The following is a 72,089-nucleotide window of genomic DNA, read 5'->3' as shown; positions in this document are numbered from 1 at the left end:
ATCAATTGAAGAAAGCTGGAATTGGCACAAGAAACTCTCTCATTTAAATTTCAACAATATAAATGAACTGGTCAAGAAAAATCTTGTGAGAGGACTGCCAAAGTCAATATTTGCTCCTGATGGCCTTTGTGATTCCTGTCAGAAAGCCAAATAAAGAAAATCTTCTTTTAAGAGCAAGACTGAATCATCAATTCTTGATCCTTATCATCTACTACATGTTGATCTATTTGGTCTAGTGAATGTCATGTCTATTGCAAAGAAGAAATATGCGTTGGTCATAGTGGATGAGTTCACCAGATACACATGGGTGTATTTCTTGCACACAAAAAGTGAAACTGCATCTATCTTGATTGAACATGTCAAACATCTGGATAAATTGGTCAAAGATTCTGTGAAAATCTTAAGGAGTGATAATGGCACTGAGTTCAAGAATTTGATGATGGAAGAGTTCTGCAAAAACCATGGAATGAAGCAGGAATTTTCTGCTCCTGGAACTCCACAGCAAAATGGAGTTTTGAAAGGAAGAATAGAACTCTCATTGAAGCTGCACGTACAATGCTTGAAGAAGCAAAGTTTCCAACCTATTTCTGGGCTGAAGCTGTGCAGACTGCTTGTTTTACTCAAAATGCAACACTCATTAACAAGCATGGAAAAACACCATATGAGATGGTGAAGAAAAAGAAGCCAAATCTGAAATACTTTCATGTATTTGGATGCAAGTATTTTGTTCTCAAGACTCATCCTGAACAGCTATCCAAGTTTGATCTAAAAGCTGATGAAGGAATCTTTGTTGGATATCCACTTTCCACAAAAGCCTTCAGAGTCTATAATTTGAGAACAAAAGTGGTCATGGAATCTATCAATGTCTCTTTTGATGACAAGAAGATTACTGGTCTTGAAGATTTCATTGACCATGATCAGCTGAGATTTGAAAATAAAGACTCAAATTCTGATACTGAAAATCCTGACAGTTTAAGTCCTGATACTATAAACTCTGATGGATTAGACTCTGATGTTATTAAAACTGTGGTGACTACGTCAAAGTAAGATGCACCTATGCAGGGGGAGCATACTCAAGATCCTACCACATCTCAAGAAACATCAGAACATACATCTGGCTCTTCAAGTTCTGATTCGTCAAGTTCTGATAAGCCAAATTCTGATAGTTCTGAAAATCTAAATTCTAAAGAATCCAACTCAGAGAGCATAGTTTCAGGGGGAGCATCAGAAAATGAAAATGAAGACAACATGGATCATGGGGGAGCATCCAGTTCTAGAGAAAACCTTCTATCTGCAAGGAAGTGGACAAATTCACATACACCTGATTTGATAATTGGAAATCCTGATGCAGGTGTCAGAACTAGAACAGGTACTTCAAATGAATGTCTTTACAATTCTTTTCTTTCTCAGACTGAGCCAAAGAAAGTGGAAGAAGCTCTTCAAAATGCTGATTGGGTGCAAGCAATGCAGGAAGAGTTAAATGAATTTGAAAGAAACAAAGTCTGGACCCTAGTGCCAAGACCAAAGAATAGATCTGTTGTTGGTACAAAGTGGGTGTTCAGAAACAAAACTGACAGTGATGGCATAATTACAAGGAATAAGGCAAGGCTGGTTGCAAAAGGATATTCTCAACAGGAGGGAATTGATTATGATGAAACATTTGCACCAGTTGCTAGGTTAGAAGCCATAAGGATATTTTTGGCTAATGCTGCTCACAAAAAGTTTACTGTCTTTCAAATGGATGTGAAAAGTGCTTTTCTCAATGGAGAATTGGAGGAGGAAGTATATGTTGAACAACCTCCAGGCTTTGTAGATTCCAAACATCCAGATTATGTCTACAGGCTTGATAAAGCACTTTATGGACTTAAGCAAGCTCCTAGAGCATGGTATGAGACTTTAGCTCAGTTTCTTCTGGAAAGTGGATTCAACAGATTTATGTTCTACCTCAACCATGGAAAGGACTTACTTCTCGTCCAGATTTATGTTGATGATATCATTTTTGGGTCTACAAATGACAGACTTTGCAAGAAGTTTGCCAAACTGATGCAGTCAAGATATCAGATGAGTATGATGGGGGAACTTAGCTATTTTCTGGGCCTTCAAGTCAAGCAGAATGAAGAAGGCACTTTTATTTGTCAAACTAAGTACACCAGAAACTTGCTGAAGAAATTTGGAATGCAAGATTGTTCAAGTGCATCCACTCCCATGGCCACTACAACAAAACTGGATAAGGATACTGGTAAATCAGTGGATATTATTGATTACAGAGGTATGATTGGCTCTCTACTCTATCTAACTGCTAGTAGACCTGATATCATGTATGCTACCTGTCTTTGTGCAAGATTTCAAGCAGATCCAAGAGAACCTCACTTAACAGCTGTGAAAAGAATCTTTAAGTATCTTAAAGGAATAGTTGATCTGGGATTGTGGTATCCCAGAGAATCAGATTTTAAACTAATAGGTTACTCAGATGCAAATTTTGCAGGTTGCAAAATTGAAAGGAAAAGCACAAGTGGAAGCTGCCAATTTCTTGGAGGCAGATTGGTTTCTTGGTTCAGCAAGAAACAAAAGTCAATTTCCACATCAACTGCAGAAGCAGAGTATATTGCTGCAGGAAGCTGTTGTGCACAGATTCTTTGGATGAAGAATCAGTTACTGGATTATGGGTTAACATGTTTCAAAATCCCTATTTACTGTGATAATCAAAGTGATATTGCTATGACAGGTAATCCAGTTCAACACTCTATGACAAAGCACATCAGCATCAGGTACCACTTCATAAGGGAACATCTGGATGAAGTGTAATAACCCCAATTTTTGGAAATTTTTGAAACCCTTATGAATAGTGTTTTGCTGAATGAGAAAACTTTTCATGCCACACTATGTACTGGTTCTGTTATGGATATTCTGAGATTTTATTAGTACTTTATATGGTATATAAGTGTATGTAAAGATCGTCAGAATCCAATTCCGAACACTTTGATTTTTCCCGGAAATCCACCAGATACAGAAAGAAGTGAGTATAAGGTAACAGGATAAATAGGATTTAAATTCAAGGATTTTAATAAAGGATCATAAAAGGAATATAATGTATTGAGAAAGGTTAAGGGAACCCAAGTAATAAGATCCCGGGTATGATCCCTCAAACGATAAACGAGAACGAAAGTTAAGCGAACCGTATAACAGATCAGCGGTCATTAGGCAAGCAATTAGAAGCTAATCAAAGAGATTAGTGGGGATGATGTCATCAAACCAATGAGAAGAGGACAAAGGAGAGTGGATGACATAGGCATGGTGACATAAGCATGACATAAGGGAAGGAATTGTTGGATGATTGTGAGCTACACAATATTTACCAAGGTAAAAACCTAATTAACAAGCAAATCATCACACAAATACATAAGCAACCAAAACAAAAACATTTCCTTCTTCCCCCATCTCTTTGCCTCGGCTTTTTGAAGAAAAACAAGGAAGAAAATTTCAAAACCCAAGCTCCACTTAATCATAATTCAAGAGGTTTGTTTCTTTAGCTTCCATAATTCATAACTTAGATGAGCCATAAGTTTAAACTCAAGATTCCATGTTTAACATAGCTAATCAATTCATCAAAGTTCTTGGTGAATAGTGTTTTCAAGAAACTAACTTTGTGTTTTCTTATGTTTCTTCAAGATCCAAGCTTAGTAGAGATAGTTAGTGGTTATTTAAGGCTTCCTAAGTGATTCTCCACTCTCCAAGGAAGGTATAACTTCTCAAACCCTTAGTCTTAAGTTTTGTTGGTTTGGATTTCATAATGTTTAGATGATGGGTTAGTGTAATGGGTGTGTACTCATGTTAGAGCTTTGTTTAGTAAGTGGTTTTGTTGACTTTGGAGTTAGGAGTGATGCTTGTTAGATTTGAAGTTCTTGGTCACATTTTTGACTTGGTTTAGATGAATAAATTGGTAATATTGAGTTATTGGGGCTGTTGTAGTATGGTATGGATGGAGTTTGGCTATATGGTTGATTTATGGTTGATTGGTGGTTGAATTGGAATGGTATAAATTTGGGAAATCGTGTAAACATAGCCGTCGTAATGTCCGATTTACTTTAGACTGCTTTTGTTCAAAACATTAGGACCCGAGAACCCCCTGCTAGATTATGACCATTGCCATGTTTAGATAGTTCATGTTACGAGCTTTGTTTTGATATGTGGTTCGTTTGATTCCGATGAACGGTTTAGGAGAAACGGCCGTTTTAAGTAACGACATTTCGCGAACGAACCCTTACCCCTCGCCTTACTTTGAAACATAGGTTAAAGACCTTAAAGGACTAACTGAAGTATGAAACATTTATGTAAGGTGTAATAGGTAGTTGGTAAGACACTCGCGAAGGAATCGCCTTAAAACTCGTAATGGTTAAATTATTAAAAATGGTGGAACCGAGGGTACTCGAGTGACTGAAGAGAATCAGTAAGCGCAAAACGAGCGTTAGAGTCTGAGTTGGTTAGAGTATAGATTTACAAGTGACTTTGGTTTAATTCCAACTTACTTGTTGCTTATAGGTTACCAGACTCGTCCCGAGCCATTCGTAACCCCCAGTCGCTCAGGCAAGTTTTCTACCCGTTATACTGTTGTTGTGATGTATACACTTGTATATGCATTATCTTGTAATAGATGCATGATGGTTATATTAGCAAATTCTTGCGATATATTGTAGCATGTGATATGGTACATATGCATGCCTGTTTCGTATTCTTGCCATATATATCTGTTGGTTCAGTTGATAATACCTATGCTAGAGAATAGCGGTAATTTGCATATACCCTTAGTATAGGGATCCAAAGGTGAAAACATTCTCTAAAACCGGGAGTCGAGGATCCCGAGTAGATTTGGTGTATATATATATATATTTTATATATATATATGGTAATAGTTTTCAAAACTATTAATCGAATAAGGTTTATTCGATAACTTTATTTTATTAATGAATATTATCTTGAATATTCATTCGAGGACTTATGACTCCTTTATATTATTTATTGAATATTACTTGGATATTCATTTGAGGATGTATGACTCCTTTATTTTATTTAATGAATATTATTTATAATATCCATTCGAGGTATTATGACTCCACTTATTATTTATTAATATTCTTTATTTTATTAAAGAATAATGTTCGATAATCAAACTTACTTTTGATATTCAAATAAAGAGATTACTTTCGTATAAGTATATCTTGATTATTTACTATTCATTTCAAGTATAAGTTTTAAAACTTCTACTTCAATATTTTTATAAAGATTATTCTTTATGGGAATATTATTTAAATAATAATATTCAGATATTTTCTAATATATTGGGACTGATTTATTTTGTTAAATCAGCATCACTCCAAACATTCTTAAAAATGTTTTGCGAGTCTTCAAAATGATTTTTAAAAGTTAGAGCGGATCCCAAAACTCATTTTTATATTTAAGATCCTCCTTTCGAAGGGGATTTAAATACTCGCTCAAAACCTGAGGGATCCGGCTCTGTGGTGTGTTTTATATTCGCAACAAGGTTGTTGTCTTGATAAAAGAGTTTTTGATTACTTACCCAATACTCGGGAAGTAAATTTCTTGGAACAAGTTAATCCATTAACAGGCATCGCCTGGGAAATATCGGTGAGTTTTCCTTTCCAACTAGATACGACTTCTTGGTGGAGCCGTATCAACAAGTTTCTACTTGGGGAAAGTGGGGACGAGCTTTACGTTTCAGAGTCATGGATTTCATCTGAACTAGGAGTGGCGGAAGTGGTCGAGTGTCGCCGGCCCAGCCTAATTATATTGGCCCAAATGGCCTGGAAGTTCCGCTAAGACGGTCCATTCCTTAGGAGTTCAGTGTTCGGTTGACAAGTAAATCCGACAGGTTCTCCTCTACATGTAGAAAATGGTGGGGTTGTACTACTACGACTGATCATCGTAAGTGGTCTTCCTGGCGCGGCAAACTCCCGTAATGAGTTCATCATCCAATTGGATATTTCTGCAACACTACCCAGAGCACTTCGATAGAAAGGCTACGGTTGGGCGATGGTTGAGTGTTGGCAGGGTCAAGTTTTCAAAATGATGTTTGCATCAAATGAAGTATCTCATAACTTCGTTTTATTTTGATGATATTTTAAAGGTTGAATCTATTCAAGTATTATCTTGTAGTCTCATCTATGTGATGAACTTTTGAAACTAATTATAACTTGAACGGTGGTAGTTCAAGTAGTATTTGGAAAAGATATAAGTATATTGGAGTATCTTGTAACTTCATCTTTTAAACTTATATCTAGTAAATGATTATCTTATGCATGACAAAGATTTTCAGAAAAACGTTGAGACAAGGTTAGATATATGAGATCACCTTGCAATGATATTTTTATACAGTTATACACTGGAACTCTGTGTGTATTATGCATGGAAGAGGACTTCCAATATTTTGAAAAGTATATATGTATATATATATACTGAATATTTTGCGACTTCATCGCATTAAGATATCAACTTGGTTCATTTCTTTTGACCAAGACTTTCATGAGTACTATGAGAAGGCTCATATATTGTTAATCATTATGCATATTATTTTGGTGGGCTTGCTGCTCACCCTTGCTTTCTTCTTTCATCACACAACATCAGATAGACAAGATGAACAGGACCAAGCTCCCAATTCGCGAGCAGATAGGAAATGTTCCGTAGTTTCCTATAGGCGTTGATGTCGCTGTAGCTGAGGTAGGAGCTACCAATAGGCTAGGCTTTCAACTTTTGATGTACCAGATTTATATATATTTATGAATTGTATTAATGGCAAAGAAATGTAAATCTATTCAGAAAACCCTTTTAAGGTGAATTGACAGATAATTGTGGAATAAAGTGACTTGTGATTATTTTTGGATATTCATCTCTGAGACTATAACTTGTGGTGTGTGTGTTTATTGTGGGGTCACAGTACAGAGTAGTTGATTGTTTATTAAGATTGGGTGTTATTAAGGGAAATGGAACTCGTGACAACCCGGATCCCCGACCCCGGATTTGGGGGTGTTACAGAAATGATATCAGAGCTAAGCGTTATAAACCTCAGAGATTATGTGACGTTAAGATAATAAGTTCACTAAGATAATAAGAACTCTTTCCAAGTTCATAGTCGGACTACCTAACGTAGTACTGACAGTTAAAACCCTTATGGGAACCCTTATAAATGTAGCGATAGAAGCGTAGTTCGTTATCGTATATGGTAGCGGGACTCCGAACCCTGAGGTTGAGGAACATCAACGCGATGATATTTTATTACTAATTGGAGATGGGATTGTGGATCCGATAGAGTGTCCTAACGCAGGACCGGATGATGTTGATATTGAGGATGTAGCGGTTGAGGATGTTGTCCTAGAAGGGATTGTTGCTGAGGAGGATCCCGTGAAGGATTTTGACAAGAATGAATAAAGGACCACTGAGGAATTGATGACCATGGTTAGGTCGACTACCAGAGGTAGGATTGGTCGGTCACTACCGGAGGTTCGTTCAAGTTTGTAAAGATAGTAGCCCCTTAAACGCGGCTTACTCGTAAGACTGAGAAGTTCGAATGGACAGAGAAATGCGAGAACAACTTTTAAGAACCGAAGCAAAGGTTGGTGACGTTCCCTATGTTGGCGTTGCCGGATGGAAAATGAGATTTTGTGAAATGTAGTGACGCTTCGCATAAGAAATTATGGTGCTTTTTATATAGCACAGCAAGGTAATCGCGTACGCGTCAAGACAATTAAGGAAGTATAAAATTCGGTGTCCCCATCAATGAGCTTAGGCTCGTGGCAATAGTTTTGCCCTAAAGATTGGAGGCACTACTTGTATTGAGAGAAGTGCGAGATTTACACAAGCCATAAGTGCTCTAGTGCATTTTCGCGTAGAAAGAGCTCAACATGCGCCAGAGAAGGTGGTTAGAGCTAATCAAGGATTACGATTATAAGATTCTTTATCATTCGGGGGAAAGCCAATGTGGTGGCTGATGCCCTTAGTAAAAAGGAGAGAATCAAGATGATAATGACTTTTGAGGAGTTTATAAGAGATTTTGAGAAAATGGAAATAGAAGTGAAGGTAACCGGAGCCGGTGCCGAAAAGCTGTTTGAGATTGCAATACAGCCCGAATTATTGGAAAAGAACATATTGTGCCAGTAAAAGTGATGAATGAAGGCAGAGAGCCAACAAATAGATATGAGATTAATACCGAGAGAGATGATAAGGGAATAATGAGGTATTCCTATAGAATTTGGGTTCCAAATGTTTAAGAGCTTAAAGATGAGATCTTAGATGAAAGTCATAGTTCAAGGAATAAGATTTAGGGCAAACCCTGAATGTGATAGTCAGGGAGGACGCCATCAAGATAGAAGGAACCCATAACATAATGAAGTAGAAAACCAGGTTTTTAATGTATAAGATAACCCCGATTATGGGAGAAGGTTGAAACATTTCATACTAAGGAAACAGAAAGTCGAGTAAGGAAAGGACACCCGAGACGGTACTCCTATACGGCAATTCATGGACCTGTCTAAAAAGGACTTAGACTATTATCCCCAACCACCACCCTGAGGAAACAATGCGGTGAGAAATTCTTTCAGGACCTTTAAGTCTCTAAGCTCTCAGAGTTCCAAGGAACAGGTTGACCTAGTCGAGGCAAGAGCCTGGCTAAAGGAAATATAGGAATCATTTGAGATTCTAAATGATGGACGAATCACAAAAGACTGTTTTTGTCACTTACCCTTCTAAGAGAGAGGCCACCCACTGGTGAAAGACCAAGAAAGGCATGGAGCCAGAGATTATAATAAACTGATTAAAGTTCAGTCAATTGTTTTCGGGAAAGTAATTCCCAAGGTTATGGAGATAGTGTAAAAGCTTTAGAGCCAGAACAAAGGCAGAAGAGTATGATGAATTATGAATCTAAGTTGTAAAAGTTGTCAAGATTCGTTCTGAGGACACGAATCCAGAATGACGGGATGTTTGAAATCAATGCTTATGTTGTGTTGGTTCATGAAATAATGATAAGAGAAAGGAAAATAAAAAGAAATTGAAGTAGAAAGGAATATAACGGCAATAGAGTTTGAGGAATGATAAGGGAGTTGGGTATGAGGAAACCCTAAAGACTCGTAGCAATAGAAATAGAAAAGTATGTAATCGTCAGGATGAGGGTGATTCACCATGAGTTAAAATTGATGGTTGAGGGCATAAGAGATACATATATTTTATCCCCTGTAAGTTGGGAGGATTCGAGGAAACCTTGAGATAGTTCGAAGGATAAATATTGAGACGCGGATAGACTAAGGAGACAAGAAAATAAGAAATTAGGAAAAATTGGATGAAGGAAGTGACCTTCAAGAATGTGAAGTGTAAGACCGGTGGCATGATACCCAGAAAGGGAGACGCCAGGTATGAGAGATATCCCAACATTGAGATGACTGTTGAGATAAACAATAAAAGTAAATAAGGAATTATTAAGAAGAAGTTCACGTTGAACACGACCAATATCTTCCAAAACATCCTTGTTATCGTTACCAAATTAGGCAAGACAAGCGGATAACCGTTGTTATCTTTTGGAGGCCATATTGATTGACCCCATTTTGAATACAGATGTTATTGTGAAATTAGACATGTACTATCGAGGTGGGAATGATTGAATAAGACACCCTTATCAGGGATATATGACTTAATTTATCCATGGAAGGATGCAGGTACCTTGTAAAGGTGGAATTAAGGATAGAACATCGGTAACTTAAAATGAATCCTAGGGGAATGCATAAAGGTTGGCATTTCACCCTTATTAGGGATAGTATGAGTTTTGACAGTATGAATTGGAAAGGATTGAGGTAATAACAACCTTTAAGGATCAGTGGAGAAATTTTTAGAAGTATATAGACAATGGTTCTAGTATTAGTAAATGGTATTTTGATATGCCCTGTATCTAGGGAATACAGGAGGAACGATTGAAGGATAACCTTAGAGGTTTTACAAGGAGAAAGGTAATATTCAAAATTCTCAAGAATAGAAATGTGGATAAAGGAAATATGGCGTAATTATAATAATGCCAGGTGGGCACGTGTTAAACCACGAGAAAGTATGGATCGAACCAGTAATGGTCGAAATTGTTCAGGGCAATTAGGACTTAAGATAAAAGATGTTCTAAGTATGATTGAGAGTCAGTCATGACAGTGATTAACCTCTAAACACCGAGGCAATAACTTATGGAAAAATGGTGATATTTTTTTTTACTCACCAGATTTTAAGGAAAACATCTTCACATAAGCAGTGATTGAAATGAAGTAGAAAATTTATTTGGAGGTGGTTAAAATGACATTGACTGTAAGGAAATTTTACTATCAGGAAAGGCCAAAGAGGTGGCCGACACTTTAAAGGTAAGAGGATAATTATAGGCGCTTGTGCCAAAGGAATACAGTGATGATGGTTAAAGCAATGAAGGTTGTATTATGGTTTGGAAGATTGACATTCCTTCTGATGACTGTTCAATACCCAACCGTAATAGTAGTTGGTAAAGGTTTAATTCGTGTAATCGCCATGAGCGGGCTATCTATCTCAGAAGATACTATCTTGAGATAAGCCAGGACCATGTTTCAAAAAGGACTAGACGAACCCTTGAGTTAAGTCTTCTATTTAAGGCATACGTGTAAGAATGATATTAACCTGCTATCGTTGCTTTGATTGAAACTCTTCTGCAATTTTATCTGCTTCATGTCATGAAAGTACATCAGGATCTGAAGTGTTCTTCATGAATTATGATTGGTGGTTATGTTAACTCTTTAGAAGTATTCCCTCTTATGAAAAGAGAGTCGCATTACTATATGAGGAAGGTTGCGGTGCAAGCATAGGATTCTAGTAACGATGATGTCTAGAATGAGATGCCAGATTTGATTTTCGATATCGAGGGAGTTTCAAAGGTCATTGTGTATAAGCTCGAGGAAGAGCATGGGTCCATAGAATGATGGACGGAATAACAAAAATATTTAAGCATGCAAAATGCGATGCAATAATACTTGATGTTGATATATATACACATATGTTTTGTTCTCCTATGACAAACCTCTATAATTCAGAGGTAGATTCCAAGCCAGATATTTTATGGCAATAAAATTTTTTTTACGTATATACAATTCTCTTCAGTTCGTTCTTTTCTCTTCTCTTCATTTCATATAAACTGAGAAGAACAACCCTTCCAGAAGGGGAGGTATTGCCGAATGACTATCTATCTGTATGATAGAAGCCGAGTAGGATACCAGCTATTGTTTAATTGCTTGTCAAGTACTAAAGGTTGGCCACCTTCTGTACTAACTATGCAATGTAACAAGTGTTCATGATTATAGTGATCTCTCAATAAATTATTTTACTTCTATATGAAGGACCAAGCTTTCGAAGATGGAGGCAGCTAGAGAGGAAGTGGTACCAAGTATGGTGGTATTCCGATTCTAACACATTCGTGATACTAAGGTTGATGTGGTTATTAAAAGGTTATAGAACGCTAACAAGCAAAAGTATAACCATTATAATAGTAGGAACGGAAGGTAGTAGCGATTATGAACTGGAAAAGAATGGGTATTAAGAAGCAAAAGCTCTAATGCTAAAAGCTATAATGAGAGTCTGTGCAATAGACTTGAAAGAATTTGGAATGATCACTTAACACGGATTGAGTTTTCTTACGACAATAGATCATATGTCAGTATTGAGATATCGCCTTATGAGATCCTTGAGGGAAGACAATGTCGATCTCCCTTATGTTAGGATGAAGTTGTAGAGCGCAAGATGCTCGGACCCGCAGTAGTCCAAAGGACCAGGGATATAATAGATCTAATCAGAGGACGGCTGGTAGTAGCCCAAGATGGACATAAGAAGTATGTTGAATTGACAACGAAAGGACAAAGAATAGGAAATAGGGGACCTAGTAATGTTAAAGGTATCCCTTGGAAGGGATTGATGAGGTTCAAAAAGAAAGGAAAGCTAAGTCCACGAATTGTTGGACCCTTGGATATATTAACACATATTGGGAAGTTAGCCTATGAGCTAGCCCTACCCCCGGACCTGTAGCAAGTTCATAACGTGTTCCACGTATCAATGTTAAGAAAGTGTAATTCGGATGCCAGATAAATAGGGGCATATGAGCGCATAGACATGCAACCCGACGTAACCTATATGGAGCAACCAGGAAGGGTTATAGATTGAAAAAGGAACAATTGCTTAGGAAAAGGGTTATCAAACTAGTCAGAGTTTGATGGTAGAACCACAATGTGGGAAAATTTACTCGAGAGTTAGAAAGTGCAATGCTAAGAGAGTATCCCTATTCATTTTCTATTTGATTCCGGGACGGAATCCTTTTAAGGAGGGGAGACTATAATAACCCCAATTTTTGGAAATTTTTGAAACCCTTATGAATAGTGTTTTGCTGAATGAGAAAACTTTTCATGCCACACTATGTAGGGGTTCTGTTATGGATATTCTGAGATTTTATTAGTACTTTATATGGTATATAAGTGTATGTAAAGATCGTCAGAATCCAATTCCGAACACTTTAATTTTTCCCGGAAATCCACCAGATACAGAATGAAGTGAGTATAAGGTAACAGGATAAATAGGATTTAAATTCAAGGATTTTAATAGAGGATCATAAAAGGAATATAATGTATTGAGAAAGGTTAAGGGAACCCAAGTAATAAGATCCCGGGTATGATCCCTCAAACGATAAACGAGAACAAAAGTTAAGCGAACCGTATGACAGATCAGCGGTCATTAGGCAAGCAATTAGAAGCTAATCAAAGAGATTAGTGGGGATGATGTCATCAAACCAATGAGAAGATGACAAAGGAGAGTGGATGACATAGGCATGGTGACATAAGCATGACATAAGGGAAGGAATTGTTGGATGATTGTGAGCCACACAATATTTACCAAGGTAAAAACCTAATTAACAAGCAAATCATCACACAAATACATAAGCAACCAAAACAAAAACATTTCCTTCTTCCCCCATCTCTTTGCCTCGGATTTTTGAAGAAAAATAAGGAAGAAAATTTCAAAACCCAAGCTCCACTTAATCATAATTCAAGAGGTTTGTTTCTTTAGCTTCCATAATTCATAACTTAGATGAGCCATAAGTTTAAACTCAAGATTCCATGTTTAACATAGCTAATCAATTCATCAAAGTTCTTGGTGAATAGTGTTTTCGAGAAACTAACTTTGTGTTTTCTTATGTTTCTTCAAGATCCAAGCTTAGTAGAGATAGTTAGTGGTTATTTAAGGCTTCCTAAGTGATTCTCCACTCTCCAAGGAAGGTATAACTTCTCAAACCCTTAGTCTTAAGTTTTGTTGGTTTGGATTTCATAATTTTTAGATGATAGGTTAGTGTAATGGGTGTGTACTCATGTTAGAGCTTCGTTTAGTAAGTGGTTTTGTTGATTTTGGAGTTAGGAGTGATACTTGTTATATTTGAAGTTCTTGGTCACATTTTTGACTTGGTTTAGATGAATAAATTGGTAATATTGAGTTATTGGGGCTGTTGTAGTATGGTATGGATGGAGTTTGGGTATATGGTTGATTTGTGGTTGATTGGTGGTTGAATTGGAATGGTATAAATTTGGGAAATCGTGTAAACATAGCCGTCGTAATGTCCGATTTACTTTAGACTGCTTTTGTTCATAACATTAGGACCCGAGAACCCCCTGCTAGATTATGATCATTTCCATGTTTATATAGTTCATGTTACGAGCTTCGTTTTGATATGTGGTTCGTTTGATTCCGATGAACGGTTTAGGAGAAACGGCCGTTTTAAGTAACGACGTTTCACAAACGAACCCTTACCCCTTGCCTTACTTTGAAACATAGGTTAAAGACCTTAAAGGACTAATTGAAGTATGAAACATTTATGTAAGGTGTAATAGGTAGTTGGTAAGACACTCGCGAAGGAATCGCCTTAAAACTCGTAATGGTTAAATTATTAAAAATGGTGGAGCCGAGGGTACTCGAGTGACTTAAGAGAATCAGTAAGCGCAAAACGAGCGTTAGAGTCTGAGTTGGTTAGAGTATAGATTTACAAGTGACTTTGGTTTAATTCCAACATACTTGTTGCTTATAGGTTACCAGACTCGTCCCGAGCCATTCGTAACCCTCAGTCGCTCAGGCAAGTTTTCTACCCGTTATACTGTTGTTGTGATGTATACACTTGTATATGCATTATCTTGTAATAGATGCATGATGGTTATATTAGCAAATTCTTGCGATATATTGTAGCATGTAATATGGTACATATGCATGCCTATTTCGTATTCTTGCCATATATATCTGTTGGTTCAGTTATAATACTTATGCTAGAGAATAGCGGTAATTTGCATATACCCTTAGTATAGGGATCCAAAGGTGAAAACATTCTCTAAAACCGGGAGTCGAGGATCCCGAGTAGATTTGGTGTATATATATATATTTTATATATATATATATGGTAATAGTTTTCAAAACTATTAATCGAATAAGGTTTATTCGATAACTTTATTTTATATTATCTTGAATATTCATTCGAGGACTTATGACTCCTTTATATTATTTATTGAATATTACTTGGATATTCATTTGAGGATGTATGACTCCTTTATTTTATTTAATGAATATTATTTATAATATTCATTCGAGGTATTATGACTCCGCTTATTATTTATTAATATTCTTTATTTTATTAAAGAATAATGTTCGATAATCAAACTTACTTTTAATATTCAAATAAAGATATTACTTTCGTATAAGTATATCTTGATTATTTACTATTCATTTCAAGTATAAGTTTTAAAACTTCTACTTCAATTATTTTTATAAAGATTATTCTTTATGGGAATATTATTTAAATAATAATATTCAGATATTTTCTAATATATTGGGACTGATTTATTTTGTTAAATCAGCATCACTCCAAACATTCTTAAAAATGTTTTGCGAGTCTTCAAAATGATTTTTAAAAGTTAGAGCGGATCCCAAAACTCATTTTTATATTTAAGATCCTCCTTTCGAAGGGGATTTAAATACTCGCTCAAAACCTGAGGGATCCGGCTCTGTGGTGTGTTTTATATTCGCAACAAGGTTGCTGTCTTGATAAAAGAGTTTTTGATTACTTACCCAATACTCGGGAAGTAAAATTCTTAGAACAAGTTAATCCATTAATAGGCATCGCCTGGGAAATATCGGTGAGTTTTCCTTTCCAACTAGATACGACTTCTTGGTGGAGCCGTATCAACAAGTTTCTACTTGGGGAAAGTGGGGACGAGCTTTACGTTTCAGAGTCATGGATTTCATCTGAACTAGGAGTGGTGTAAGTGGTCGAGTGGCGCCGGCCCAGCCTAATTATATTGGCCCAAATGGCCTGGAAGTTCCGCTAAGACGGTCAATTCCTTAGGAGTTCAGTGTTCGGTTGACAAGTAAATCCGACAGGTTCTCCTCTACATGTAGAAAATGGTGGGGTTGTACTACTACGACTGATCATCGTAAGTGGTCTTCCTGGCGCGGCAAACTCCCGTAATGAGTTCATCATCCAATTGGATATTTCTGCAACACTACCCAGAGCACTTCGATAGAAAGGCTACGGTTGGGCGATGGTTGAGTGTTGGCAGGGTCAAGTTTTTAAAATGATGTTTGCATCAAATGAAGTATCTCTTAACTTCGTTTTATTTTGATGATATTTTAAAGGTTGAATCTATTCAAGTATTATCTTGTAGTCTCATCTATGTGATGAACTTTTGAAACTAATTATAACTTGAACGGTGGTAGTTCAAGTAGTATTTGGAAAAGATATAAGTATATTGGAGTATCTTGTAACTTCATCTTTTAAACTTATATCTAGTAAATGATTATCTTATGCATGACAAAGATTTTCAGAAAAACGTTGAGACAAGGTTAGATATATGAGATCACCTTGCAACGATATTTTTATACAGTTATACACTGGAACTCTGTGTGTATTATGCATGGGAGAGGACTTCCAATATTTTGAAAAGTATATATGTATATATATATACTGAATATTTTGCGACTTCATCGCATTAAGATATCAACTTGGTTCATTTCTTTTGACCAAGACTTTCATGAGTACTATGAGAAGGCTCAGATATTGTTAATCATTATGCATATTATTTTGGTGGGCTTGCTGCTCACCCTTGCTTTCTTCTTTCATCACATAACATCAGATAGACAAGATGAACAAGACCAAGCTCCCAATTCGCGAGCGGATAGGAAACGTTCCGCAGTTTCTTATAGGCATTGATGTCGCTGTAGCTGAGGTAGGAGCTACCAATAGGCTAGGCTTTCAACTTTTGATGTACCAGATTTATGTATATTTATGAATTGTATTAATGGCAAAGAAATGTAAATTTATTCAGAAAACCCTTTTAAGGTGAATTGACAGATAATTGTGGAATAAAGTGACTTGTAATTATTTTTGGATATTCATCTCTGAGACTATAACTTGTGGTGTGTGTGTTTATTGTGGGGTCACAGTACAGAGTTGTTGATTGTTTATTAAGATTGGGTGTTATTAAGGGAAATGGAACTCGTGACAACCCGGATCCCCGACCCCGGATTTGGGGGTGTTACATGAAGGTACAGTGGAATTGCACTTTGTTCCAATAGATCAACAACTAGCAGATATCTTCACAAAACCACTGTGTGAAGCCACTTTTACAAGATTGGTAAATGAACTTGGAATGATTTCAGGTTCTTTCTCTAAATCTGCTTAGTCTTGTTCTGTATTATCATACTTTATGATCATTATTTACTGAATTTAATCTCTTTGTGTATTCTGTGATTAATTGATAAATGTTTTTAAGTACTGACTGTTGTCTGATATATGTTTCTAAACTCTGATAAGTGATATGTCTGTCTAAGTAACCATTCAATCCTATGAGGATAATTGTGTTAGATACTGACCTAGTAGTCTTCAATAAACAAATGATCCCATGTAAGAAGTAATTATTTCTGTGGAAATTTTATGACACAAGCAAATTCTGATAATTGAGCTTAGTTGAGTTTACTTTGTTTATCTTATTACTAAGTCACAAATTAAAATAATGCTACTCATCTGTTAAGTTCTGATACTAGTAAATCTGCTGAATGTACTAAGTGCTGATAAACCTCAATTATCAAAAGAAAAAGCAAAAAGATCAAAAAATAAAATCAGGTACTCCTTTGAGATCTAGAGTAAAAATGTGGAAGGGATGACCCAAGTGCATTGCTGGTATTAAGTAAATATGCATTAGAAAAGCAAAATATTTTCTTGGTGACTTTTCACACTCTATAATTACTGGAGAAATACTCTGATAATAGCATAAATTCTGATAAGCAGTCGTGACTCACTTACACTGAGAAGCCACTGTAAAATAGAATTTAAAAAGATGCATAAAATTAGCACAAAATAGTTGAGGTGGACTCAAGCAAGAACTCATTCATCAGTAGGTTTCAGGATAATGACAGCTCTTTAGAAAAATTTTAGTTATGCCTTATTTCTAAGATGTACTAAAGTGAATCAAACTTTACTCCTTGTCTGAAATTTAGCTTAATGCACACACTAATCACTCCATCTGAATGATGAAAATTACTGTGGTGGTCTATGTTGTTTTAGATAAACAGTCATTGTGTCATTTTGCACTAACTCTGAGGACAAGTTCTGGTTGCATATTCTAACGATTAAGTTTTGAAGAGTATAACTCAGAACTTGTATGAGGATTTACTCAGATAGGCATTCCTTTTTCGAGTTAAGAAATTATGTTCTGATGACTGTTAAGTTCTGATACAAGTCTAAGTTCTGATATTCCAGTCTAATTCTTTACTTGACTTATCTGTGGATAAAATTTGATAACAGTCTCGGTTCAAACTAGAATATGTTGAAGTGGAAGATTAATAGTCACTATGGTTAGGGTTAATGATATTCGTACTTGAACAATCCACTTTTACTTGTTTTTTGTGCGCATTCAACCATGTTTTCTCCTTCCAATGAATGTTATTCTTTTTCCAAGTCTGGGGAGATGAGGTAGAATTAATTCTACCTGTCAGCATTAAATACTTTTCTGTCTCCTGGCATTCTCTTGCCTATATAAGCAGCCACTTCACATCAGCCTTCCCATCAAATTCTTTCTCACACACTTACCTTCATACTTTTTCTTTCAAAAACACAATGGTCAGATACAACATGTTTTTGAACTACCAAAACTTCAATATGGAGCTAAGCTGTGCCGACTGGCAGCAGGAATGGCAGGTCACGGCCATTCCTGAGGAGATATGGGACTCTGTCCCACAGGAGGTACTGACCCACCTCCTGTTCTTCTATATGGACTACCATCGCCATCTGGAGCGATTGGAGGAGGAAAGGATGGAAGCTCTCCGCCAGCAAGAGCGTATCATTCGACTCGCCATTTTGTTCTTCGAGAGTAGGAAGAAGAAATGATTTAATCTCGTCTTCTTCCTGTTTTTCTTCATCATCAGCCTTGCCCTGGTTCTTGAGCTAGGACTAAGGCTGTTGATGTTAGGTTTAGTAGCTTAGGGAAATCTTGTATAAGTACTGATGTAATTTCCATTTCATGAATGTATTCTCTTGATATATTAATGAAATTTGTTTTTGTTTCAAGATTTTGTCTCTAAGTTATTTTGTAATGCATTGATAAATCCTGATAATTATTCATATTCTGATGACCATATAAATTCTGTTTTAATTTAAGTTCTGATCTTCCTTTATCAATACTTACTCATATAATTTATCTTGGTCACTTTCACTTGATTTCTTTTCAGAATATTAATGTTGCAGTGAAAATTAATTAAATCAGTGGGAACAGTTTCAATTTTGAATTAAAACTGTTTCACCTTGATTAATGGAATATCTGGGTAAGTGGAACGGTTTTTCCTTGAAAATAGGCAAGTGGGCAAGTAATGATTACTGTTTTCTCGCGCCCAGTAACTATCCGTTATTACTGCATGTCTGACAGGTGTCCAACAGTAACATTTTTTTTCAGAGTATAAGTACAACAGAGAAAGGATTTCTTTAATCTTTTATTTCCTTCATACTTTTTCTCTCTACTTGCTTTTACTCTCTCTTTCTCTCACGTTGGTTTTTCATACAGACATTTTATCAAACACCTAACAGGCACTTTTGAATCTCAATTTTTCACATGGCACCTAAGGATTTAATCATTGATGGAGCTAAGTTTGTTCCAAACAACTATGCTGCAATTCTTGATCATGCTGAAGCTCCATCTGAATTGCATTTTGTACAAGATCTTCTTGCACACAGTGAGATTGGGTATGCATTAACCCAGCCTTCAGTCTTTTCGAGCCAACAAGTTCTGACATTTTGACGGACTGGACACTTTGATGATGGTGGTAAACATGGCACTCCTAGTATTGTTTTCGAAGTGGGTGATTCTTCTTATGCAGTCACTCCTGGTACAATACGCAAGGCTCTACATCTTCCAGAAGGTTGTACTTTTTCAATTCCAGAAGAATCAGCTCTTCAGGAGTTAATGGCAAATTTGGGGTATGAACAGAGTTTGGCAAAACTTGGGCAGTTGAAACAGGCTCATATCAGAAGAGAATGGAGCTTCTTCTTCGACTGCATCACCAAAGCTTTTGGGAACAAATGTTCGAATTTTGATGCTATCCCAATTCTGAGTCAGCATATCGGGTGTTCTATTATCAATCAAACTCATTTTGATTTTGCAACTGGTATAATTGGTTTTATTGGGGATAGGATGACAGAGGATAGGAATGTTGTCTATTTTGCTAGATTCTGTCAACTTATTTATACTTTTTGTACTGATGAACCTCAATTAGTCAGTTCCTCAACCCCACCTTTTAAAGTTACAAAACGCTACTTTAATGACCTGGTAAATGCTGACACTAAGAAATCAGTGGTTAGACCATTACAGATTCCTCAGTCTGTAAAACAGATCCTAGTAAATGCTGATCCTGATACTTATAGATCTATTTACTATGATGTCCAACAAACAACAAACACCCAAAAACCATCATCCTCAGCACCTACCACTCATTCTACTCAACCTACCCTCAGGACATATCTCAAATCCTATCTCTCCACTTCACAGACTGTTCAACCCTCATCCTCAGCACCTACTGTGAAGCCTTCATCCTCCAAGCCAAAGAGGACAAAGACTGTTCCTCAAACACCTCAAAAGAGAAGGAGGATTGCCTTGAGAGATGAATCTGATACTGAGGAACAGGTTCCTTCTTCAGAACCTGTTGTAGGTGAAGCTGAGAAAGAGACTTCTCAGAAGGATTCTGGAATTGGGGGATCTAGGCTTCTCAAAAGGCTTAGAAGAATGACAGTTTGTGAAACTCCCAAGGAATCCAAATCAACAAAGAGATACAAGAAACAGAGGGCAAAAAGGCCAGTTTCAGATGATGAAGAGGAAGCAGCTAAGGAAGGGGATCAGGAATCTCTGATCTCACAAGACAAGGAATTTGCTCCAGTCACTTCTTCTCCATCAACTCCATCTCAGGAAGCTGTTTCTGAAAAGGCTAACACACCATCTGTGTCTCCTGTTGATCCAGGCACAAGTGCTGATATTGATGTTCAAAACTTGGTTGTGCCTGAAGTAATTCTCTTAGAAGCTCCAACAACAAATAATCCTTCCACAACACCTGTTACTGATGCTGTTCAAACTCCAGAGTTAACAACAACACCTTCTCTGCATCAAGATGCTGATGATCAGACTTTAGGTGAGCATCATGATATGGCTGTTGATCAGAACTTAGAACAAGATCAGCAATTAGAGGATGCTGAAGCCTCCATTGCTACTCACACTGTTATTTTATCAGAGGATACTGATTCTGTAAGTTCTGATGCTACAAATGCTGGAGATACTGGTGATGCTGCTCCAACTGCAGATGCTGATGCAGCAGGTCCTTCAGGACATGCTCCTCAACAGACTATTCTAAAGTCTGAACTGGTTAAGAAGTTTGTTACCAGAGAAGCACCAGTACCTTGGAGTGAAACTCCTGCAAGACAGGAGTGGACTAAGGAATGGAACTCAGTTTCATGTGTTCCAACTGAAAAGCATCTTGCTGAGCACTTGACTAAAGCTGATGAAATGTTAAATTCTGATGATTTCAAAACCCAGCTTAGAGTCACTGCATTGAGTACTAAACATCTACAAGATCTTCACTCAACTACTCATGCAGAGCTACACAAGATTTAGGAAGAATTTATCAAACAGGAACAAGTTTGGAAAATTGATAAGAAAAAGTTCTTCCAACCTACCATTGACAGGATTGCTTATATTGAGAAGACTCAAGATAATCAACAAGCTCAGATTGATGATATTCTGACAAATCAAGCTTCTCAGCAATCACAACTTAATGAAATCCAATCTTCAGTGGAATTGCTTGTCTCTCTTCTATTACCTGCTGATGCCAAAAAGGGGGAGAAAGTAATTAAGTCCAAATGCAAGACTGATAAGACACTGAAAGGCAAGGATGATGGAAAAGATGATCGAGGAAGCTCTGGAATGGGTAGAGGTCATAGTCAAGGTAGAGGATTCACATCAAGACAAGCTAGTCACATGACAAGTTCTGATATTGGGAAAAGAATAAGTTCTGCTACTGGTAAAAGGATAAGTTCTGATGAACTTTTAGATCTTGATGAGGAAATGTCAAGACAGTTATTTCTTCAGGAAAATCCAGGAATGGACTTGGAGAGTTTAATGAAAGAAGAAGCCAGGCTTAAATCAGAGAAAGTCACATCTAAATCTGAAGCTTCTGGTAAAAAGCCACTTCCAAAACTCAAAGGCATTGTGATCAAAGAAAGGACACGTACTGAAGCAACATTGGCTAGATCACAACCGTAGATAGATCCAAGATCCAAGGGTAAAGAAAAGGTTGGTGAACCTATCAAGGTTTATGTGCCTCCTGAGGATGAAGAAATTACTGATGAAAAGGATAATCTTGCTCTGACTTCAAGAAAAGTTCTTAAAACAACCTCTGACATGGCTCAAGTTGTTCAGAGTCAAGAAATTGTAAGTTCTGATATTCAGAAGAAGCAAGTAACCTCTGACATAGCTCAAGTTAACTTGATATCAGAAGATAGACCAAAGACACTCCTACCAGGATTCACTAAAGCAAAACAGACTCAACCTTTGAAGACTACTGCAAGTGGTTTTGAAGCAAGAGTAGTTACTAAAAAGGAAGCAAGAGATAAAACTGGATTGGGAAGTTCTGATGAAAGAAGAATACATAACACTACCAATGATCCAACTTCCTTGAGTGAACCAGGTATTGGAGCAACTCCTGAGAAATTGAATCAACTAGAATCTGTACAGATGGTTTACCATACCTACTTGAAAGAATACATCTTGTTGTATTTCATGACAGATGGTAGGGTTTATCATATAAGACAAAATGCCATTCCATTGAAGTATTTTGAAGAATTGGAGCATGTACTATTCTTACTTCAAGTGGATGACAGAATAACAGGAACTGCTGCAAACTATTTGAAAGAATAGATTCAGAGACAGAAAAGGCTTTATTCTGTTAAGTCTGATAGCACATACGTTCCAAAGTACAGAGATCACAATGGTGATATAGTTGAAATGAAGCCGAACAATGCTAAGATTATAACTACCTTTCTGGGGTACAGGGCTGTTGAATTCAATCTTGAGTCTGATAAAGCTTATTTGATCAGACTGGATCAGGATATAAGAAAAGCAAAGATCAATGATCTCAGAGCTGCAATCTTTCAAATTGGTGAAGATACTGTAGAGCTTAAAGATACCAAAAGGAGAATGATTGATGAACTTAGATATGCTGAGAGATGTTTGTTGAAAAACTATCTCAGAACAACTCCTAACATCAGAGAGATCAGATGATGAAGCCAAGTCAAAGATCTACAACTGCTTAAATTTTGATATTTGTACAGACTGAAGTTGTTATCAGAAGTTGAATATTGGTAAAGCTTTAACGACTGTAAGTTGTAGTTATCTAGTCTAATTCTCATGCATTTGTACTTAATATTTTTGACATCATCAAATATCTGTTAAACTTGTATATTATGCTAATTTATAAGTTGGGGGAGATTGTTAGATATATTTGATAATGTCATGGCTAATATGATTTATGTTTAGATTTCAGATCTTACTTAACAGGACAAGTCAGTACTTAACCACTAATCAGTACTTATACTGGAAGTCAGGACTTAAGGATATCAGTACTTATATTATCAGGAGATAATCATCAGAAGTTAGATATCAGAACTTAAGTGCTGAAGGACGTTCAGATAAGGACAGTAGCTGATTAAAGGAAAGAAGATCGACATAAACATAAGAAGAGATATGCATGAAGAAGGAGTTCCGTGAAGAATGGAATACTTGGAAGAAAAGATATCTGATTGATATATTTTAGGAAGTAGAATTATATTCCATATCAATTAGCGATTATCTTGTAACTGTGTAGTATATAAACACAGACATAGGGTTTACACTATAAGTGTTATCATATTCGAGAAGATTATTTATTGTAACCCTAGCAGCTCTCGTGATATTTGTTCATCACTGAGAGGTAACAGTTCCATACTGTAATAGAGTTTATTGTTTCAATAAAGTTTGTTTTCTGTTACTTAATATATTAAAGTTCGATTTGATTGTATTATACACTGTATTCACCCCCCCCCCCCTCTACAGTGTGTGTGACCTAACAGTCTGATTGCGAGAACTCAGCTTCTGAACGGACCCTTGATGTGTCTGCTGAAGAGGCACCAATGTTATTCCTAAACATCATATTTTCCATGTCAAGTGATGTTGCTGGACCAAGTGTGCGACCTCGGTGAGTTCAGATGGAATGATAGTAGTCAGCGGCTGCTATGCAGCCAGGTCTCGTAGTGCAGATGGATCAGTATTGCTGTTTATATCTTGAACCCTTACACACATTTCTTGAGACGTATTTTGTTTCTAGGGTAATTGTTCACTATCCAACAAGTTGCTTATTTTTCCGTAAGAAAGTCAAATCTCAAATTAAGCAACTTAAGGTTCTGTTGATTTCACCATAAATTAGATTTCCCCTTCCTATTTATGAATTTTCTATCCAAATATTGTTTCTTTCCTCGGCGATTTTATCAGTTGATTGGGGTAGACAATATATATGATTTGACTATTTGTCTGTTTGACAAAGGTTCTGGTGGGACGCCACCAAACTATATATTGTAAACTATGCGGTACTAAGACTTGCCATCTTATGTACTTGTATGGTTGCTCTCAGTCATACCTATATCTTCTTCGCTGTTCCTTCTTAATCAATTTCCTTGATTTTGAAATTTCATTTGGCATTCTATGACAATGAATTCCTTCAGTAACCTTTACAGTTAGACAATATTAGTTATTGAAAGTAAATAAAAGTTGACTGTCAGGAGGAATGAAAGTTCTATACCAGGTTGTTATGTAAGAATAATGGCAATAGAGAAGAATTCAGGATCCATTGAAGAAAGTTACAGCCTTTGAAAGGCTAATTCAATGGTTGCCAAGTTACTTGGAGGTAGTAGGAAATCATCCTTAGGGGAATGGTTGGTTGAAACTTGGACTGGGGTGCCTGGTAGAGACCAGCGCTCCTTAAGTTAATTTGGTTTACCAGTTTGCTCTATGCAGTTTGTGTCTGATATAGCCATCCAACTTTTATTGTATATCAGATTGGTTTAGTTATTGCATTTGAGTAGTGGTGGGAAGTTAACTAGTTGTTGTTATATTGAGGAGCCATGCTACGGTATTTAGTTTCTTCATATTTCTGTTTTCCTGCACCGTTGTTGATTCTGCTACTGTCATTGTTGCTATTGTCGCTAGTATTGTTAATCTAGATCTCTTTTATAAATGTACCCTGATATTAAAGACATGGGTATTCCGATCGGGCATCATTTTCTTGATATAGGTGCACCGTTTAAACGATGATATTTTCTGTCAGACATTCTTGTTATGCTTTTGAATAAACTCACTTCTATATTTCAGGAAGATGCCACCCAAGAAAGCTACCCGAACTAGAGAGAATAGTAGTAGTGTTGCTGAGGGTCCGACTATAAATGAAATTCTAGATTTATTACGTCAGCAACAACAACAACAACAACAACATCAGTTAATCCAACAGATTCAGCAGCAGCAACTACTGTGGCAGCAGCAACATTAAGGAGTGAACCAGATTGTTAATTTAAAATCCTTCCAGAATGTTAAACCTCCTGAGTTTAAGGGTGAGCCTGATACAGTAGCTGTTGGAGCATGGTTAAAAGATATGGAGAAAGCTTTCAATCTTGTCCAAGTGAGTGACAATCTTAAGACCGATTATGCAAATTATTTCTTGAAAAATTAAGTGAATTACTGGTGGGAGTCAACCAGAGCTTTAGAAAGAGAAGGTCATGTCCCGTGGGCTAGGTTTACCGAGTTATTTTTGGAAAAATGTTTCACTGACTGTAGGAGGAATCAAATGGAGATTGAGTTCTTAGAATTAAAGCAGGGCGATAGAAGTGTAGCTGAGTATGAGGCCGAGTTCACCGAGTTGGATAGATTTGTACCAGACTATGTACACTCTGAAGCTCAGAAGGCAAGGAGGTTTCAACAGGGGTTGAAGCCTGAAATTCATAGTAGAGTTGTGGCATTGCAGCTCAAGACATATCCTTCCATAGGTCAGGCCGCCTTGGTAATTAAGAAGCGAAAGACAGATGATGTGGAAGAAACATCAGGTCAAGAAAGATCTATCCAGAAGTATCATAAAAAGATTGGAAGGAATAATAATAAAGAATTTAGAGGATAAAATTTTTCCTCAAGCAAGCCCTAATAACACCTCAGTCAGCTGTAGCCAAGTCAAGTCAGTCAGGTCGCCTATATCGGAGTGTAAGCAATGTGGTAAAAGGCAAGGTGGAGTATGTAAATCAAATATTTAATGTTTCAGGTGTGGACAGAAAGGACACCATGCGTCAGAGTGTAAAGTAGAAAATCCGAGAGGCACATATTATAACTATGGCAAGGTCGGACATATCGCCAAGAACTGTAGAATTGTTTCCCAAGATAGCATGTGAGGTAGTGCATCAAAAGGCCCAACATCTAGTACACCCAAGACTAGGATTCTAAGATGATCAAGAGGTCAACTGCTCTTGACCCTGGTGGGGAAACATGTACACTCTTCTTTAATTGCATACCTGTTAAAGTATTGATTAACACTGGAGTCTAAGTTATTTATTTGTATGTAGAATAGATTCAATATTGGAATATCTAAATGAACCCTTAATTATAGAAGTGGCTGATTGAAATAAAGTCCCAGAAAATCAGTCCTGTCCTAAATACCCTATAGAAATCTTAGAATTTTTTTACGACTAACTTATTACCTTTTGAGTTAAAAGAGATTCATATAATCCTAGGAGCGGATTGGGTGTTTGTCATAGGGCAATGATTGATTACCATAAAAAGCAAATTGTAATATTTTAGGAAGCTAATATTAGGGTGATTATCCAAGGACAGAGATAAGATAAGAAGTTTCTTTCAATCTTGCAAGCAGAGAAGCTATTAAGGAAAGAATGTAGGGCATATCAAATACATGTAGCGGATATTAAGAAGGAAGCACCTAAGTTAAAAGAAATTCAGATAGCAAGTGAAGTCCCAAAGGTCTTACCAGATGACTTACCAGGATTACCTCAAAGCATGAGATAAGATTTCTCATTGGTTACTGCATAGAGTCGAGCCTTTGTCCAAAAGCTCCGTATCATATGGCCTCAGTAGGAATTACGTAATTAGTTAAGAAACTTCAGAAATTGTGGGATAAAGGAGTGATGAGATAAGGTGTATTTCTTTTTGTGCACTAGTGTGGTTTATAGAAGAAAGAAATGGATGTATGTAGTTAGGTACTGATTATCGGAAGTATAATAAGTTGATAATTAAGAATTAGTAACCCTACTTAGACTAAATTACTTATGTGATCCAATAAAAAGAACGTATTATTTCGTGAAGGTTGGCTTAAGATTAGGCTACCATTAGCTAAAGGTTAAAACTGAAGGCACACCAAAGACGATGTTTAGAACCAGATAGGAACATTACGAATTCTGGTTATGTTATTTGGATTAGCATATGCACCAGTCGCGTTTAAAGATTTATTGAACATAGTGTATAAGGAATACTAGTATATGTGTAATTGTATTTATTGATAACATCCTCAGCTATTCAAAGACTAAGGAAATCTGTGTAGAACTCCCAGGGTTTTCCCTACGAAGATTAGAAGGGAAGCAGCTATACGTTAAGTTATCAACTATGAATTTTGGCTGAAATTAACAAAAGATTCTGATTATTCCATCAACAACCACCTATGCGAAGCTGGTGTAATAACATATGCCTTGTGTAGAAAGGAATGATTTTATGTGATTAAGATCACCAAGGAGTTAGCGAAAGAATTAGAAAGAGTGAAAGTTGAAGTTTGAATAACCGAAGGTGATAAGAAGCCACTGTGCAAAGTTCATTTTCAGTATAAGCTGATTGAATAGATAAGGGAATTGTTAGGCCCTGAATTAGTTCACTATATTATAAATACGGAGTATTGATTTGAAAAAGGTTAAAAATCAACTCATGATATACAAAGGGCGAATGCAGATTCGTATCGAAAGGATATAGAGAGATACAAGTTGGAATGTTAGTCTTGCTGAAAGTTTCGCCTTGGAAAGAAATAGTGAGATATAGGCATAAAGGTAAGTTAAGCCCTAGAAATATCGGACCGTTTGAGGTATTGAGAAAAACAGGTAAAGTCGCCTATGAGCTAGCGCTGTAGCCACAGTTGCAACATACTCATAGTGTGTTTTATGTCTTTATGTCAAAGAAATATATTCTCGATTTGAATCAAGATATTGTGTATGGACCAATTTAGATCCTAGATCGTAAAAGCGGGACCTCGAGAATAAGTCTATTCCTGTAATAAATATGCTTTGGAGGAATCCTCGAGTATAAGGCTCTACTTGAGAGTTAGAGTAAGATATTCTTGGCAAATATCCTCACTTGTTTAATTAGTTAGGATTCTGAGGACAAAATCTTTTTAAGGGAGAAAGATTTAACGACTCGTATATTTTTGCATTATTTTAAGATGTAATTGAGGAATAATTTAAATAAATAAAATATGTGTATCGACTCTGTTATCTGTGTGTTGCTTTATTATTAATTATGTGTGGTCTAGTGGTATTCGAGGATTATTCGTATATTTAATTACTGAGCTGTATTGTTTTGTTTTTACTTTTAAAAGTAATTTATTGAAGATTTATTTTCATACATGTTTTAATTGTCTATAAAATTACTTTTATGTTTTTATAATTTCATTAATTACTTTTGGTATTTTATAAAATTTGGAAACCAATATTTCATTAATTATTTAGCCCTAAATGATTTTCTGATTGTATTAAAGTGTAAATTCAATATTAAATTCCAGAATTCTTCAAAAATTATGAAACTTATATTTTATGAATTTTATAATATTATGAGAATTTTAAAATTGTTCCTGAAATTTTTGAGATTAATTTCACCCGCGCATTGATTCGTTTAATCGTAAATTACGGATATAAAGTGCTATTCAAAAATGAGTTGAAAATTATGAAAAAATTATATTTAATAACTTTGAATTATTTATGATATTTTATAACTATTTGGATAATTTTCGGGTAAATTTTCACTCATGAGTTATTCGTTTCAATCGCAAAGTTCGGGATAAAATCGGGCTGCACGAATGTTTGTATTAATTCATTTGATACGTGTTTAATTCTCCCAATGTCCCTGCTACGTGTCAGCTATTCTAAATTAAAAAAAACAAAAAAAACAGATATACACAACCAGCCTTATCTCCCCCATTTTCTATTTCTCAGAATCTCTCATGCCTCTCTCTCCTTCACTTCTCTGCTTCTCCTTCCCGTTTTCCTCTCCGTTTTAGAGGGTTCCGGTCGCCACCTTATTTCCGGTGTGATTCTGGTGGTGCCCGTTCTATTTTCCTCGTTGGTGTTTATGTATATATACATATATATGTGTGTATGTGTGGGCGCTGTGTGTGTAAATCGTGTGTGTGTGAATTGGATGTGTGTGTATCGATTATGTGTGTGTGCGTGCGTTGTATGTGTTCTGTGTGTGGGCTTCTGTGTGTGGCGTTGCTGTGTACTGTTGCCACCGTGTTTCTCCTTGCTCAGCCGCCCTTCGCTGCTTTCCGGCGAAGTGGTGGGGCGTGGTATGCGGTCTCGTGTATGTGCCGTGTGCTCGGTGTTGCTTTCAATAGCCTCAGTTATGTGTTTTTTTCGTCTATGCTACTGTGACTGCGTAATTCGAAGGCTTGCTTTGTGATGTTGATTTATCTCGATGATTGCTTTCGTGATGTCGTGAATTAATAATTGATTGAATTATTTGAGTTTAAAAGAATAGTATTAATCTTATGGCGAAATTCTGACAGAAAACCCGTATGGGCACCGTGAAATTATACCGCCGTTGGAAATAATCTCGCTGAGCTGACGGATTATTGGCGATGATGATTCATGAGCCAATAATAAGGTTGTAAATTTTATTTTTATAATTTTCAAAGTTCAGTAGTTATTTCGGTAAATAGTAAATAAGTATCGTTGGATTAGTTATTTCGCATTGTGTTGATTGTGTTGTGGTTGAAAATTGTGTCGATATGATATCGACTGGTAGTCCGATAAATAAAGGAGGTGCTGCCCGAATTTCAAGAAATTACTATTTCCAAAATTCAGGAACATATCCTATAATTACCGGAATTACTAATCGATTCATTTACTTGTATTCTTATATACGAATCGCTTTATAAATTTAAATCCTGATAGGAGAACTAACTCGGATTAATGCAACCCTGAGTTTTATTTGATTAAGCGTTACTCAAATAAACTTACTAATATTAGTTGGTCGGTTTGTCTTATTCACGATTATTTAAATGTAAATTCGGTTCCGCCAATCTAAGTTAAAATTCAGGACCAAGATTTCAAACAGCTAGTGATATGTAATTCAGTTAGTGATATATGTTGTAAAAAGGGATTTCAAAACCCTACTCTCTGTATCAAAAGTTATACATATGTACTCTCTAAAACTAGTTACTGACCTGAATTTCAAGTACATGAGTCATACCTGTTTTGTGTATTGAGTTAGTATGTATAATTACGAGTCGGGTTTAGATATCGTTTGGGTAGAATTAATAGCGAGGATGTGTCAAGCATAACTGGTTGTCTAACATAGGGTAGTTCGACTCTGTAGGTTTGAGTCGAAGGACTCGAGAATTGATGTTGAACTAAGGATAACCTGGTGATCAGTCAACAGGCTCAGTAAGGTTCCAATTGAAGGACCTGAGTATTAGAGTTGGATCCAGGATAGTCTAATAGTTAGATGATAAAGCCGAGCGTCCAAATTGGTTCAAGGTCAATCCTAGATAATTGTAAAGCTCGCAAGGAAAGTACCCCTGACCATACTTTTATGGTTCAGTATATATGAATAACTGTTGTTTTATTCTTATATTAAAATAGAACGTTTTAAGTTACTTATCCCCTGTATTTAGAAATGTTGTTAAAGTATGTTTTGGGGAAAAGTAACTTCTAAAAGTACCTATCTCCAAAGTGTGATTAAAATGAAAAGAAGTTTTGAATAGTGTGTTGTGACAGAATTGTTATAAAAAAAAGAGATAGGTAATAGTGATTTTGGAAAACTGTATAAAGAGAATATTTTGATCCACCTATGTCGTGGAGTGTTTTGTCCACCTATGTCATGGAATTTGGAAAGAGGTAAAAAGGGAATCCGGTTAATCTAATGGAGTTGCGTAAGAGGCCCGTTATTCGGTAACGGCCCAGCAGGTGGTCGCGTAAGAGGATAATTCGGTTGAGCACACTGTTTAACCGATTAGTCCAGCGTAGGGGAAGACCTAGCTAGTCTCCCAAGTTCCAGAACACATTCTTTTTTCTGGACGACCGTTAGTCGCTATCTGATGATGATAGAATGATCAACTATCTTCACCCGTTGAACGTCCAATAGATCTGATTGATTCAATTTTAAAACTATTTTACAAATCAACTTGTATGGAACATATGATTTGAAAGTGAAATAGCATGCTAAAATTGAACTCTGGTATTTATACACAGCACTTGACTGATGTTATTATTTTACAGAGCATCCTAGTTTCGAATATCCAGTTTATGAATGTTTATCTCGCCTTTGTAAACGAGTTATGATGTCTGTTCCTATAAATTTTTTATCATAACATGCCTTACTTGTTATTCATATAGTGATACTGCTGACCAATTGATTGCTCACCCTTGCAGAATATTTTGTATATATATGTATTGCAGATTTATAGGAGATCTCTCCGTGCAGTCAGGGCATAGTTCCGGTTCTTTCCGTTCCAGGCTCCTCTGAGGTAGTTGTGTCAGACCAAAGATGGTCTGTTGAGGTGATGTATTAAGTTAGTTGCATCAGGATTGTTCGTAATAAGTTGATTTTGTAATAGTTGTAACCTAAGTCATACTTAAACCTGGAAAAGTTCTTGGAAAAGGGGTTGTGTTATTGTATAAGTGTTGAAGTGGATTATATTATGTTTGTTATTGTTGTTATTGATGATGTCAACTCCTGACCCCGGGGTTGAGGTCGTCACACTATCAATGATGCTCAGATAGACTGTAAAGGAAAAAAGGTTAAGTTAAATACCCCAGGAAAGGAAGAAGTCATATTTACAGGAAAGAAGCGGACACAGAAGTTTCTGACCCTAGCCCAGACCAAGAGGATATTACATATAGGAAACGAGGCTTACTTAGCCTATGTGGTGGACACTCAGAGGGAGGTGCCCAACTTGCAGGATATTCCGATTGACAACGAGTTAGAAGATGTATTTCCACAAGATCTTATGAGACTACCACCTGGTAGAGTGAATGTGTATTCTATTGAGCTAGCCCCAGGGATAACACCAGTTTCGAAGGCACCATACCGGTTAGCCCAATTGGAAATGAAGTAATTAGTTACCCAGTTGCAAGAACTATTAGTGACGGTATGATATAAACCAGTGTGTCTCCTTGGGGAGCACCGGTATTGTTTGGTAAGACGAATGATGGAAGAATGAGGCTGTGCATCCACTACCGAGAGTTGAACAAGCTAACCACATACCCAGAATAAATGATTTGCTTAAACAGTAAAGGATGTTGTCTACTTTTCTAAGATCGACCTGTGAACTGGATATCATCAACTAAGGATTAAACCCAAAGATATTCCAAAGACTTCATTCTGTACTAGATATGGGCATTATGAGTTCTTAGTGATGTCCTTTGGATTAACCAATGCCCAAACAGCTTTCAAGAAGTATTAGGACAAGTGTGTGATATTTTTTATTAACGACATTTTAATCTACTCAAGGACCGAGGAAGAGCATGCAGAGCATTTGAGGATAACTTTGGGAATACTCAGGAAAGAATAGTTGTATGCCAAATTCTCGAAGTGCAAATTCTGGCGGAATGAAGTACAGTTTTTAGGACACGTGATCAATAAGAAAGGAGTATTGGTTGACCCCTCCAAGATAGGGGCGGTCTCAAATTGGGAAAGGCCAACTATACCTACAGAGGTAAGAAGTTTCATAGGTTTGGACGGATACTATCGTAGGTTTGTTCAAGATTTTCCAAAGTTCGTAGCCCCTTTAACCCAACTTACTCGTAAGACTGAGAAGTTTGAAAGGACATAGAAATGTAGAATAGCTTCCAAAAACTAAAGAAAAGATTGATGATGGCCCCTGTATTGGCGTTGTCGGATGGAAAATAAGATTTTGTGATTTACAGTGCCGCTTTGCACAAGGTATTAGGGTGCTTTCTTATGAAGCACAGCAAGGTAATTACGTACGCATCAAGAAAATTAAAGGAATAGTTTTTTCCTTAAAGATTTGGAGGCACTACTTGTATGGAGAGAAGTGCGAGATCTTCACATACCATAAGAGCCTCAATTACTTGTTCATGCAGAAAAAGCTCAAAATGCGCCAGAGAAGGTGGTTAGAGATAATTAAGGATTATGATTGTGAGATTCTATATCACCCAGGGAAGGCCAATGTGGTGGCTAACGCCCTTAGTAGGAAAGAGAGACTCAAGATGATAATTTATTTGGAAGAGTTGATGAGAGATTTAGATAAAATGGAGATAAAAGTGAAGGTAACCGGAGTCGGCACTGAAAAGCTATTTGAGATTGCAATGCAGCCCGAGTAATTGGAAAAGATCATATTGTACCAAGAAAAAGTGATGAATGAAGGCAGGGAGATAATGATTGGAGAAGAAATCAGCACTGAGGAAGATGACAAGGGAATAATGAGGAATTCCTACAGGATTTCGGTCCCAAATGTTCAAGAACTTAAGGACGAGATCTTAGATGATAGTCATAGTTCGAGGTATTCCATTCACCGGGGAGCACCAAAATGTACAAGGATTTGAAAAAGTATTATTGGTGGATCAACATGAAAAGAGACATAGCGGAATAGGTGAGCAAATGTTTGACCTTCCAGGGAGTGAAGGCAGAACACCAGAGGCCCCGCGGACTTTTATGACCCCTAGAGATTCCTGAATGGAAATGGGAACAAATAGCCATAGATTTTATAGTAGGCTTGCCAAGGACCAAACCCAATCATGATGTCGTATGGGTAAGTATAGACCGACTAACAAAGTTAGCTCACTTTATTCCAATCAATGAGAGATACACAGTCGATAAACTGGTAGACATTTACCTTAAGGAAATGGTGGCGCGGCTTGGAGTTCCAGCATCCATTATCTCAGACCGAGACCTCGGTTCAAATCCAGGTTTTAGAGGAGTTTTCAGGAATGTGCGGGAACCAAAATGAACATGAGTACCACTTACCATCCCCAGAAGAACGAGCAAAGTGAAAGGACCATCCAATCTCTAGAAGATATGTTGAGAGTCTGTGCAATAGACTTTAAAGGAAGTTGCGATGATCACTTGCCATTGATCAAGTTTTCATACAATAATAGCTTTCATGCTAGCATTTGAATGCCACCTTACGAGGCCCTGTACGGAAGAACATGTCAATATCCCTTATATTGGGATGAAGTTGGAGAGTGTAAGATGCTCAGGCCCAAAGTGGTCCAAAGGACCAATGATATAGTAGATCTAATCAGAGGGCGGCTGGTAGCAGCCCAAGATCGACAGAAGAAGTTTGTTGATTTGGCCTGAAAGGACAAGGAATATGAAGTAGGGGACCTAGTACTATTAAAGGTATCCCTTGGAAATGATTGATGAGGTTCAGGAAGAAAGGCAAGCTAAGTCCAAGGTACATTGCACCCTTCGAGATATCAAGACGTATTGGGAAGTTAGCATATGAACTAGGCCTACGCCCGAACCTGTAGCAAGTTCATAATGTGTACCACGTATCAATGCTAAGGAAGTATCATTCAGACGCTAGGCATATAGTGAAATACGAGCATGTGGACATGCAACCAGACTTGACCTATGTGGAGTAAATGAGTATATGTAAAGGTCATCAGAATTCAAATTCAAACACCTTGATTTTTCTGAAAATCCACCAGATACCGAACGAATTAAGTAAAAGGTAACATGATTAAAAAGGAATTCAATTCAAAGATTATAACATGGGATCATTAAAGGAATATAATATATTGAGAAAGGTTTAGGGAAGCCCAAGTAATAAGATCCCGAATATAATCTCTCAAACGAAGAACGAGAACGAGAGTTAAGCGAACCGTAAAATAAATCAGGGACCAAGGATCAAGCTTATACAAGTAACCAACGGATTAATGAAGAAATTATCACTAATCAAGAGGATTAGAGCAAGATGATGTCATCAAACCATATGGATTGGACAAGTGGCCTTGTGATGATGTAAGCAAGGTGATATCATCACTTTAATAAATAAGGTCATGATATTTTAGCAAGATCAAACCACTACCAAGTGTTTATTTCACAAATATCAAGATCAAAATAAAAAAACAAGCATTTCATCTTCTCTCCCCAACCATTCTTTGCTCTCGGCCTTTTCAAGAAAATAGGGAGAAAAATTTCAAAGTCTAAGCACACTCCATCTTAAATCACAAGGTAATTTTCATAGGTTCTTGGTGATTAGATATAGTTATCCTAGAAATTTAAGCTTCAACTTCCATTCCTAGCTAGCTCTAAACATGCTTACTCATGCAATTCTCTCAATATAACGCATATATATATATATATATATAATCACAACAACAATAATACGGGTATAAAACTTGCCTGAGTGTCCGGGGATGGTAATCAGCTTAGGCTGGGTCTGATAACCTATAAATAACAACATAAGCCAGAATTAATCATCGGTCGCTTAAGAAACTAGACTTTATTCATGCATACCCTAACGCTCGCTTTCACGCTTAAATATTTATATTAGTCACTCAGGTACCCTCGGCTCCACCATTTTTATAAAATTGACCGTTAAATATTTCAAGATGAATCCTTCGCAAGAATCTTACTTACTGCCTAAGACACTTTACATAATTGTTAAGTGTTCCGATTAGTCTTTTATGGGCCTTAAACATGATCTTAAAGTTACTCAGGGGGTGGGGCTTTGCTCGTGAAAAAATCTTGTGATATATATATATGCATGTATATTTCGGGAAGCATGTTCATATGATATATATATATGCATGCATGTTTTGAAATCATGATATTTTATTGTCAAATACAATTGTTTTGAAGTAGAGCATATAAAATACATATCTAGTATTTAGCGATATTTTGCGTATCCCCTTAGAGTACGACATACAAGTTGAACATTTTACCTAAATCGGGAGGCGATGTTCCCAAGTATATTATATATAGTTTTCAAAATTAATAATCGAATAATTTTTATTCGATAGTTTTAAATTATAAGTGAATATTATTTTTTGAGTATTCATTTACGATTTCTATTATGATCAAAGATTATTTCAATAATTCGAGTAGAGATTCTACTTATGAAACTTATTTTATTTTTTAAATGAATATTAATTTTGAATATTCATTCGAGGACTTGTGATTTCGCTTTTTTTACTAAATAAGATTCTCTATTTCCTTAAAGAATAATGTTTCGATATTCTCCTAATAATTTGGAAAATGATTGATATTATTTAAATCATTCTTACTTTAAATATTTTCAGAGATTATTTTCAAACCTTATCAAAACCATTTTCAAAAGTATAGAGAGGAACCCAATCCCCGTTGGGGATTTAAATACTCGTTCAAAAAATAGGGGCTCAATTGTATTTTTATATTCGCAACAAAGTTGCTGAATAGATAAAAAAGTTTTTGATTACTTACCCAACATTCGGGAAGTAAATTCTTGGAACAAGTTTAATCCATTAACAGGCATCTCCTGGGAAATATCGATAAGTTTCCCTTTTCAACCAGATACGGCTTCTTGGTGGAGCCGTATCTACAATTTTTACTTGGGGAAAAGGGAGACGATCTTTACATTTTAGAGTCATGGATTTCATCTGAATTAGGAGTAGCGTAAATTACCGAGTGGCGCCGAACCAGCCTTATTTTATTGGCTCAAATGGCCCAGAAGTTCCGCTGAGACGGTCCATTCCTTAGGAGTCCCGCGTTCGGTCGATAAATAATCCGACTGTTCTCCTCTACATATAGAAAAATGTGATGTTGTACTACTGCGACTAATCATCGTAAGTTGTTTTCCTGGAATGGCAAACTCCCGTAGTGAGTTCATCATCCAGTCTGGATATCTCTGTAAGATTACCCAAAGCACTTTGAGAGAAAGGCTACGGCTAGGTGACTGATGAGTTTTGCAGAGTCGAGCTTTTAAAATGATGTTTTCAATAAATGAAGTATCTCGTAACTTCATATTTTGTTAATGATCAAAGAATTGAGTTTACTTGAGTGGATGAAAGCCCTCAAGAGTATTTATAAAAATGTTTTATACAAGTTTTACCATGCAACTTCATCTATGAGATGAACTTGACTTGTTATCATCTTAGCATTGAATAATAACCATACCATTGTTGCATAAGTATATTAATTGAAATTAACCTAAACCAGTGTTTGTGGGAATGAACTAGAATTAATTCTATATTATTTGCGATCACGTATACTTGCGTGAATATTAGCGCTTGTTTTCATCCTAAGAGCTTCCCTTCTCTGTATTGCTCATTGTACTCTAGCTCTTGATCTCTCAATATCTTCTTGAATTTCTTGATAGGATCGATTGAGCTTTTTAGATAATCCTTAATACAAACAGTCATCCGAGAAAGCATCTTCATCTTCAAATTCTTCTTCCTTAGTTATGACCTTTCTCTCTTCATTAATCACTGCATCAACTATGGGTTCAAAACTCTCAGGAACATCACTTTCATCTATTTCTCCTTCCTCCAAACTCATACTCTGAGAATAGGGGCTTTGGAGCATATATCTCCGACAGAAGATCCCTTTGTGTCGTAATGACTTTGCTTAGGAGATCTTGTTTTGACGTTGATTGCTCCCCCTGAGTTAAATAACTCTTCTCAGAAGCATGTCTTGCTTTTAACAACACCCTTTCATCTATCCTCTCTTCTTCTTCTTATTCTTCCTGAATCTCATCTCCAAATTTATCATAACCAGAGTCAGCTATTTGAAAAGCATCCTGAATTAAGCTCACAGCTTCAGCTACTATTTATTGCTCCACCCATTTCTCCCCCTAAGTTTTGTTATCTTTCAGAGCTGGGGTTGATTGAGCAGGAAAGATCAAGATATGGATCTCTTGTGAAGATGGTTCTGAAACAGACACTTGCTTGCTGACTGAGGTCTTTGGCCCAGTACTGGCAAGAGTTGTGTCAGTGGAAATAGGGATTGGAGCTTGCTTACTAACGGAGATCTTTGGCTCAGTATTGGCAATTGCCTTTCCCTTTCCAGAATGAGAGAGAGATTGCTCCACGAATTTCCGTAAACTAGTAAATGATGCTTGTTGAAGTTCAAGTTGTTCGGAAAGATGGGCAAACTGATGATCCCTTACAAAAAGTTTATTCTTGATATATTGATCCTTAACAACCAGTTGTTCTTTTAGATGGCTGTCTTTAAATGCTAACTGCTCTTCAAGGTAAGATTTTGCTGTGTACTGTGACATATCTATAGGTGTTATTTGGGAGGTAGGTGTCTCACGGGTTTCTCGCAGTGTATCACTCAACACACTTTCACTCAGCTTAGGGACTAGTATTTCACTCACCCTCACAGATACACTCCGCTCATAGCTCCGAGATCGAGAAGATGTACCTGTAGAAAACACTAGAGCCATCCTTGAGGAGGTCAGCAGTGGTGCAATGGGAGTTCGCAATTCCCAATACTTGTACAAGATAAGTTGTATGTCATCCTAAGTTGACTGGTCCAAAGTTTGAATCTCTGGGAGGATCACTGAGGCCGTCTTATGTAACATATATTTCTCGTCTTCCTCGAGTGTTGGTGAAGACACTTTCCCCTTAGGATCACCAGTTGAATCTGGTTCATTGCCAATGGGTTTCCGATTCACACCTATGTCGGATCCCCTATCTGTAGATGCATCCAGGTTTATTAGTCCTGGGGAGGTAAGTGATGTGCTAGATGTGGCAGCGATTACAGCACTCTCTCCTAACACTTGTAAAGGCAGTTGGTCCGTTAAAGGACCTTGAACAGGATATTCTAACCGTAATATGGTTGAATGCCCTATTTTCATCAACACTTCCTCACCAAATAGAGCTCTTCTAATTGACGTTTTTAAACTTTCAAGATCCTGAGTATATGAGAGTGTGTTTGACTCATCACAGGATGCCTTGGCCGACAGGCGAATTTTAATAGACCCACCTTGTTGAGAAGATGGATCCAGTAACTATTTATGTGCCTTTTCAGCCAGTGTATCCTTTTGGGAAGATACATGGGAGGTTACAGTTGTCTCAGTGGGGATACTACTTTGCTTCAACGGAGACAAAGTTTTGGGTTTACTCAACATACCTTCCTTATTTGCTGCATCATATGCAGTTTCTCCCTCTACACTCTTGGGATCATTAAACTCCAGGGTTGGGGCTAGGAGATTTTGAGATGTGTTTGTTGGCTCTAGAGGGTGGTTATGAATTTTCGGGAAAACAAACTCATTGCCTCCTGATAGTAATTGCTCTTGAGAAAGTTATGTGTGAAATTCAGCAAGATTAAGTGAATCTATATCTACTAAATCATCAAAAGTAGTGCTCATGGAAGATTCATTCACACCTGCGAGGTATGGCCTGTAAACATTTGTTTTTGATTGAGTTGGCTCAGCTTCCTCTTGATGTCCAGTAGCTTCAGGTTGAGAAACCTCTTTTGTCTGTTCACCAACTACAGGTTCTTGATCAACATCCATTAGTTGAGCTTCAGGGTTAGGCTGTGAATCTGCTTCATGTCCACCATATCCCTTTTCATCATCCTCATTTGCAGCATCAGGTTCTGGATTATTGGGTTCATGATCATCTTCATTCTCAGAATCAGGTCCTTGATGAAGGGAGTCAAAGTACTCTTGCATGAAGTCTGTTACATGAATGGGGTTGTTGTTGGAATAGGGATTCTACTTATACAACCTACCCACCATTTTGGAAGACACAACTAGATAACTTATCATAATATCAGTAGAAACCAAGGCCTTCTGAGCTTCTGTGAGCTTAGCATTCAGAACAATCTGGAGGAACCTGCCATATATGATGTAATCATATTGTTGAGCTTGATTCTTCGGTATCTCTTTCATGAACAGACGTCCAAAATTAATGTGAATGTTCTGAGCAATAGCCACTCCAGCTAGCCTCATGAAATGTGTCAGTCCATGAAATCCACCAGTCTTGGGAGACAGATGAAGGACTGAATATTGAAGAATAAGTTCCAAGGCTTGGGTAGATGACTTTTATTAAAATGCTTTGGATACTCGTTATATGGCATAGTGCTGCTTATTCCCCTGAAGAAGCTATAAACTTCAGAGTCTCTTGGCAGATCATCAAAAACATTCAGAGGAAAGTGAAGATGTTCATTGAAATTATCCTCAGTGATTAGTATTATTTCATCTTCAATAGGAAACATGAAGCTTAGCTGATCTTCATCTGATGTGACCATAGCTGTGGTGTGAACGAGTCTGAGGAGCTCAACATTTAATTGTACATTAGTAGTTAAGACATAGTGCACAATCGAGTGCTCATTTAAAAATCTAATTCAATTTTCAAAATAGCATATATGAGCTGGATTACGATTTATAACCTAGACATAATTTATTTTGGGTATCGTAATATTATCCGCCATTTTAATTAAAAAATGAGAATAAAATTTTGACTAGAAATAAATTTATCGTGCACAAAAAAAATTCTCAACTAATGTGACACTGATAAGTGGATTTTATATCCACTTGGAATGCTTTATTACAAGCTTAAATTGGTGTTTTGGACTCAATTTGTTGGTATTTTGATGTGTTTTTGTGTTATTGCATTTCAGGTACCAGTTATATGAAGAAATGAGCTTTTAAAGGAAATATGATAAACAATGGTCAGATTTGGAAGCCAAGGCCATTGTCAAGTTGTAGAGAATCTCAATAGCTTCGCGTGGGCAGTTGAATCGCCTAATTTTAACGAGTAGAACTCAAGTTATGGTCAAAACAAAATTCATCAGAAATTTTTCCAAACAGGAGCTGAGCGCCCGCCCAGAAAAGCTGAGCGGCCGCCCAGGAGAGCTGAGCGCCCGCCCGGAGAGCTGAGCGGACGCCGAAGGCGCGGTTGGTCGCTGATTTCGCTGAAAAAGCTTTTTTTGAGTGGAATTTGACGATTTTAAGGGTCCAGGTCCACTAGGGGCGTATATATACTTAAAAAAAAAGGTTTTCATCATCCGGGAAGATTGGGATACCAAGGAGAAGACCTAGAAGCACAGAACAACTCTGAAAAAGAAGATCTTGTTTTTAACTTGTGATTCTTTAAATTAGTTGTAACTTTGGATGCTCGTTTTCGTTCTTGTTGAACTTAGATCTCATTTATTCGTACTTTAATTATTATTCAGTTTATTAAGACCTTGTTTTATACCATGCTTTCATTGGAACCCATGATGACGATGAGTTCAATTATGGGCTAATCGTTGTCATGGAGTTCTAGCGGATTTACTTATGGATTTCAATAATTAATTTGTTTTGATATCTTGGTGTGTGGTGATTGATTGATGTCCTAGTATTGGTTGTGCTTATTCGTCTTATGTGCGTAGCTAACATATAAGATAGCGTGTTAATCTCTATTGAAGCAACAGTGAATATAGAGGTTTAGAACTTGCCATGCTAGCATAGGTTCATGTATGTGTATGCATGATTAGTGGGTAACTCTAACCATTTTACTTCCCTTATGTAATCAAGATAGGTAACTTATGCTTAAACCGTTATGTTGTCAAATTTTATAGACATATAGGGTCTCAATATAATTGGTGCCTATTCAGCTTATATCTCTTTTGTGGATATCTGGTAGAATGGTACTCGTGCAACAAAAGTTGGCGTTTATCAGTTTCGTGTTATCTGATTAATGTCATCACCATCACATGCTAAGGTTAAGAACAATAAGGCTATTGAATGAAGTATTTAATTAAGTTAGAATCCCATGTTTGTCATATCTATTAATTCAACCTCAATTCTCTTAGTTAATATTATTTAGTATAATCTCTTAGTTTAATAAAAACCCAATTTGTTATTTGTCTTAGCATTGAGCGATAACCATAGATTGTTGCATAGGTGCATAAATTGAACTTAACCTAAACCAGTCTATATGGGAACGAATCTGATTTATATATTATACTACTTGCGAACGCGTATACTTGCGTGAATATTAGCGCGTGTTTTCGCCCTAACAAGTTTTTGGCGCCGCTGCCGGGGACTCGGTGTTAATTTTTAGTTTATGTTCTTGTCATCAGTGGTCGTTAAAGTTCACTGACTCGGATTCTTTTACTTTCACAGTTTATTTGTTTGTGTTTCAGGTACTCATTACAATGGGAGATCTAACAGCACGACAATAGTTTTTTCCTTAAAGATTTGGAGGCACTACTTGTATAGAGAGAAGTGCGAGATCTTCACATACCATAAGAGCCTCAATTACTTGTTCATGCAGAAAAAGCTCAAAATGCGCCAGAGAAGGTGGTTAGAGATAATTAAGGATTATGATTGTGAGATTCTATATCACCCAGGGAAGGCCAATGTGGTGGCTAACGCCCTTAGTAGGAAAGAGAGACTCAAGATGATAATTTATTTGGAAGAGTTGATGAGAGATTTAGATAAAATGGAGATAAAAGTGAAGGTAACCGGAGTCGGCACTGAAAAGCTGTTTGAGATTGCAATGCAGCCCGAGTAATTGGAAAATATCATATTGTACCAAGAAAAAGTGATGAATGAAGGCAGGGAGACAATGATTGGAGAAGAAATCAGCACCGAGGAAGATGACAAGGGAATAATGAGGAATTCCTACAGGATTTCGGTCCCAAATATTCAAGAACTTAAGGACGAGATCTTAGATGATAGTCATAGTTCGAGGTATTCCATTCACCGGGGAGCACCAAAATGTATAAGGATTTGAAAAAGTATTATTGGTGGATCAACATGAAAAGAGACATAGCGGAATAGGTGAGCAAATGTTTGACCTTCCAGGGAGTGAAGGCAGAACACCAGAGGCCCCTCGGACTTTTATGACCCCTAGAGATTCCTGAATGGAAATGGGAACAAATAGCCATAGATTTTATAGTAGGCTTGCCAAGGACCAAACCCAATCATGATGTCGTATGGGTAAGTATAGACCGACTAACAAAGTTAGCTCACTTTATTCCAATCAATGAGAGATACACAGTCGATAAACTGGTAGACATTTACCTTAAGGAAATGGTGGCGCGGCTTGGAGTTCCAGCATCCATTGTCTCAGACCGAGACCTCGGTTCAAATCCAGGTTTTAGAGGAGTTTTCAGGAATGTGCGGGAACCAAAATGAACATGAGTACCACTTACCATCCCCAGAAGAACGATCAAAGTGAAAGGACCATCCAATCTCTAGAAGATATGTTGAGAGTCTGTGCAATAGACTTTAAAGGAAGTTGCGATGATCACTTGCCATTGATCAAGTTTTCATACAATAATAGCTTTCATGCTAGCATTTGAAAGCCACCTTACGAGGCCCTATACGGAAGAACATGTCAATATCCCTTATATTGGGATGAAGTTGGAGAGTGTAAGATGCTCAGGCCCAAAGTGGTCCAAAGGACCAAGGATATAGTAGATCTAATCAGAGGGCGGCTGGTAGCAGCCCAAGATCGACAGAAGAAGTTTGTTGATTTGGCCTGAAAGGACAAGGAATATGAAGTAGGGGACCTAGTACTATTAAAGGTATCCCTTGGAAATGATTGATGAGGTTCAGGAAGAAAGGCAAGCTAAGTCCAAGGTACATTGCACCCTTCGAGATATCAAGACGTATTGGGAAGTTAGCATATGAACTAGGCCTACGCCCGAACCTGTAGCAAGTTCATAATGTGTACCACGTATCAATGCTAAGGAAGTATCATTCAGACACTAGGCATATAGTGAAATACGAGCATGTGGACATGCAACCAGACTTGACCTATGTGGAGTAAATGAGTATATGTAAAGGTCATCAGAATTCAATTCAAACACCTTGATTTTTCTGAAAATCCACCAGATACCGAACGAATTAAGTAAAAGGTAACATGATTAAAAAGGAATTCAAATCAAAGATTATAACATGGGATCATTAAAGGAATATAATATATTAAGAAAGGTTTAGGGAAGCCCAAGTAATAAGATCCCGAATATAATCTCTCAAACGAAGAACGAGAACGAGAGTTAAGCGAACCGTAAAATAAATCAGGGACCAAGGATCAAGCTTATACAAGTAACCAAGGGATTAATGAAGAAATTATCACTAATCAAGAGGATTAGAGCAAGATGATGTCATCAAACCATAAGGATTGGACAAGTGGCCTTGTGATGATGTAAGCAAGGTGATATCATCACTTTAATAAAGAAAGTCATGATATTTTAGCAAGATCAAACCACTACCAAGTGTTTATTTCACAAATATCAAGATCAAAATAAAAAAACAAGCATTTCATCTTCTCTCCCCAACCATTCTTTGCTCTCGGCCTTTTCAAGAAAATAAGGAGAAAAATTTCAAAGTCTAAGCACACTCCATCTTAAATCACAAGGTAATTTTCATAGCTTCTTGGTGATTAGATATAGTTATCCTAGAAATTTAAGCTTCAAATTCCATTCCTAGCTAGCTCTAAACATGCTTACTCATGCAATTCTCTCAATATAACGCATATATATATATATATATATATAATCACAATAACAATAATACGGGTATAAAACTTGCCTGAGTGTCCGGGGATGGTAATCAGCTTAGGTTGGGTCTGATAACCTATAAATAACAACATAAGCCAGAATTAATCATCGGTCGCTTAAGAAACTAGACTTTATTCATACATACCCTAACGCTCGCTTTCACGCTTAAATATTTATATTAGTCACTCAGGTACCCTCGGCTCCACCATTTTTATAAAATTGACCGTTAAATATTTCAAGATGAATCCTTCGCAAGAATCTTACTTACTGCCTAAGACACTTTACATAATTGTTAAGTGTTCCGATTAGTCTTTTATGGGCCTTAAACATGATCTTAAAGTTACTCAGGGGGTGGGGCTTTGCTCGTGAAAAAATCTTGTGATATATATATATATATGCATGTATATTTCGGGAAGCATGTTCATATGATATATATATATGCATGCATGTTTTGAAATCGTGATATTTTATTGTCAAATACAATTGTTTTGAAGTAGAGCATATAAAATACATATCTAGTATTTAGCGATATTTTGCGTATCCCCTTAGAGTACGACATACAAGTTGAACATTTTACCTAAATCGGGAGGCGATGTTCCCAAGTATATTATATATAGTTTTCAAAATTAATAATCGAATAATTTTTATTCGATAGTTTTAAATTATAAGTGAATATTATTTTTTGAGTATTCATTTACAATTTCTATTACGATCAAAGATTATTTCAATAATTCGAGTAGAGATTCTACTTATGAAACTTATTTTATTTATTAAATGAATATTAATTTTGAATATTCATTCGAGGACTTGTGATTTCGCTTTTTTTACTAAATAAGATTCTCTATTTCCTTAAAGAGTAATGTTTCGATATTCGCCTAATAATTTGGAAAATGATTGATACTATTTAAATCATTCTTACTTTAAATATTTTCAGAGATTATTTTCAAACCTTATCAAAACCAATTTCAAAAGTATAGAGAGGAACTCAATCCCCGTTGGGGATTTAAATACTCGTTCAAAAAATAGGGGCTCAATTGTATTTTTATATTCGCAACAAAGTTGCTGAATAGATAAAAAAGTTTTTGATTACTTACCCAACATTCGGGAAGTAAATTCTTGGAACAAGTTTAATCCATTAACAGGCATCTCCTGGGAAATATCGATAAATTTTCCTTTTCAACCAGATACGGCTTCTTGGTGGAGCCGTATCTACAAGTTTTACTTGGGGAAAAGGGAGACGAGCTTTACATTTTAGAGTCACGGATTTCATCTGAACTAGGAGTAGCGTGAATTACCGAGTGGCGCCGAACCAGCCTTATTTTATTGGCTCAAATGGCCCAGAAGTTCCGCTGAGACGGTCCATTCCTTAGGAGTCCCGCGTTCGGTCGATAAATAATCTGACTGTTCTCCTCTACATATAGAAAAATGTGGTGTTATACTACTGCGACTAATCATCGTAAGTTGTTTTCCTGGCATGGCAAACTCCCGTAGTGAGTTCATCATCCAGTCTGGATATCTCTGTAAGATTACCCAAAGCACTTTGAGAGAAAGGCTACGGCTAGGTGACTGATGAGTTTTGCAGAGTCGAGCTTTTAAAATGTTGTTTTCATTAAATGAAGTATCTCGTAACTTCATATTTTGTTAATGATCAAAGAATTGAGTTTACTTGAGTGGATGAAAGCCCTCAAGAGTATTTATGAAAATGTTTTATACAAGTTTTACCATGCAACTTCATCTATGAGATGAACTTGACTTGTTATCATCTTAGCATTGAATAATAACCATACCATTGTTGCATAAGTATATTAATTGAAATTAACCTAAACCAGTGTTTGTGGGAACGAACTAGAATTAATTCTATATTATTTGCGATCACGTATACTTGCGTGAATATTAGCGCTTGTTTTCATCCTAAGAGCTTCCCTTCTCTGTATTGCTCATTGTACTCTAGCTCTTGATCTCTCAATATCTTCTTGAATTTCTTGATAGGATCGATTGAGCTTTTTAGAAAATCCTTAATACAAACAGTCATCCGAGAAAGCATCTTCATCTTCAAATTCTTCTTCCTTAGTTATGACCTTTCTCTCTTCATTAATCACTGCATCAACTATGGGTTCAAAACTCTCAGGAACATCACTTTCATCTATTTCTCCTTCCTCCAAACTCATACTCTGAGAATAGGGGCTTTGGAGCATATATCTCCGACAGAAGATCCCTTTGTGTCGTAATGACTTTGCTTAGGAGATCTTGTTTTGACGTTGATTGCTCCCCCTGAGTTAAAGAACTCTTCTCGGAAGCATGTCTTGCTTTTAACAACAACCTTTCATCTATCCTCTCTTCTTCTTCTTATTCTTCCTGAATATCATCTCCAAATTTATCATAACCAGAGTCAGCTATTTGAAAAGCATCCTGAATTAAGCTCACAGCTTCAGCTACTATTTATTGCTCCACCCATTTCTCCCCCTAAGTTTTGTTATCCTTCAGAGCTGGGGTTGATTGAGCAGGAAAGATCAAGATAGGGATCTCTTGTGAAGATGGTTCTGAAACAGACACTTGCTTGCTGACTGAGGTCTTTGGCCCAGTACTGGCAAGAGTTGTGTCAGTGGAAACAGGGATTGGAGCTTGCTTACTAACGGAGATCTTTGGCTCAATATTGGCAATTGCCTTTCCCTTTCCAGAATGAGAGAGAGATTGCTCCACGAATTTCCGTAAACTAGTAAATGATGCTTGTTGAAGTTCAAGTTGTTCGGAAAGATGGGCAATCTGATGATCCCTTACAAAAAGTTTATTCTTGATATATTGATCCTTAACAACCAGTTGTTCTTTTAGATGGCTGTCTTTAAATGCTAACTGCTCTTCAAGGTAAGATTTTGCTGTGTACTGTGACATATCTATAGGTGTTATTTGGGAGGTAGGTGTCTCATGGGTTTCTCGCAGTGTATCACTCAACACACTTTCACTCAGTTTAGGGACTAGTATTTCACTCACCCTCACAGATACACTCCGCTCATAGCTCCGAGATCGAGAAGATATACCTGTAGAAAACACTAGAGCCATCCTTGAGGAGGTCAGCAGTGGTGCAATGGGAGTTCGCAATTCCCAATACTTGTACAAGATAAGTTGTATGTCATCCTAAGTTGACTGGTCCAAAGTTTGAATCTCTGGGAGGATCACTGAGGCCGTCTTATGTAACATATATTTCTCGTCTTCCTCGAGTGTTGGTGAAGACACTTTCCCCTTAGGATCACCAGTTAAATCTGGTTCATTGCCAATGGGTTTCCGATTCACACCTATGTCGGATCCCCTATCTGTAGATGCATCCAGGTTTATTAGTCCTGGGGAGGTAAGTGATGTGCTAGATGTGGCAGCGATTACAGCACTCTCTCCTAACACTTGTAAAGGCAGTTGGTCCGTTAAAGGACCTTGAACAGGATATTCTAACCGTAATATGGTTGAATGCCCTGTTTTCGTCAACACTTCCTCACCAAATAGAGCTCTTCTAATTGACGTTTTTAAACTTTCAAGATCCTGAGTATCTGAGAGTGTGTTTGACTCATCACAGGATGCCTTGGCCGACGGGCGAATTTTAATAGACCCACCTTGTTGAGAAGATGGATCCAGTAACTATTTATGTGCCTTTTCAGCCAGTGTATCTTTTTGGGAAGATACATGGGAGGTTACAGTTGTCTCAGTGGGGATACTACTTTGCTTCAACGGAGACAAAGTTTTGGGTTTACTCAACATACCTTCCTTATTTCCTGCATCATATGCAGTTTCTCCCTCTACACTCATGGGATCATTAAACTCCAGGGTTGGGGCTAGGAGATTTTGAGATGTGTTTGTTGGCTCTAGAGGGTGGTTATGAATTTTCGGGAAAACAAACTCATTGCCTCCTGATAGTAATTGCTCTTGAGAAAGTTATGTGTGAAATTCAGCAAGATTAAGTGAATCTATATCTACTAAATCATCAAAAGTAGTGCTCATGGAAGATTCATTCACACCTGCGAGGTATGGCCTGTAAACATTTGTTTTTGATTGAGTTGGCTCAGCTTCCTCTTGATGTCCAGTAGCTTCAGGTTGAGAAACCTCTTTTGTCTGTTCACCAACTACAGGTTCTTGATCAACTTCCATTGGTTGAGCTTCAGGGTTAGGCTGTGAATCTGCTTCATGTCCACCATATCCCTTTTCATCATCCTCATTTGCAGCATCAGTTTCTGGATTATTGGGTTCATGATCATCTTCATTCTCAGAATCAGGTCCTTGATGAAGGGAGTCAAAGTACTCTTGCATGAAGTCTGTTACATGAATGGGGTTGTTGTTGGAATAGGGATTCTACTTATACAACCTACCCACCATTTTGGAAGACACAACTAGATAACTTATCATAATATCAGTAGAAACCAAGGCCTTCTGAGCTTCTGTGAGCTTAGCATTCAGAACAATCTGGAGGAACCTGCCATATATGATGTAATCATATTGTTGAGCTTGATTCTTCGGTATCTCTTTCATGAACAGACGTCCAAAATTAATGTGAATGTTCTGAGCAATAGCCACTCCAGCTAGCCTCATGAAATGTGTCAGTCCATGAAATCCACCAGTCTTGGGAGACAGATAGAAGGACTGAATATTGAAGAATAAGTTCCAAGGCTTGGGTAGATGACTTTTATTAAAATGCTTTGGATACTCGTTATATGGCATAATGCTGCTTATTCCCCTGAAGAAGCTATAAACTTCAGAGTCTCTTGGCAGATCATCAAAAACATTCAGAGGAAAGTGAAGATATTCATTGAAATTATCCTCAGTGATTAGTATTATTTCATCTTCAATATGAAACATGAAGCTTAGCTGATCTTCATCTGATGTGACCATAGCTGTGGTGTGAACGAGTCTGAGGAGCTCAACATTTAATTGTACATTAGTAGTTAAGGCATAGTGCACAATCGAGTGCTCATTTAAAAATCTAATTCAATTTTCAAAATAGCATATGTGAGCTGGATTACGATTTATAACCCAGGCATAATTTATTTTGGGTATCGTAATATTATCCGCCATTTTAATTAAAAAATGAGAATAAGATTTTGACTAGAAATAAATTTATCGTGCACAAAAAAAATTCTCAACTAATGTGACACTGATAAGTGGATTTTATATCCACTTGAAATGCTTTATTACAAGCTTAAATTGGTGTTTTGGACTCAATTTGTTGGTATTTTGATGTGTTTTTGTGTTATTGCATTTCAGGTACCAGTTATATGAAGAAATGAGCTTTTAAAGGAAATATGATAAACAATGGTCAGATTTGGAAGCCAAGGCCATTGTCAAGTTGTAGAGAATCTCAATAGCTTCGCGTGGGCAGTTGAATCGCCTAATTCTGACGAGTAGAACTCAAGTTATGGTCAAAACAAAATTCATCAGAAATTTTTCCAGACAGGAGCTGAGCGCCCGCCCAGAAAAGCTGAGCGGCCGCCCAGGAGAGCTGAGCGCCCGCCCGGAGAGCTGAGCGGCCGCCCAAGGCGCGGTTGGTCACTGATTTCGCTGAAAAAGCCTTTTTTGAGTGGAATTTGACGATTTTAAGGGTCCAGGTCCACTAGGGGCGTATATATACTTAAAAAAAAAGGTTTTCATCATCCGGGAAGATTGGGATACCAAGGAGAAGACCTAGAAGTACAGAACAACTCCGAAAAAGAAGATCTTGTTTTCAACTTGTGATTCTTTAAATTAGTTGTAACTTTGGATGCTCGTTTTCGTTCTTGTTGAACTTAGATCTCGTTTATTCGTACTTTAATTATTATTCAGTTTATTAAGACCTTGTTTTATACCATGCTTTCATTGGAACCCATGGTGACGATGAGTTCAATTATGGGCTAATCGTTGTCATGGAGTTCTAGCGGATTTACTTATGGATTTCAATAATTAATTTGTTTTGATATCTTGGTGTGTGGTGATTGATTGATGTCCTAGTATTGGTTGTGCTTATTCGTCATATGTGCGTAGCTAACATATAAGATAGCGTGTTAATCTCTATTGAAGCAACAGTGAATATAGAGGTTTAGAACTTGCCATGCTAGCATAGGTTCATGTATGTGTATGCATGATTAGTGGGTAACTCTAACCATTTTACTTCCCTTATGTAATCAAGATAGATAACTTATGCTTAAACCGTTATGTTGTCAAATTTTATAGACATATAGGGTCTCAATATAATTGGTGCCTATTCAGCTTATATCTCTTTTGTGAATATCTGGTAGAATGGTACTCGTGCAACAAAAGTTGGCGTTTATCAGTTTCGTGTTATCTGATTAATGTCATCACCATCACATGCTAAGGTTAAGAATAATAAGGCTATTGAATGAAGTATTTAATTAAGTTAGAATCCCATGTTTGTCATATCTATTAATTCAACCTCAATTCTCTTAGTTAATATTATTTAGTATAATCTCTTAGTTTAATAAAAACCCAATTTGTTATTTGTCTTAGCATTGAGCGATAACCATAGATTGTTGCATAGGTGCATAAATTGAACTTAACCTAAACCAGTCTATATGGGAACGAATCTGATTTATATATTATACTACTTGCGAACGCGTATACTTGCGCGAATATTAGCACGTGTTTTCGCCCTAACAAGTTTTTGGCGCCGCTGCCGGGGACTCGGTGTTAATTTTTAGTTTATGTTCTTGTCATCAGTGGTCGTTAAAGTTCACTGACTCGGATTCTTTTACTTTCACAGTTTAGTTGTTTGTGTTTCCGGTACTCATTACAATGGGAGATCTAACAGCACGAACGAAAGCCTTGATGGAGTTTTCTCAACCCAAGATCAATGACATTCAATCTAGCATTATCCGGCCAGCTATCACAGCTAAGACCTTTGAGATCAAGCCTGGCATAATTCAATGCGTACAGACTTCAGTCCAGTTTAGGGGTTGTCCAACGGAAGATCCCAATACACACATTAGGGACTTTATTGAGATCTGCGACATCTTCAAGTTCAACGGTGTTTCTGAAGATGCTGTGAAGCTGAGACTGTTCCCATTCTCTCTGAGGGACAAGGCTAAGAGCTGGTTACACTCTCTACCAGCTGGATCGATTACTACGTGGGAAGATCTTGCTCAGAAGTTTCTTACTAAATTCTTCTATATGGAGAAGACAGCTGCAATCAGGAATGCTCTTACTCAATTTGCGCAGCAATTAGGAGAATCTTTATATGAAGCTTGGGAGCGCTACAAGGAGATGCTTAGGAAGTGTCCTCATCATGGAATGCCTGATTGGATGATCATCAATTATTTTTACAATGGGTTGGGAGCACAGTCCAGACCCATGCTCGATGCAGCAGCAGGTGGAGCATTATGGGCAAAAAACTATAAGGAAGCTTATGATCTAATTGAACTGATGGCTGCTAATGAATATCAGTATCCAATCCAGAGATGTCCACATGGAAAAGTAACAGGAGTTCTTGAAGTGGATACAGCTACGGCTATCACTGCTCAACTGAAGGCGTTATCTATGAAGATCGATTCTCTGGCTAACTATGGTGTTAAGCAGATAATTAGTGTTTGTGAGATGTGTGCAGGTCCGCATGTGACAGAGCAATGCGCTATATCTAGTGAATCAGCTCAGTTTGTGAGTAACTTTCAGAGATCACAGCAACCAGTTCCAGACACTTATCATCCTGACAACTGGAATCATCCTAACTTCAGCTGGAGGAACAATCAGAATGCGATGCAATAGCTGTTCCAGCAGTTTGGAAATAAGCTATTCAACCCTCCTGGTTTTCAGCAACAAATTGCACCAAAACAACAACTCCAAATTCAACAACAAAATCATGGTGCAAGTCTATCTTCGAATTAAAAATCTGAATTGGAGGAGTTGCGGCTTATGTGCAAAAACCAGGCTCTTATATGCCAAAGCCAGGCTATTTCTATCAAGACTCTGGAGAACCAAATAGGGCAAATTGCTAATGCCTTATTGAATCGGCCACCAGGAATGCTTCCTAGTGATACAGAAGCCAATCCAGGCAAGAGGGAAGTTGAAGAACAGGTGAACACCATTACCTTAAGGTCTGGAAAGGTTGCAAGCCCCCAAATTCAGCAAGATGAAGAGCCTGAAAAGTCTGAAGTTCCAGAATCTGAAGTTTTGGCTGAAGAAGATGTACAGAAGGAAGTAGAGGTGGAACCAAGGAAGACTACTATGAAACACACTCCTCATGAGGGTAATACAGGGGAAAAACAGATCTATCCTCCACCTCCTTTTCCTAAGAGGTTGTAGAAGAAAAAGCCGGATAAGTAGTTTGAGAAGTTTTTGGAGGTGTTCAAGAAACTTCATATCAACATACCTTTCGCTGAAGCTCTTGAAAAGATGCCTAGCTCTGTGAGGTTTATGAAAGGTATTCTCTCTCGGAAATTGAAGCTCGATGACTTAGAGACCATTGCTCTAACGGAGGAATGCAGTGATGTGCTGCAACAGAAGTTGCCTCCGAAGCTTAAAGATCCTGGAAGCTTCACTATTCCTTGTACCATCGGAAACTTGTCGTTCGACAAGTGTTTATGTGATTTAGGAGCTAGCATCAATCTGATGCCCTTATCTATCTTCAAGAAGCTTGGTCTGCCTGATCCGAAACCAACATACATGTCATTGCAACTAGCTGACCGTTCCATCGCTTATCCACGAGGTATAGTGGAGGATGTCTTGGTCAATGTGGATAAACTCATCTTCCCTGCTGACTTTGTAATTCTTGATTTTGAGGAAGATAAGAAGATTCCCATTATTTTAGGAAGACCATTCTTGGCTACAGGCCGAACTATGATCGATGTGCAAAAAGGAGAGCTTTCGATGAAGGTTTACGATCAAAAGGTCACTTTAAATGTGTTCAAGGAAATAAAGTTACCCACAGCTAAAGAGGAGTGCTTTAAAGTAGAGCAACTGCAGGTTTTAAATACACCTCAGTGGAAGAGGAAGTTGGATATGCCATTCGATTCTAGTGGGTTAGCAGCGCTAAAAATTTCTCAGGAGCATCTCGAGCCATCTATTGAAGATGTTTCCACACTTGAGCTTCACCCACTACCAGATCACTTGAGTTATGCATTCTTAGGTGCACCCCCTAATAAGGGGTTGAGATATATTTTTGATGATGTAGAGGGTAGCCGAACGGATCCTCCAGTGCCTACAGAGGGTTCTTCTCATGCGCAGCAGGCAGTTGATAGGACTGGTATTGGTGATGCCCAATATAGGCAATTGACTAGGCGTATGGAGGCCATGCACGATATTCACTATCATTTTGCTGAAGATTTGACACACGCTTTCGGTACTGTTGTTCGAGACACTGGTGGCGAGGTTGATTGGCCACCTGATCCTTCTCCCGCTGACTAGGTATGTCTGAAATCCTTATTATTACCTTCAATGAGGACATTGAAAATTTTAAGTTTAGGGGTGATAATGTAAGGATTAGTAGTGTGTGTGTCCATATAGATTCATATTGCATGTTTAGTTGTAGTTCATTCATATTTTTACATGATTATTCATTTAGGACATATTTATTTATTTTTATGTGATTTCATATAGTTGCATTTGCATGCATATTTAGCATGATCCCTTAAGATGAACTATGATATTTGATAAGTTGATGTTGACTTTGGTGTGGTGATGACGAATAGAGGGATGTTTAAGTCTTAATGAATTTATTTGCATGCCAGAAATAAATATTTTCACAAAGTCTTATAGGGTTGCTTTTGACCTAGATCATGATCATACTTGTTTGTTGTTGAGATTTAATTACTTAGTTATATTTAGAATTTGTGATATTCTCGTAATGACGTATAAACACTGATTTTTTTTATATGGAGAAAAACTTGGATTTCATTGCTAGTTATTGTAAGGCTAGGCGTCAAATGGATAGTAGCCGGCTCATATTTTTATTAGTAGTCTAGGTTTGAATGAGATGGAGCGAAACGCACTCATTCAGAAATTGTTGAAAAAAAAAGAGAAAAAAAAGAAAGAAAAAAGTATGTGTTTATGCATAATTGATCAAGAGTGAGCTCTTTAATACTCGAGTTATTAAGTTCTAGGGGACTTTGTGCTTAGTGATCTAAGGCTTTTATAGTCTGGGATCCGCTAACCTAACGCTCGCTACATGGGTATTATTGTATAAGTCTTTTGGGACCTCGTTCATTGCATGGTCAAATAAGCATCTTTGTTATGTGTTCAATAATAGTGTGAATCCTTGTATAACTCTAGTAGAAAGGAGGTGTTGTGAGTCATAATACGTTTATTTTCTATTCTGTTTATAAACTTTTGATTGTTTCGATGATAGATAAGTTATGGTTATTGATCTAGTATCGAGAGTATATCTGTTAAGCATCCACACACGCACGTTTCTGGTTTGTGAGTTGGTTTGTGGGATTTATTCGAGCTCTGTTTAAATTCATTGCATTCTTAGAGGCATTGGCTTATTCATTTGGTTATGGTTATTCTGAGGGGATCGATTGCATTATAATTTAGTTGCATTCACGTAGTTGCATTCATGCATTAGGTTTGTTTTGTAGTTTTGAGTCTATTTATGCTTGAGGAAAAGCATTGATTCAAGTTTGGGGGTGTGATAAGTGGATTTTATATCCACTTGGAATGCTTTATTACAAGCTTAAATTGGTGTTTTGAACTCAAGTTGTTGGTATTTTGATGTGTTTTTGTGTTATTGCATTTCAGGTATCGGTTATATGAAAAAATGAGCTTTTAAAGGAAATATGATAAAAAGTGATCAGATTTCGAAGCCAAGGCTATTTTCAAGTTGTAGAGAATTTTAATAGCTTTGCGTGGGCAGTTAAATCGCCTAATTTTGACGAGTAGAACTCAAGTTATGGCCAAAACAAGATTCATCAGAAATTTTTCCAGACAGGAGCTGAGCGCCCAACCAGAAAAGCTGAGCGGCCGCCCAGGAGAGCTGAGCGCCCGCCCGGAGAGCTGAGCGGTCGCCCAAGGCGCGGCTGGTCGCTGATTTCGCTGAAAAAGCCTTTTTTGAGTGGAATTTGACGATTTTAAGGGTTCAAGTCCACTAGGGGCGTATATATACTTAAAAAAAAGGTTTTCATCATCCGGGAAGATTGGGATACCAAGGAGAAGATCTAGAAGCACAGAACAACTCCGAAAAAGAAGATCTTGTTTTTAACTTGTGATTCTTTGAATTAGTTATAACTTTGGATGCTCGTTTTCGTTCTTGTTGAACTTAGATCTCATTTATTCGTACTTTAATTATTATTCAGTTTATTAAGACCTTGTTTTATACCATGCTTTCATTGGAAACCATGGTGATGATGAGTTCAATTATGGGCTAATCGTTGTCATGGGGTTCTAACGGATTTACTTATGGATTTCAATAATTAATTTATTTTGATATCTTGGTGTGTGGTGATTGATTGATATCCTAGTATTGGTTGTGCTTATTCGTCTTATGTGCGTAGCTAACATATAAGATTGCGTGTTAATCTCTATTGAAGCGACAGTGAATATAGAGGTTTAGAACTTGCCATGCTAGCATAGGTTCATGTATGTGTATGCATGATTAGTGGGTAACTCTAACCGTTTTACTTGCCCTATGTAATCAAGATAGATAACTTATGCTTAAACTGTTATGTTGTCAAATTCTATAGACATATAGGGTCTCAATATAATTGGTGTCTATTCAGCTTCTATCTCTTTTCTGGATGTCTGGTAGAATGGTACTCGTGCAACGAAAGTTGGCGTTTATCAGTTTCGTGTTATCTGATTAGTGTCATCACCATCACATGCTAAGGTTAAGAACAATAAGGCTATTGAATGAAGTATTTAATGAAGTTAGAATCCCATGTTTGTCATATATATTAATTCAACCTCAATTCTCTTAGTTAATATTATTTAGTATAATCTCTTAGTTTAATAAAAACCCAATTTGTTATTCGTCTTAGCATTGAGCGATAACCATACATTGTTGCATAGGTGCATAAATTGAACTTAACCTAAACCAGTCTCTGTGGGAACGAATCTGATTTATATCTTATACTACTTGCGAACGCGTATACTTACGTGAATATTAGCGCGTGTTTTCGCCCTAACAGACACACAAATTGATGCAGAACAATTATGGAATAATAAACTAAGCCAATTGAAATAATTAACCAATTAACCAATTTTAAACTTAGCAAAACAGTCCCTTATGTTCAAGAAAACCACACAATTCAATTTCTAAACTTAACAGGTAAAATCACAAGTTTTTACAGTCAAGAGAATGAGTGTATGTGGGCTCCAAGAATCTGCAATTTGTTTGAAATTTGGACAAATTTCTGTACGATTTAATCGATTAAAAAAATTACTCCAGTTTTTTACCTTACTTGCATCTTTGTGTAATCATGTATATACCTGTGAAAATGAATGGAATTATGCTGATATATACTACAGATCAATCACAGAATAACTCAAGGGAGTTACTTGCGACTACTGTGTATTACAGTGCGCAAGTAACTTAGACACACTGTGAGACCATTTGTAAGTAACCGGATAATGAGATTTATATAAGTTACTTGCGCTCCACAATCGCAAGTAAAAAGATAGTGTAAGTTAGTTACTTGCGCTCCCATGGTGCCAGGTCGTAAGTATCTGAGATAGTTATGTAGCTCAACGCTTTACATGCGACCAAGCTACTCTAGGGTCTCAGTTCGCAAGTAACTGACCAATAGAAAAACAAGTTATTACTTGCTACTGGAGCCCCTAGTGACAAAGATTAAAAGAAAAAAATAATGTTCAAGTATTTACTTGCTACCTTGGGTATCCTGAGGTCGCAAGTAACTAACTTAGGCATTTAACTTTGTCAAACACAATTTAATTATAATAAAAACACAATTATTATCATTAACTGATAAAATTATATTTTCATGGAATAAATTATGCTTCTAATTTCAAATTAATTTTAGAGAACTCTTTTAAATATCAAATTATTTAAAGTTCACTAAAACTAATAAATCACAACTTTGATTTATTATATTTGAAACTTTTATCATTGAATTGATAAATTTTCAAAGAGTTATACCAAAATTATGCTGCAATATTTCACTCATAATTTAACAAATAATGATTAAATTATTTTCAAGCAATTTATCAATATAAGTGTGTTAAAATATTTATCAATTAGACACAATCATACAAATATTTAAAATATGAGAAGTAATTAATTGACACATAAATCCACATGTCCTTATAATATAGAAATTAAATAACAAATGGGTTTATTTGAGACAAATTGCAGTTATTGATTCCTAATTTGTTATTTAAAAAGATTTAGCATCCCAAGTTCACTAACCAACTTAGAGAAAGTATTTTCATCAAGTGATTTAGTGAAGATGTCTGCAATTTGATCCTCTGTGGGTACAAAATATAATTCCACAGTGCCATTTGTGACATGCTCTCTGATAAAGTGATACCTGATATCAATGTGCTTTGTTCTTGGGTGCTGAACTGGGTTGTTTGAGATTGCTATTGCACTTAAATTTCACTGAATATTGGAATCTTTGATACCAACAAACCATAATCCCGGAGTTGGTTCCTCATCCACAAGATTTGGGCACAGCAGCTTCCAGCAGCTATGTATTCAGCTTCAGCAGTTGATATGGATACTGAGTGTTGCTTCTTGTTATGCCAGGATACAAACCTTCTTCCAAGAAACTGACAGCTTTATGAGGTACTTTTCTGGTCAATCTTACAACCTGCAAAATATGAATCTGTAAAGCCAACTAGGTTAGAACTGTACCTTTAGGGTACCAAATACCAAGATTTAGAGTCCCCTTAAGATACCTAAATATTCTTTTAACAGCTATAAGATGAGACTCTTTTGGGTCAGCTTGAAATCTAGCACATAAGCATGTTACAAACATAATATCTGACCTACTTACTGTGAGATAAAGTAATGAGCCTATCATACCTCTGTAGCTTCTGATGTCAACTTTCTTACCAGTTTTGTCCTGATCAAGCTTAGTGGCTGTTGGCATTGGAGTCTTTGCCGGAGTTGAATCTTCCAGATTGTACTTCTTGAGAAGTTCTATTATATACTTGGATTGACAGATGAATATACCATCTTTCCTTTGACTCACTTGTAATCCAAGAAAGTAGTTCAACTCTCTCATCATGCTCATTTCATACTTACTCTACATTAGCTTAGAGAATCTCTTGCAACGATCATCATTAGTAGAATAAAATATAATATCGTCAACATATACTTGAACTAATATCATATTAGATTTATGCATTTTATGAAATAGATTTTTATCTATAACACCTCTAATAAAACCATTTTCAAGTAGAAATTTAGATAAAGTGTCATACTATGTCTTTGGGGCTTGTTTAAGGCCATAGAGAGCTTTGAATAGAAAGTAGACAAAATCAGCCAGATTTGGATCTTCAAAACCTGGAGGTTATTCCACATACACTTCTTCTTCTAACTCCCTATTCAGGAATGCACTCTTCACACCCATTTGATAAACCTTGAAATCTGAATGTGTTGCGAATGCTAGAAACATCCTGATTGCCTCAAGCCTAGCTACTGGTGCATAGGTTTCATCATATTCTATACCCTCTTCTTGAGAGTAACCTTTAGCTACCAGTCTGGCCTTGTTTCTCGTTACACTGCCATCTTCATCTAACTTATTTCTCTATACCCATTTAGTGCCTATCACTGACTTGTCCTTTGGTCGGGGTACCAGCTTCCATACCTTTTGCCTCTCAAACTGATTGAGTTTGTCTTGCATAGCAATAACCGAATATGGATCTTCAAGTGCATCATCCACTTTCTTAGGTTCCATTTCTAAAAGAAACCCTGAAAAGTGACATTCATTCTGAGTGGCATGTCTAGTTCTCACTCCTGTGTCAGGATCACCAATAATCAATTTAAAGGGATGGTCTATGTTCCAAACTCCTTGTCAAGGCAGATAAGATCTGTGGTGCCCTCCAAACCCGGGTCAGAAGTTTGGGGTCCACAACACAAACACAATATATAAACCTGTATATAAGATACTATTTGCAATGACCCTGCTTTACATAACCACGGATCGCAACAGGTTAAAGTATGAAAACAAGCCACAACCTTGACTTTTATTACATCGTACCAAATCCCAACTAATTTAACTTACAACTGATAATAAAATTATCCTTACAATCTTACTATCTCTCTACCGAATGAAGCTCCTGCTAGCTCAATCCAACCCAAAATGGAACCTTAGCCCGCACTTTGGACTGAGGCACTTCGCTATCGTCCATATTCTTTTCAACTATAAAATATATAAAAAGAATTCGCAAGAGTGAGCTAACTAGCTCAGCAAGTCATAATAACGATAACTGAGGTTAAACAATGATCAAATGAGATGATTCAGAGGAATCATGTTTCTTTTTTAACTAATCATTAAAATTGGATATTCATTTTAAGTTTTAAAAACCAAGGTTAGGCTGCTGATCAGCCACGCACTAACCCCGAGCGAAGCACACAACTCTGCTCTACGAACTGGATCCAAGGCACACATTGGCCTAATTCGACCACGAATGTGGTCTGACCACGAATCTGGTCCACATAAAGAAAACGATCCAATTCTAAAACAATTCAGTGTAATAAAAAATGTAATTCAATAATCAAGATCATAATCAACAACGATAAAGCATTGGTATAAAAGCGTAATGCGATTTATGAGTATCACAAGGGTATATCAGGGTATGTATAAGAAACGGTTTTCAGTTTGTAGAAAGATCAGGTATTAGACCAGTAATGATTTTCAAGGTATAGTTCTTTGATATTATAAAGAATGGTTGGAGTATAAAAGTTTCTGTGTTTTCAAACAATTTTCTTCCAGTGTTTGGTAGTTATACATTTGGGGAGTAGTATCATATTTGGGTGGTTTGGTATCTGAAAATCAACAAAGGATGGTTTACAAAGAATAAGGCTTATGGCTCAAGATCAAGAAAATCAGGGTTCAAGGTTAAATAGTTTAAAGTACTTGCAATATAAAACAGGAGTCATTTTGAATAATAGCTACATGTTATGAAATAGTTCGAAAATATTTGCAATATATCTTGAAGAAAAGTTCAGAAGTACTTGCCTTACAGGGCTTTACAACTATTACTGATCGATTCTGAGCCGAGTCTATCGCTCAGGCTTTATTGTCTATCCACTAGATCACTCTGGATTCGACCTCAACACTTAAGTCCTTTGATTGGAACCATACTGAGTCTTTCGACTGACCACCAACTATCTTTCGTCCAATGTCAATTCTCGGGCATTCCGACTAGAACCTACAAGGTCGAAACACCCTAACTTAGAAATTCGATTATGCTTGACATATCCTCGCTAACAATCTACCCATTCGATATTAAGTTCCGACTTGTAATGACATATATTATAATAATACACACAACAGTTAAGGTTCATGTTCTCGAGAATCGATTCGGTATTCGTTTCCAGAAAATACGTATATTAGTTATTTTACGAAATTAGGGTTATTACTTTTCGCAAAATAGTTCACCACCACATACAATCAGATTTCATATACAACAACATATATATATGTTTATATATACTCGTTCGACAGCCCGACAGTTACTGGATATGATCCCGTATTTTCGTAGTTTGATTTCCTGGAAATCGGACAGCGTCCCCTTTGTTTATCGGACTACCCGTCGAATATCATCGACGTCCACAACAACCAATCAATCAGACAGTTAATTCAACAACCACCATTTATAATCCAAATTACTCAACAACAACCTCAGTCAAATTTCATAAATACCAGTCATAATCTCGATACAATCTACGTATACCCAATAAATATATATCATTCTTGAAAATAACGTTACGAACTAAATTAATAGTTTAAAAATCTTAGGACTCAGAATAAACTTCACAGTCCACCGTTGGCTCGCCGAGGCTCATCGCCAACGGTGGTAAAATTCGCGGGTACCCATTAATTCGGGTTTCCAACTGCAAATCCTACCAATAATTAAAATTTAATTCAGCAGATATCGAACAATTATCATCACAACTCGCTGCAAAAAGATCAGAATCGATAAAATCATCCACACGCAAATTCCCGCGGTGGTGACCGGAGGAAAAGAAAGGTAATCAAACAATACACAAGAGCACAGCATCACAGCAACATCACAACTTCACACACACACTTATGCGTATATACACACACTAATCACACCCCCGACGCAGACCACGCGCCACCACCACTCCTCGCCGGAAAAGCGAGGAAGGCAACGACGGAATACAGGGTAGCGTAGGGAAATTACCAGGAATAGGCGGCAGCACCAAAGAAAAAGGCGCACGAAGCAGGAGAACAAAGGCGGAGAGTTTAAGAGAGATGAGAGAAACCAAGGTCGAGGGAAATGGGGACATAGGGGTTGTATCTATCTCTTGTTGTTTCTATTTTTTTCATATTATATATTTTTTTTAAACAACACGTTGCAACAACCACAAATAAGTAGCTGCCACATTTCCATGAATCCTTTTAACAGTCGACACGTGTCTAGTTTTCATTTGCAAGCCTGGTTCTGACCCGCATTTCGCAATTTATCGAACCAAGTGGCACATAGAACAATTTCAAAAAATTACGAGAATGGTTATAAAATATTATAAATATCCCGAAGTTAATAAAAATGTAAATTTCGTAATTTTTAAATAAATTTTGAAACGCAACTTATACCCGCATTTACAGTTAACGAACCGAGTTGCACTTAAAATAAATTCAGAAAATCACTGAAACAGTCTTAAAATGTTAGACACATCCCGAAATTTAAAAAAACGTAACTTTCAAAATTTTAAAATAATTCCTAAAATGCACTTTATACCCGCTTTTATCAATCAAACGAATCGACGCGCGGGTGAAACTAACTCCGAAAATTCCCGAAATAATTTTAAAATTCTCGGAATATTTCAAACTTAAATAAATATGAATTTCATAATTTTTAAAGAATTCTAGAATTAAATACAAATTTTTGCAAATAAACGCAATCGGAAAATCATACAGGGCTAAATAATTAATGAAATATTGATTTCTAAATTTTATAAAATCCCAAAAATAAATATTGTAATTGTAAAATCATAAAAACAATTTTAGAGACATTCCAAATATTTATGCAAATAAATTTGCACTAAATTTACTTTTAAAAGTGCAAACAATTCAATATACTCAATAATTAACTACACGAACCACCATGTACACCATAAATCATACATAAATAATAATAATAAAACAACATCGAGCTGACAAAAACTATACACATACTTTATTTATTTAACACTTCCACAATTACATATTTAAATAATTCAAAAATACACGAGTCGTTATATCCTTCCCCCCTTAAAAAGATTCTGTCCTCAGAATCTGGTCTAGCTAAATAAGTGAGGATATTTGTCAAGCATATCTGACTCTAATTTCTAAGTAGACTCTTCTACTCACAGATTTCAAACGTATTCACTATTGATATACACTCATTTCCAAGGACTCGCATTTAACGATCAAAAACTTGGATCGATCACTATATGCAGAACAAACTTGGACAAGAGCCCATTGGCTCTTAATCAGTCACTTAATTTGAATCTGATACTTATCGCCTTAACATTGACACGCATAACACATTACATGTATATACTGCTATAATGGTAATATTAACTCATAAACAACTTTATCTATATTTATCAATACCTCGAAGGGTCTACTAAATTTAGGACTTGACTTGTCCTTTCTAGTTAGACTTATCCAATCTCATTCAAGGCAAAACTTTTACTAACACTACTGGTTCTATTTCTATATTCATACTCTCCCTCGATACAATTCTGCCTTCTTTCTTTATCTACTCTGAGCTGCTTCAATCAATATCACTACGCCCTTTAGTATACTGAAATAATTTAGAATTTGACAACTTCTTTTCTCCCATTTTATCTCAATAAAGTGTGGACTTACACTTATGTCCACATAAGGCTTGGTAAAGTAGCACTTTAAAGCTGACATTGATGATAAATGATCGTCCCAGTTCTCCTTGAAATTCAATCTTTCAACATCCTTATATTTCCTGAATCGCTTCCTCGCTCTGACTCTTTGTTTAAGGATGGGAGGTGGTGCTTATTTTCAACTTAGTATCCAAACATTTAAACATCTCTTACTCTTTTCCATTAGTTAAGGCTGAAAAGTAATCTCATATATTCACTCATTATCACCTTTAGGTATTTGAACTTCATATTCCACTCTTTCCACTTTGTTTATTAACTCCTCGGTGGTCTTAATTACATCCAATCCTTTCTTTCTGCATAAGGCATTTGGTATCATACAACTTTGTTTAGGTAGTTGTCAACGGATTAATCAGAATCTTTTGTTAACCTTGGTCAAAATTTCATACTTGAAGACTTAACGTGTAGTTGGTTCCCTTCAAATCTTTGGAGGAAAAATTCTTGGGCATTTCACACCGACTCTCTTATTCTCTGAATAGCTGAAGATGTTATCAATAAATACAATTCGCTTATTGTAACACCCCCAGATCCGGGGTCAGGGATCCGGGTCGTCACGGTCTTTCTTTCCACAATATCACTTAACTGAATTAATAATAAATAACCTCATGTTGTGACCCCACACTAACACACCACAACCCGTTATAGTCTCAGAGATGAAATTGAAATAAGTACAAGTCTTTGAATCTACAATTTAAAAGTTATTACAACCCAAAATGCTTACTTGATAAGTTTACAATTAATCGCCATTATCTGCCACAAGTTATAATTATACATAATTGATTCCCAAAAGTAGAAGGTCTGATCTACATATACATCTACCTCTGCAACTATAGCAGCTATGATCTCAACGGGAAGGCGCGGGGCGCTTCCCACGCTCTTGCGCTGGGTCTGCTTGAGTCTGGCCATCTTTCCTAACTGTTGTTGTGTGATGAAGAAATAAAGCAAGAGTGAGCATTACAGCTCACAAGATAATATATAGTGTAAACAATAATGCAAGTATCTAAATGGATAACTTACTAAAATCCTTTATCAAGTGTAAGATAATTACTTACTGGATATAAGCAAAACCAAGGAATGAAGTTACCAAATACTTCACTATACTTATATCATTTATAAAGCTACTTGAACTACCACTGTTCAAAGTATAATGAGCTTTCAACAGTTCATCACATAGATGAGACTACAAGACAAGATTTGAATAGATTAAATCTTTGAAGTATTATTGAATGAAATGAAGTTATGATATACTTCATTAAGTCCCGATATATATATCCACATATATATCTCTTTATACATTTCCTGAAAACCTCTGTCATGTAAAGTATGAACAGAGTTTGTAACATCCAATGAATTTTTGGAAAGGAAAAGAATTATGGCATAAACCCGGTATCTTGCTGATCAGGCAAAGATACCAATAAGTAACCTTTTCTACTAGTAGATGGACGAATTCCCCACTGGTCATCACCCTGGTCGCAATAGGACCTTATGCTGGACTGCCACTCAGCCACTTACGCATTTGATGGACTCCCACTGAGCCACTTACACTTTCATGGACGCCCACTGAGCCCATGTTGCTTATGCCGACTCGATAGATGGACTTACTTCCCGAACGTTGGGTAAGTCATCAATTCATTTACCAAAATAGCAACCTTGTTGCGAATATAAAATACACCACAGAGCCGGATCCCTCCGGTTTTAAGCGACTATTTAAATCCCCTTCAAAAGGAAGATCTTAAATATATAAAAAAATGAGTTTTGGGATCCGCTCTAACTTTTAAAAATCATTTTAAAGACTCAAAAACACTTTAAAGAGTGTTTGGAGTAATGCTGATTTAATAAAGTAAATCAGTCCCAATATATTAGAGAATATCTGAATATTATTATTTAAATAACATTCCCATAAAGAATAATCTTTATAAAAATAATTGAAGTAGAAGTTGTAAAACTTATACTTGAAATGAATAGTAAATAACCAAAGATATACTTATACGAAAGTAATATCTTTATTTGAATAATCAAAAGTAAGTTTGATTATCGACACATTATTCTTTAATAAAATAAAGAATATTATTCAGTAAATAATCGGAGTCATAGGTCCTCAAATGAATATTCAAATAATATTCATTAAATAATATAAACTGAGTCATAAGTCCTCGAATGAATATTCAAGTAATATTCATTAAATAATATAAACTGAGTCATAAGTCCTCGAATGAATATTCAAGTAATATTCATTAAATAATATAAACTGAGTCATAAGCCCTCGAATGAATATTCAAGTAATATTCATTAAATAATATAAACTGAGTCATAAGACCTCGAATAAATATTCAAGTAATATTCATTAAATAATATAAACTTATTGAATAAACCTTATTTAATTAATAGTTTTGAAAACTATATCAATATATATATATATAAATATATATATATATCATATATTCGGGAACATTTACTCCCGGTTTTAGAAAAGGGTTCAACTTTGGGTCCCCTATCCTCAGGGTATACGCAACTACTGCTTATCTCTAGCATAGGTATTATGCAACTATAAGCATTTGAACCAACAGATATATATCAAGATTACGAAACAGACATGTATATATACCATATCACATGCTCCAATATATTGCAAGAATTTGCTAACAACAATCATGCATCTATCACAAGATAATGCATATACACATATACATCACAACAACAGTTATACGGGTAGAAAACTTGCCTGAGCGACTGGGGGTTAAAAATGGCTTGGGACGAGTCTGGTAACCTATAAACAACATATAAGTTGGAATTAAACCAAAGTCACTTATAAATCTATACTTTAACCAATTTAGACTCTAACACTCGCTTTGCGCTTACTGATTCTCTTAAGTCGCTCGAGTACCCTCGGCTCCACCATTTTTAATAAATTACCATTACGAGTTTTAAGGCGATTCTTTCGCGAGTGTCTTACCAACTGCCTATTACACTTTACATAAATGTTTCATACTCCAATTATTCCTTCAAGGTCTTTAACCTATGTTTCAAAGTAAGGCGAGGGGTAATGGTTCGTTCGCGAAACGCCGTTACTTAAAACATTTGTTTCTCCTAAACCGTACATCGGAATCAAACGAACCACATATCAAAACGAAGCTCGTAACATGAACTATCTAATCATGGAAATGGTCAAAACCTAGCAGTGAGTTCACGGGTCCTAATGTTAAGAGCAAAAACAGTCTAAAGTAAATCGGACATTACGACGGCTATGTTTACGCGATTACCAATTTTATTCTACTCCAAACCAACCCACAATCAACCCACAATCACAACCCAATCAAAACTCCATCCATACTTCACCATAACAGCCCCAACAACTCAACATTATCAATTTATACTATTCTCAAACATGAATTTAAACTATACTTAAGTTCATTAATCAATACTCCAAGAATTACAACTCCAAAACATTACAACACCAACTATCCTCTACATTCACAACAAACAAGCCTCTCATGAACTATAACAACATAACTAAACCTAATACTCAAGTAAAGTTAGGGTTTGGAGGGGTTATACCTTCCTTGGAGAGTGGAGAATCAAGTAACTAGCTTGGAATCACCCTTAAAAGTCCTTATCCAAGCTTAATCTAAACAAAAACTCAAGAACAAAAATTTTAGTTCTTGAAAAACACTATTCACCATCTTCTTCCATGATTTTTAGGAAGAGATTGTGAATGATTTAGGAGCTAAAACTTATCGGATAGCTATATCTATGCATAAGGAGTCTTGGATAATTACCTTGCTAATTAACAAAGCTTGGAACTAAGATTTTGAATTTCTTGCTTTGAAGAAGAAGAAAAAGCCGAGAGCTTTTTGGATGAAGAAATGAAATAATTTTGTGTTTTGGTGAAATTACTTGTTGGTTGGTTGATTTTGATTTATTTTGTTTTATTTTCTTACCTTTTACCATGGTAACTTTTGTGTGGTTCTAATTCAACCAACAACACACTTGCTTTGGTCATACTTATGTCACCATGTGATGTCACCCTCCCACCTTTGTCCTCTTCTCACTAGTTTGATGACATCATCCCCACTAATCACTTTGATTAGCTTCTAATTACTTGGCTAATGACCGCTGATCTGTTATACGGTTTGCTTAACTTTCGTTTTCGTTTATCGTTGGAGGGATCATACCCGGGATCTTATTACTTGGGTTCCCTTAACCTTTCTCAATACATTATATTCATTTTATGATCCTCTCTTACAATCCTTGAATTTAAATCCTTTTTATCATGTTACCTTATACTCAATTCTTTCGATATCTGGTGGATTTTCGGGAAAAATCAAAGTGTTCGGATTTGGATTATGACGATCTTTACATACACTTATTTATCATAAAGAGTACTATTACGATCTCAGAATAACAATAAAAGAACCCCTACATAGTGTGGCATGAAATGTTTTCTTATTCAGCAGTATCAGCAAAAACACTATTCATAAGGGTTACAAAAAGTTCAAAATTTTGGGGTTATTACAGTCTCCCCTCCTTAAAAGGATTCCGTCCCGGAATCAAATAGAAAATAAATGGGGGTACTTTTCTAGCATTGCGCTCTCTAGCTCCCAAGTTGATTCTTCCACATTATGATTCTGCCATAGCACTCTGACTAGCTTGATCACTTTGTTCCGAAGCACCTGCTCCTTCTTATCCATAATCTTTACTGGTTTCTCCACGTAAGTCAGATCTGGTTGCATATCCACATGCTCGTACTCCACTATGTGTCTGGCATCCCGATGATACTTCCTTAGCATTGACACATGGAACACATTATGAACTTGTTGTAGGTTCGGGGGTAAGGCTAGCTTGTAAGCTAACTTCCCAATCCGTCTTAGTATCTCAAAAGGTCCAATGTATCTTGGGCTTAGTTTTCCTTTCTTTCTGAATCTCATTAACCCTTTCCAAGGGGATACTTTTAGTAGTACTAAGTCCCCTACTCCATACTCCTTGTCCTTTCGGGCTAGGTCTGCATATTTCTTCTGTCTGTCTTGGGCTGCTACCAGCCGTTCTCTGATGAGATCCACTATGTCTTTGGTCCTTTGGACCACTTCGGGTCCGAGCATCTTCCGCTCTCCTACTTCATCCCAGTATAAGGGAGATCGACACCTTTTTCCGTACAGGGCCTCATAAGGCGGCATTCCGATGCTAGCATGAAAGCTATTGTTATAAGAAAACTCGATCAACGGCAAGCGATCATCCCAACTTCCTTTAAAGTCTATTGCACAGACTCTCAACATATCCTCTAGTGTCTGGATGGTCCTTTCACTCTGCCCATCCATCTGGGGATGGTACGCGGTACTCATATTTAACTTGGTCCCCGCACATTCTTGAAAACTCCTCCAAAATCTGGAGTAAAACCTGGGGTCTCGGTCTGAGACAATGGACGCTGGGACTCCATGTCGCGTCACTATTTCCTTAAGGTAAATGTCCACCATTCTATTGACTGTGTATCTCTCATTGATAGGAATGAAATGAGCTGACTTTGTCAGTCGGTCTATAATCACCCATATGGCATCATGGTTGGCTTTTGTCCTTGGTAAACTGACAACAAAATCCATGGCTATTTGTTCCCATTTCCATTCGGGAATCTCTAGGGGTCGTAAAAGTCCACTGGGTCTCTGGTGCTCTGCCTTTACTCTTTCGAAAGTCAAACATTTGCTTACCCATTCTGCTACGTCCCTCTTCATGTTGGGCCACCAGTAATATTCCTTCAAATCCCTATACATCTTGGTGCTTCCCGGGTGAATGGAATACCTTGAACTATGGCTTTCATCCAAAATCTCATCTTTAAGCTCTTGAACGTTCGGAACCCAAATCCGGTAGGAGTACCTCATTATCCCTTTATCATCTTTCTCAGTATGGATCTCTTCTCCAGTCATTGACTCTCTGCCTTCATTCATTATTTTCTCTTGGCACAATCTGATCTTTTCCAATAACTCTGGCTGCATTAAGATCTCAAATAGCTTTTCAGTTCCGGTTCCGGTTACCTTTACTTCTATTTCCATTCTCTCAAAATCCTTTATCAATTCTTCCGAAGCCGTTATCATTCTGAGTCTTTCCTTTCTACTAAGGGCATCAGCCACACATTGGCTTTCCCCGGATGATAGAGAATCTCACAATCATAGTCCTTGATTAGCTCTAACCATCTCCTCTGGCGCATGTTGAGCTCTTTCTGCGTAAATATGTACTTGAGGCTCTTATGGTCTGTGAAAATCTCGCACTTCTCTCCATACAAGTAGTGCCTCCAAATTTTTAGGGCAAAAACTATTACCGCGAGCTCAAGGTCATGAGTAGGATATCTAATCTCGTATTCCTTCAGTTGTCTCGATGCATACGCAATCACCTTACCGTGCTGCATAAGCACACACCCTAATCCTTTGTGCGACGCGTCACTATATATCAAAAAATCTCCTTTTCCGTCGGGCAATGCCAACACCAAGGCTGTTACCAACCTTTTCTTTAATTCCTGAAAACTGTTCTCGCATTTCTCCGTCTATTCAAACTTCTCTGTCTTACGAGTAAGTCATGTCAAAAGGGCTGCGATCTTCGTAAAGTCCTGTACATATCTACGATAGTAGCCGGCCAATCCTATGAAACTCCTTACCTCTGTGGGTGTGGTTGGCCTTTCCCAATTTGAGACCGCCTCTATCTTGGAGGGGTCGACCAATACTCCTTCTTTATTGATCACATGTCCTAAAAATTGTACTTCATTCCGCCAGAATTCACACTTCGAGAATTTGGTATATAACTGTTCCTCTCTGAGTATTCCTAGTGCTATCCTCAAATGCTCTGCATATTCTGCCTAAGTCCTTGAGTAGATTAAAATATCATCGATAAAAACTATCACACACTTGTCCAAGTACTTCTTAAATACTCTGTTCATTAAATCCATGAAAGCAGCTGGGGCGTTGGTTAATCCAAAGGACATTACCAAAAACTCATAGTGCCCATACCTGGTACGGAACGCTGTCTTGGGAATATCTTCGGGTTTAATCTTTAGTGGGTGATATCCAGTTCTCAGGTCAATCTTGGAAAAATAAACAGCATCCTTTAGCTGGTCGAACAGATCGTCTATTATAGGTATCAGGTACCTGTTCTTTATGGTTAGCTTGTTCAACTCTCGATAGTCGATTCACAGCCTCATGCTCCCATCCTTCTTCTTAACAAATAACACTGGTGCTGCTCACGGAGGCACACTGGGTCTTATCATACCCTTATCCAAAAGTTCCTGCAATTGAGTAGCTAATTCCTTCATTTCTAATGGGGCTAACCGGTAAGGTGCTTTTGAAACTGGCGCCGTCCCTGGGGCCAGCTCAATAGCAAATTCAATCACTCTATCGGGTGGTAATCCCGGAAGGTCTTGTGGGAATACGTCTTCAAATTCGTTGACTACTGGAATATCTTATAAGTTGGGCACCTCCTTCTGCGTGTCCACCACATAGGCTAGGTAAGCCTCATTTCCTTTTCGTAGCATCCTTTTGGCCTGGGCCATAGTCAAAAATTTATGCGTCTGCCTCTTTCCTCTAAATATAACTTCTTTCTATCCTGGGATATTTAACTTAACTTTCTTCCCCTTACAGTCTATCTGAGCATCATTGCTAGATAGCCAATCCATTCCCAAAATTACATCAAACTCCCCTAATTTAAAAGGAATCATATCAATACTAAAAGATTGCTCCCCTATGCCTAACTCACAGGCGGGGTGAATCTGGTTAACAGGAATAATTTCATGATTGACTATTTCTACTTGTAAGGGTTCTATCAAGGGTTCAGCCTTAAGTCTTAACTTACGCGCAAGGTCCTTTGATATAAAAGATTTAGTTGCTCCCAAATCAAATAAAACGTTTGCACTGACTGAATTTAGAGAAAGGGTACCTGCTATCACATCTGAGTCTTTCATAGCATCCTGGACTGTCATGTTGAAAGTCCTCGCAGTAGGTGGCTTATTGGAGGCAGCCCTGCTAGCTCCTGAAGCTGCTGGTTTGTTTATTGGGCATTCCCTCTTCCAATGACCCAGGCGTCCACACTGATGACAAGTGGTGGTTGGAATGGCAGCAGGGGTTGATAAGGGCACTTAGTTGAATAGTGACCCTCTCGACCGCACTTAAAGCAGGTTACTGGCTTTCCTTTACACTCCCCAGTATGCATCCTTCCACAAGTGTTACAGGCTGGCAATGGGGGTCGAGACTGGTTGGAATAGGACATTCTTGACTTCTGGCCGCTCTGGCTCACATTCGCGCTCATTGGCCGCTTAAACCCAGTGTTCCGTCCCGGTAGGGATACTGCTCCTCGATTAACTCTAGTTGGGAAGCTCCTTCCTGCGGAACCTCCACCCATGCTCATACTTTTCCTCTTTATTCCCTTCTTCTCTCTTTCCTTTTGCATCTGTTCACATCCGGCTTCTATAATTGTTGCCTTTTACACCAGAGTGGCATAATCAGTAAGCTCAAGGATTGCCACCCTATTCTGAATCCACGGTTTCAGTCCCTGCTGAAACCTCCTAGCTTTCTTTTCCTTGGTGCTCACAAACTCCGGCACGAACCTTGATAACTCAGTAAATTTTGCTTCATACTCTGCTACGGATAAGTTATTCTGCTTTAGCTCCAAGAACTTGAGCTCCATCTGGTTCTCCATAAACCTCGGGAAATACTTTCCCAAAAACAACTGACTGAACCTCTCCCAGGTTATGATAGCATCTGTCT

General features: G+C 37.0%; 1 long non-coding RNA gene and 1 other non-coding gene across 2 annotated transcripts; one reads left to right on the top strand and one right to left on the bottom strand.

Annotated features, from left to right (window-relative positions):
- Positions 1-28,824: 28,824 nt before the first annotated feature.
- LOC141678296 (uncharacterized) lies at positions 28,825-41,060 on the top strand. The gene is made up of 3 exons (XR_012557680.1): positions 28,825-29,555; positions 31,352-31,452; positions 40,470-41,060. It is a non-coding gene; the product is annotated as an uncharacterized LOC141678296 (long non-coding RNA).
- Positions 41,061-51,497: 10,437 nt separating this feature from the next.
- On the bottom strand, positions 51,498-51,604 carry LOC141682177 (small nucleolar RNA R71). Its single transcript, XR_012559579.1, has one exon. It is a non-coding gene; the product is annotated as a small nucleolar RNA R71 (small nucleolar RNA).
- Between the last annotated feature and the right edge of the window lie 20,485 nt (positions 51,605-72,089).

Source organism: Apium graveolens, chromosome 8 (assembly GCF_009905375.1).
Source record: "Apium graveolens cultivar Ventura chromosome 8, ASM990537v1, whole genome shotgun sequence".
NCBI lineage: Eukaryota > Viridiplantae > Streptophyta > Magnoliopsida > Apiales > Apiaceae > Apium > Apium graveolens.
The sequence above is the reverse complement of the archived record's forward strand: the minus strand, read 5'-3'. Positions and strand labels throughout refer to the sequence as shown.